The following is a 72,089-nucleotide window of genomic DNA, read 5'->3' as shown; positions in this document are numbered from 1 at the left end:
AGATCTACAGTGGCCTTCACATACCAATAATGATGTAATTGTTCTTTCCGTGTGTGGTAATCTTCTCCAAAGTGTAAAATCCTCATTCTGCTAGTTTATCTCATACTTAGGGTGGTATACTGTATATATATATATATATTTATATTTTTTTTTTTTTCCAATAAATCTTTCTTAATCTTCTGCACTGACAATCCCTAATCTAATTGTTGTTGAGGACAGGTTTGTAGAAGCTGCAAAATGTGAGGTCCATGTATACAGGCTGTACTGTGAGAAGAGTATGAAGAAATTTTAATGTCTTGTTTGATAAAAAATAGAAAAGAAAAAAGAAACTAGGACTGTTGGACAGTTATCTGGTAGATCTGGCACCCCTGAGGCTGCAGCGACCCAGATTTGAATTGAACTTGTGGTCCTTTGTTGTATGTGTCTCCCCCCGCCCCCATACACTGATGTCCCTGCCAAATAAAACCCCCAAAAAGAAAAATAATTATAATGAATAACTTTCTGCAGCAGCCACAGGTTTGTGACCCGTTGCTGTATATTTTCTCCGTTCAATTTGTGTAAAAAATACTTACAATGCAATTATAACATAAAATGAAGTAATTATGTGGAGTCAGTTTTATTCGCCGGGCTAATAAACAGCTTTGTTTGAGTCTCATTATGACAAATTATTTTCTATTGGTGAATAATGATGTTGGCATCATACATGTGACTTTACTATTATTTATTCAGAGACTTGTCACAACAGATTAACAGAAAGAAAATAGGCACTATTAGGCGATCAATTATTATGTAACAGGGAAGAAAGACATGAATAATGGAACGGACACGTGAGAAATTACAGTCATACCTTATATACAGATGAAATATCAACGGAGTTGATAGGAAAAGAAATTGGGCAATATGCAGCTGCACAGGAAGAATATATAATTAATATAAAACTAATCACATTAAACATTTAATATATATTTTAGGTATAGTAATATACTGCAACTGAGTGAATCGACCTAGTCCACAAACACACCCCACATAAATGGCTGAGTTACAACATCAGGAATAAGGAAAGCTAAGAGGGTATTTTCATCTCGGTGACTTTTCAATAATTCATTATGTTTTATTCCCCATCAGCAACAAGAAAGGTTGAAATGCAAAAACAATAAACCTGAGACATAATTAATTAACTGGAAAGAAAAGTTAAAAAAATAAATAAAATCCTTTAACATTGAAATCTTAACATATTTATTCATTCATAAATGTCACTTCGAACATTACAAACATGCAGTTATCATGATGATCAGACCTTGACATGAGGTAATCACATCATCAAAATTTAAACGAGTTGCATAAATAATATCATGACCTCCCACTGTTCCTTTCCCCCCTCGAGGAACTGGAACAGAGACTTTGTTGACAAGTAGCAAACACCCAGAGCAGATTGATGTAACACAGTCAAAGTTCTCATCTTAAGTCAGAGCCCATAGTTCACATCGGCCCTCCAGTGTGGCAGAGTGGATAACACATTGCTGCAACAGAGAACAGTAATGGAATGGAGAGGCAATTTGCCACTGTTCTCCATTTTTCTATGTGACCTTTACTCAGGTGTGTGCAGTGTATCTATGAGTCTCCCACGGCTCTAAATAATGCCATGGGACAATCGCAGAGCTGCCACCATTGGTGCACTCAGTCTTCACCAAATGCCACCCAGTCATCAAACACAAGGGTTCAGATTGATGTATGAATTTAGGGGGCGGGCCTCCTACAAAGACTTTGCCATGTCATTGTAAAATATTGTGCCCATTATATCTCATGAATAACAATACCCAGATGGTCTCATGCATCCACCAGACAACAACCTGAACCCACTGTGAGATTGATCCTGCCAATGGACGCCAGTGACAAAATACAAAAGGCTCAATAAAGGTTGGTATTTAAAACACCGGGATCTTCATTTCAAACTGGCATAAATGTCAGAGAGGGTGGTGAGGCAGTTAGCTCTGGTGTCTCGTGGCGAGAATTTGTGTTTTCACCCCAATTTTCCCAAGATACTCCAGTTTCCTTCCACTGGGGATAAGGTTAACTGGATACTCTTATGACTATAGATGCAATATGTGAGTGGGAAGTATTGCTTGGGGGTGTGGGGGGGGGGGGGGGCATGGCTTCAGCTGAAAGGTTGGGCCCAGTCTGCATGCGGATGTGTCCCTGGGCAAGACACTTAACCCCAAGTTGCTCCACTGTAAGATTTTTTTTTCAAGATGAATCATAAAAGAATGACAGGATGAATCATAAAAAACAAATTTCCACCAATCATATCAGTACATTATGCAATTATTAATTGTCAATAGTTGTGAAGTTAATGAAAATAACTGGTGTGTGCCAACCTAACTCTTGGCACCTTCTGATGGGAGTGGAGCGAGACATACTGACGACTTGTTGGTAATAATTGAACATACTACAAAATTACACGCATAAGTATTTTTCGATCAGTGCATAATCACTGTAAATACAAATGTTTTGATTTCTTTTGCTGTGCAGAGGCCACCATCTTGATCCTACATGGTTCTACAGCAGCCTGAACTGACAGGAGCAGAAGTAGACTATCCAATTGGATGAGAATTGGGGTGAATTCCAATTCCTATCTTAACCCTCAAGCTCAACCATTATCTTAACTGGCCCTCAAAACCAAGTGTTGAGGGTTATTTTGTCACTTAGAAATGGGACACCCCTTAAATGCAGATACGTCTTCAGACTGCGGGGGGCAGAATAACGCGAAAGCTGCGTCCAGTCTGTCAACTCCAAAAAAGAAGAAGAAGAACACATTTACGTCACGATTATTTATTTATTATTTTATTTCAGTGAAGTTATTAGGTTGTCAGTTAGTTATAAGATGATACTCATACAAATACCACAACCACGGACATATTCAGCTGACAGTTACCACACACCACGACTTATTGAAAAGTAAACCATAGCAAACGATCACTTGTCCTCACCGGCCGACTATTGACAAAAGATTGTAAAATAAAAAATAAATGTTACACAACAATGACGTCAGTAATCCATAATATGGGCCTAAACTAAGATAATACAATGGTTTTCATCATTTTTATATCTCTATTAACAAAGAGACGCCATCTTTGTTACGTGAAAACACACAATGCATTCTGGGTAGCCCTTGCTCCCAAGGGTGGTCTTGGAAAATCTCAATATTGAGGGCGATACAGCCCTTAAACTTGCCCCTCAACTTAATTTTTCTGAGAATCGGGACAGCACTTGCACTAGAGGGAGCGCTCATTTTTGAGATTGAGGGTTAAGATTGAGGGTTAAAGGGATACTTTACAGATTTGAATGTGGCTTTGTATTGCTAGAATAGCAGTAGTATTTTTTAGAAAATGTGCTTCCCTCTCTCAGTTTTTCCCTGACTTGTAAAAAATATGTTTTCCCTTATCCAAATGTGCCCTATTGTGAGTCAAATGATGCGTTTTGCATCACAGTAGGGCAAATTTTGAAAATGGAAAACAGATTTTTTACAACTCAGTGAAAAACTGAGGGAGGGAAGCACATTTTCTAAAAAATACTACTGCTATTCTAGCAATACAAAGCCACATTCAAATCGGTGAAGTGTCCCTTTAAGCAAGGAATTGGAATTCACCCCAATTCTCATCCAATGGACCTTTAACGTTACCGCATTTACGAGAGCACGTTTTTAAGGTTGTTTGTGTTAACAAGTTACATAGTAACATTATGTCACGTAAGTATGATGTCACGCTGAAGTGCACCTGTGTAGCTTATAGAAATGCAGGTTAAATGGCTGGATGAACGTAACTTATGATGTGTGGTATTGTTTTTTAATGAAATCTTCACACCATTCTTCTTGTGTAGGAACAGCCTGGATTCACTGGTGGTAAATCATCCAAAATGACACACAACAGCAGCACTGAAGCTCCCAGCATAAATACATAGAGACCTGCTTTTCTGTGCAAGAATGAAGAATGCTTGCTTGTAGATTACAGATTTAATTTCCCTGGCTCAGCCCAAACTCAGTTCCCACAGTGATTTCCACCTTTAAGAATATTAGATGAGGACCTGCAGCAACCACATTATGAGTCTGCTGTCGGGGCTCTCTTTTGAGACCACATCTGTGATTAAAAGGTTTCTTTGTCTGCTGACAAAAACCTATCTCAGTTCCTTTCCATTCGTACACAAGGACAGGTGACAGACAACAACGCTTGCTGTGACAGGCCTCCTCACTGGCAGGCAGGCAGCGGTGTCGATCGACTGCTGATAAATTGTGTGGTGTACAGAGGCCGATCCAGGAGAAGAAAATTAAAAGCAGCCATTCTCACACAAGTGTTGTTTTATTCACTCATTTTTGACGTTCAACACATGCTGATAGAAACCAGTTACTGGCTTGCATTGAACAAAATGTTTAGTGGAAGTACAAAATAGAATCTCTTCATCACATTACTTATTCAGATGTGATACGCGTCATAACAGGAATGCATAGGTGACAACTCCCATAGCTCTCTAACAGCATATCATGTTTTTTTGATCCAACATAATATCCTTCTTCTGCCTGGATAGGCAGGCCTTACAGATCGGTGGTTTGTGCTGGTGTACATGTTCCAGGCCTCACAGAGAGTTTCCTGCACTGGTGCATGGTGGTCAAACAGGAGGAATTGTTTGAAATTATTTGGAGGTTAGTTTATAAATTGTTTTTTACCCAGTGGCTGACTGCAACAAGAACTTTAAAGATGCCTGAATATACAGTTTCCAGTGCTCTACTTTGGTTCATCATCATGCTTGTTGTGTTGTGCAAGTTTTAACTGCAACAGTCGTGGTAAGTCACAGCTGTGCTGCTCAAATATAGCTAACTCGCTAGCCCTTGACCCTACAAGTCAACTAGCACCAAAAAACTGAAACAGTGTCAGTTTCGTCAGAGCAGATTCAGTTCAAATGAATGAAAACATATATACTGTACATGAGGAAAAGATTACAAAAACGACACAATTGCCGATTTAGCAATGTAAACATGGTTGCATTACAACTGACAACTTCACTCACAACTGCCCAAAATGTAGTTTTACTTACTAAACTAAAATGTAATTGAATAGAATTTGTGTTATGTGTCATAAAGACTTAGTGACAGGATGATGGCCCCTGAGTTTTTAAAGGTCCCATAGCGTGGTCCTATGGCACACACATGTGAGTTATGGAGGTCTACTTTTTTTTGTTTTATCTTCACTAATGCACAGTTTGACTGTGATTATTACAGGTACACTCGTACACTGGAGACTTATGGCACATTTCCATGAGTAGTCCCGGCTCGCCTCGTCATTGCGTGGTTTAAGTTGCATTTCAACTACAAAAAAAGTACCTACTCAATGTGGGCGGAGTCATCACTGCACGGCTGCTTCAAACTGTGTGTCTGTTTTCAGTGTCACTTAATGAAAAAATTTTGACCGGAGCACAGACTCTGTCTGAAACGTCTCAGGACTGAAAACAGCAGAGTTTGTGATGCCAGTCGTGGACAAGACTCCGTTAAATATTGAGATTTTAGACATCTCCCTGGTAGTTGTTGGAGATTAACCCACATTTTTAGGATTGTTAACTAGTTTTGACTGATCTACAGTTCGGCACTGTTCGGCTTGATACTCATTTTCACAGGTTTTGCCTGATGAAGATGTAATTTTGGCCCGCCATTCAGTTGGTCAGAAAAAAATTTGGCCCGAGGCCAAACTTGGTTGCCGACCCCTGCTCACTGAGCACTAAGTCATCATGTATTGATATACCTTTAACCTGAAAGTGATAATAAACCACAAAGGCATGTATGTCACAGTTAAGTGTTTTGCTACAGTCAGTGTTGACTGCTATTAACTTGGTACTTGGCTGTGTGTACTGTTCAATCAATCAATCAAATTTTATCTATATAGCCCACAATTACAAAACACAGTTTGTCTCACAGGGCTTCACAGGGTTGGTAACATTTTCTGTCCTTAGACCCTCAGCCAGGGTGAGGAAAAAACTACCAGGGTGAAAAAAAAACAGGGAGAACCACAGGTGAGGGATACACAATTACACAAAAATAGAGAGTAAAAAGTCTTTAAATGCCAGGATCCATCTGGATCACTGGGTTTGTCGCAGCTTGAGAGACTTTTCCCAAAGTTGTAGGCCTATGTGTTTTCATTTAAACATGTTTTCATATTAATTACACAAAAGGCAATCAGAATATGATGATAATTATTATTAATCATACCTATTTTCATGCGGACCGCAGGAAATTTCGTGCCACACTACAATTATTTTTCCCCGGGGTTTGTCTAACATTCCATTCACGTGCTAATTGCTATTGTTAAAGTCAATATACATTTTATTTATTGATCAAAAAGGTGTAAAGTGACGGTGACCAGCCTGGTTGGCTCCCTGGGGAAAACTAAACTTGAGGCCCCCTTCCGTGAAAGAGCAGGCAGCACATCAGTGCATTTCAGCACTGATGCCGAACTACATGGAGGGTAAGGATATTTAGATCAGTGTCCACAGTTATAGTTATCATAAATGATAGTTTACGCACCGAGTAAACCCATTGTTATAATAACCAAATTCGTTGAAGCTGTTGACTCGCAACAGGAGTTTTGGCTTGTAACCAGAACTCATGGTTACTTACCTATCTGCAATGTGCTTCTGATGTGCTCAACGCTGCCCCCCTGCTGTACAGAAACACTCACTAGTGTCTGGAGAAGACATGGAAGCAAGTGAAGAGGAATTCCTTCCACCCTCAAAAGTAAATCAATGTTTTTAGGAATACCATTTATTTGCATACACTTATTCAAATAATGTGTGCAAATACAGACTTTAATATTGTTTGTTTTGTTTGGTCTTCACCAAAAACGTAATTATAACTTGCATTGGAGATTGTTTTGTCTGTGTTGTATCTAAAGCCCCCATAGAGTGGTCCTTTAGCACATATGTGAGTTATGGAGGTCTACTTGCATACATTAACTTGTTTTTATGGTAAAAAAAAAGTTGCTGCAAACGAGCCGATAGAAATCTCTCCTCACTGAAGCTCTCGTCAGCCGTGTTGTGATTGGCCAGCCGACGAGAGCTTTCCCAGCTGTCTTGTGATTGGCCAGGTACCTGGAAGTGACATAATTGGCACGTCAGCTCTCAGAAGCGCAGTTCCCCTGTGGAACGATGGATGCACTGCTACTCATTATCAAAACATTGTTCGAACAATGTTTAACAATGGCGCAGATACACACCTAAAAACAATTGGAACTTCCGGTCTATGGGAGCTTTAAAAAAAAAAAAAAAAATTTAAAATTAAATAATGGTAATAAACCACTTCTACCTGCAGAGGCTCACCCTGGAAAGCAACATGATGTTCCAGTACGAATCAGAGCTCCTTCAACTAGAGAAGATTGGCTGCGGGGGGGTTTGGAGCTGTGTTCAAGTATGTGAAAAGACTTGACGGTTGCATCTATGCCATCAAGAGGTCAAAGAAACTTTTGGCAAGATCAGTAGACGAGTAAGTTGAATATATAACAATATGAAAAAAACACATAAGCTTATAATTATCTCATATCAGGCAGATGTTTAAAAAACAAATGACTTTAACTCTATAGCCTGCTTTTACTTGCTGATCAAAAAAATAACTAAATAAAACCATATCTACTCCCCTTCCATAGGCAGAACGCCTTGCAGGAGGTGTGCACCCATGCTGTGCTCGGCCAACATCCACATGTGGTGCAATACTACTCAGCCTGGGCCAAGAACGACCACATGCTTATTCAGAACGAGTGCTGCAGCGGAGACACACTGTCTGACGTCATTGCAGAGAACTACAGGCAACTCAGCTACCCATCACAGCTGGAGCTGTAAGATCTGGTACTTCAAGTCGCACAAGGGCTCAACTACAGTCGCTCAGCATCGCTTGTGCACATGGACATCAAGCCCACTGAGTACTTCTGAATGCAAATTATGTACTGTATCAGAAATGGTTAGATTGAATCATATATTATGAAGTGAGAGTTAAATGTTGTTGGATCCAAATCCATCATTGAATGACTGAAGTGGACAAATAGACAATTTTGAAAAAAACTGAAACTTCTTTTTTTTTAATTCTTTTTACTTACACATTAATTCTGCTAGGTCATATATTCTCTGCTGATTTTGTGTTATTACCTTCATTTAAAATGGTCTGTACTACATGTGAGTAAATATGACTCATGAACATAATCTGTACCAAGCTGTGATGATTGTGATGACAATGATCTGATCGGTACGCAGATTTTTCTCAGTTCTTGTATGAATTTGTTCTGCATTTTGTCTTGTATTTGTGTAGTTTAGTGGTGATATTATGTGCTCACACTAAAGGAGTAGGTGCAAATCATTTTCATCTCAAACCTTTTTTGTCTTTGTTCCCTCCTCAGGTGATCTTGGTCTTGTGACCAAGAGTGGACAATCCACAGGTGGTGGAGGGTGTCAGCAGATACCTGCCCAATTAAGTTTTGCAAGAGGTTTGTGATCCTATTCAGAATCAAACAACCATTCAACCCTCACTCTCACACCTATGGTCAATTTAGAGTGTCCAATTTACATAATCCCCATATTGCATGTTTTTTGAACTGTGGGAGGAAGCCGGAGAAAACCCACGCACACACAGGGAGAATTAATCTGTATTTCTGTCTTTCTCAGAAAAAAAAGCCCAGCTGGCCAGGGCTGCAGCAGAAGAGAAGTTTCTGTCCACTTAGAGGATCCTGACACGCTCCATAGTCCAGTCCATTTACAGAACTGCCTGAAGTACTGTAGATGAATCTTTTGCTCAGCCTCATTGAGACTTTGCTCCATTGCGGTAGGACCATTTTGTTTCTTTTGTGTCGCTCAGTGCTGAGCTGTTCAGCCACGTTGGGACAGTATTGTACAGTTGCCACACTGAACCTGAACTCAATAGACTTCAGCCTCACCATCTCCTGAGACTTTGCTCCGTTGTGACGGGACCACTTTTTTCTTTTCGTGTCGGTCACAGCGTTGAGCTCTTCAAGACTGGATGTGAGAGACACTACACGCTTTCACTATCTTGTATCATGTTCCTCATTAACCTGCATTATTCCTTGTTTGTTATATCCATGTATGTTTGCGCTTGTGTTCAGTGACTTAATTACAGTGAATTAAATGCTTCATAGTGTTACAGTACAGTCAAGGATTTCACTCTGCTCAACCTTTTAAAGCGCTTTACTCTCTTTAGGGATTTGAAAATGTCTCAGCATGTTCAATTAAAGACCACGTCATTAAATATGTAGCCACCTTTGCACTGACTGCATCACGGTGAGCCACTTTCCATTTGCCTGGTATTTCAGTGTACACAGTGTTATAGGGATTCTGTAATAACTATGTGGGGAATTATAATCACAGTCAAACAACAACAACACAAAAGAATATAGTCTTTAAATTGCGAATGACTCTGAGAGAGCAACCTGAAGATGCGTTCCAGCAGTCATCAGGATCAGGAAGTTCTTAAGTACATGCACATTTAAGCTGTAGTGCATACATTTAAATACAAGCAAATGTCCATCTCATTCAAACCATTGTCAGATTAGTTCGGTGTTAGGTAATTTTGCTGCACTGCACACTGCAAACACAAAGAGGTTTCATATTCTGCTCAGAAAATAGCATTTGAACCTCTGCCTACCCCTGTGCTGCTGCCATAGACACTCAAATGCTCCCTGAGTCAGGTCTGATAGTATTGCTTGACAGCTCATTTTTAGATGAAAGACACAGCACACAATAATTACATGATTTCTGTTCACAACATGGTCCTGAATAGGTTATGGCACAACAAGCACAACCATAATGGTGTCTTTGCAGACAAAGCCATGATGGCCTCAGAACAACATAACAATCACAAAACAAATCTTCAGATGTTTGACATTGAACCATGCTCAGACTGTGGCCTGCATCTTTCGCGCTGACGTCTCACTTGTAATGTTACAAATTCTAGGAAATTACAGTACGTCACTTTCAAACGAAGACATTCAATCACTGTCTTCTGTGCAGAATGTACACATATAAAGCAGACCATAGTTTGCAGAGAGATAAATGGCAGCCTTTTTCTGGGAGACCAGGTTGAAATATGAAACGAGAAATATCATATTTCAGTCTTCGCACGCTGCATGCATAAACACGTGGTGAAAGAAACCTGATGATGAGGCGGCAGTGTGTTCTTCACAGTTCATCCATACGTTCGTTTTCGCTCTTTCTGCACGGCTTTTTATTAACTCCCCTGTCATTTCAGACCCTGCCACACCCTCCTGCATCCTGCATTAATCCCAGCTTTTCACCCCCTGCAGCTTTAGCTCCTCTCTGCCCACCTACTCACCTGTTCCCATCCCCCTAATCAACCCTTTCTCTTTATTCCAGCTATTACCATTCAGGTCTTGCCAGATTGTCTTTTGTGCTTTACACGCCGCACAGCCTTCCAGCTCTCCATGTCTATATTTGTATTATGCTGGGACTGCAGCAAAATGATATTGTTAATATAATTTTCATTATGAATCTCTTATTTGCTTGATTAAAATCCATCCATTTAAATACAAACGGGCTTCATGACTGTTTGCATCAACAAAATTGTATTTTTAATGAGTGACAGAGAGTGAGAGAGATTAACGTATGATTGCTGAATAGTGTAAAAAAAAAATAATAATAATTACTGCGGTCTCCAATGGGGATGGATCACATTCGTGCAGCTCGGGAATGTGGCCACATGCATCCTTGTGTTTAGACCTGAACTTAGCACAGAACAGGGTATTTGAGTCCTAACCTAACCTCAGTTTGCATTTCTCCAGATTGTGGAAGGGAGCTGGAATATCTGGAGAAAACCCAAAACATAGCCATTTGATTCAAACCTGTTTTTTTAGGTTTGAATCCTCCTGCTGTGAGAGTTTAAAATAATGTCCTCAAATATCTTGTTTTGTCCATGAACCAAATATCTTCAGTCTACTGTCATCGAGGGGGCAAGGAAACCAGCAGTGTGCACATTCTCACATGCAGCTAGTTGTTTGTTTGTTTGGTTTTTTTTTTTACAAAAAATGTGATGTTCAGCTTGTATTTCATTGTGTACCTGTATGGTACCTTCTGTCTTTCTATGAGGCTCTGAGTGGTGTCTGTAGAGTTTGAAGGTGTGGGGTGAATTCCTCATGGGACCACTCAGAGACAGTGTAGAAAAACTAATGGATGCCATTTGAGTCCAGTTCCTGAGGCATCATGGAAAAAAATAACTCTTCCCCATTATCAACTGTGACAATATATGGGATACACTTTTTATACTTGCTCCTCTGCATTTTTTTCTGTTGTCCTCCAGAATAAGTAAAGTGCACTTTATTATTCCTGCTGTGACGAGTGGAGTGCATTACTGGCACAAAAATCAGTCTTTTTTTCCCCCTTTAACTTCACTATTTTTATGCAAGTAGTGATCTGAAGTTTCAGCTGTGTGCCAGAGTTAATATTCAAATCAGGAATGATACTGCTACGCATATCATTTTAAATTGTGAAGAATATGTAATTTCTCAGCCAGAGTTCTGTGAATGCCTCCTGGCTTTTGTGATCTAATGAGGTGATGCATCATGGAGTAGGCACGTAATCAGTTTCACAAATTAACAAAGTTATTTGAATTAATCAGGTGAGCCTTTTTGTGGAGGAGCTAGCTCTATAGGGCACACTCTGCTTATGTTTAATTTACATGCCCCGCGTAACAAAGTTGTTAAACTGATCACTGTTAATGAACTCATCAACAATATGCTCAACTATTTAGACCAGGGGTCACCAACGTGGTGCCCGCGGGCACCTGGTAGCCCGCGGGCAGCCAATACGGTGCCCGCGGGCTCACTTCACTTCACCTCACTTGCATGTATCCAAATGATCTGTCAGTAAAATATCTTTGATATTGTTTATAAAAACTGGTAATCGTTAGGAGTAAGCACTGGAAGGAATGTGTATGCAGTTGAATGCATAATATTAATCATTTAAATGGTAAACAAACAAAAAAATATTATATGGTAGCCCTCCATATTATTTTTTACCCTTAAGGTAGCTCTCTGACTTAAAAAGGTTGGTGACCCCTGATTTAGACAGTGCCCCAGAAAGCCATCGATATTTCCTGACTCTGGTGACATCTTGTATTAACTGTGATAGTTTCATAATTGGCCATGTCGGCACAACAAACACACAGGGACCCATGGAGATAAAATGAGTTATGGTCTTATGATGGGAACTGTCAATGATTAATGACCACAAATACAAGACTGACAACTAAAACTGCTGCTTAGTGTGTGCCAACTAAATAAAGTGAACCATCTAATATCTCAAGTGCTCATGAGATGAGAGCAATTTGTTTAAGGTAACTATTTTCTCTTTCTCTTTGCTGATAATTATTCAAACATTCGTGTTCTAGAGAAGAAGGCAGGATCTATACGGTAGATGTCTCAGTTTAATCCATAAACATGAACAAGCAGAACTGCTAACCTGAAAACACGGGAATGTGGAAGTGGTGAAAGGTTGCCAGTTATGTAACAGCTTGCAACCAAAGGAGGAGGTTTCACTTTCAACATGATGGATATATTAATAGTGCAAACAGTTCTCACCTCCAATCCTGTCTCTGTCGCTCTCACTTGTACATTAACTGCATCTCCATCTCAGACAATAATGTTTACATTGATGTGATTTATTCACGATTCAAGAGTTTTATTGTCACACATTTATACAAGCACAAATGCGTGAAAAAACCCTGTAGTAGTATGCTCTATTTCCATGGTTATCAAACTGTGGTACCTGTACCACCAGGGATATGCAAGCTTCCTCTATGGAGGAAAATCAGAAATCAGAGTGCCTACAAAATGATGCAAATACCCCATAAAAAAGACATAAATGAAATAATAATGATTAGTCACATTATCTCTCAATCCATCTTAATCTAATTTCACTATACCAGTGTCTGAAGTGTATGTGAGTAGGAGGAGGATGATGATAGAGCAAATTATCTTATTCAGAATAAATCTGTGAGAAAATGAGTCTGTAGCTGACTTACACTACTGTATTTTAACATTGGCTATAATAGTGTTACTTCGAGAGCTCAATATTTTCTCAGGTGATACTTGGTATAAAACGTTTGAAAACCACTGACCTATTTTAAAAGAAACAAAATTAAATGCATATAATCATAACACAAATAGCAATGACTTTAAGATACAAATAGCATAGAAGAAAGTCAAAGTGAATGAAATAAGAATAGAAAATAAAAGGAAAATGCAGTATATCGTCTTTGAAAACAGTTTGGTAAAGTAAAAGTATTTTTATGAAACACTTATCAAACCTCCAAACATTCTGGTGAGACTTTCATCTAAGTTAGAGTTAAATAGACAAACTTTTGCTGAAAGTTGTGTTATTTAACTGACTGGCCTAATCGGATCATAGCTGGATTAAAAGATTACCTCTGCAGTCTGTTTTGTTTCTTCCAAAATACTGAATTTATAACACCTTGAAGTGTAAATATCTGCCCGTGCAGGAAAGTCTTGTGAGCCAGTTACTGTCTGTTCATTAATGAGATCCACAGTCCACTCACTCATTGTCAACCACTTTATCCTCCACATGAGGTTCACGGTGGGGCTGGAGCCAATCCCAGCTGACAGAGACTAACAACCATTCACTCTCACATTCACACATACTGTCAATTTAGAGTGTCCAAATAACCTCGACATGGGAGGAAACCAGAGTACCCAGAGAAACTGGACAGAGGCGGTTCTAGAGTCCGTAGGGGCCCTAAGCAAAAAATCCCAGGGGGCCCTTCCTTCCAACCAGTGTTCATCACCATTATGTTTTAAATAATCTGACACCAACGAAAACTGTATGAGTTCAAAATAAAAAAATATGTTTTCGAAATGAATGAAATAACATGGAAAACCTTATAATCAAAAAGTATGTGGAAATATAAATGTAAAGAACAATAAAATACTGTAAATAGCTTTTAAAAAACTATATAAACTTAGTAAAACACTGTACACTGTAAAGAACCCACATTATAAAACAATATAAATGTATAGAACAATAAAATACTGTAAATAACTGAAAAAAAAACATATGGCATTACACTGTAAATAATCCTCTTCATTTTCATACTTGCAGAACGATAACTTCACACAGCGCCCCCTATCAGCTCGGGGCCCCAAGCATTTGCCTGCCTTGCCTGTTCACAAACTGCGCCTCTGAACACGGATTTGAACTGCCTACCTTCTTACTGTGAGGCAGCAGTGGTAGCCGCTGTCCCCGCCGTCTGACCAATCCACAGTCTACTCACGGAAAAACAAAGCAGAGAATTTTCCTCTGAACTGAGACATTTTCTGTCCCTGACACTCTGAGCCTCAGTGTATGAGCCACTGATGGAAATGGAAACCGCACACGCACTAATGCAGTTTCTCCCATTAGCTTAATGCGTTTCAAAGCAGGCATGCTTCAGCGTCGTCTCTGTGTGTGTGTGTGATATGATTCCGGGGGCATGGAGTAATTTCTGAAAGCGTTCAAACATTACACTAAAAACCTGTATCAACTGAAAGATGTTCCAATCACGGTTAAATGTGTTCATTTCCGGGAACAGGGTGAGGAGTCGAGATGAGATGAGATGGGGTGGGATGTGTCTGTGCCGCCTCTCTGATTTCTGTTTTCCTCTCAAAAATATATTTTGTCAGTCTCAACCAGTTCAAGCCAAGAGACAAACTAAAGAGATGTGTTTTTGTTGCTTCATGTAAAAAATATGAAAATGGCAACCTCATCCATCACACAACTGACTGAATAATTTAACCATATTAAAATTCTTTTTGGGGGCTTGAGGCTGAAAAGTCTTACTGAACACTTGCTTGTTGTTACTTAGAAGTGTTTGTATTGTATTGTCCGTACAAATCATAACCCTGTGATAAAAAATAATCATCAATCAAAAGAAGAATCTTTGTCATTTTAAGTCAACTTCTATACAAAATATCTTCGGTGTGACCTCTTTTGCTCCTTTGGTTTTTCTTTGCCTCTATTTTAAAAGCATTTAATGGAAACTAAACACCGTGGTTAATCCCACATGACATGAGTGCAAATTCTCTATTGAGCTCTATCTGTAATACAGCACAGCACTCTAGTGGCCACAGGGGTAATGATTGTCTATATGCGTTCTAGTGTGAGTGAGAGTGAGTGTACAACGTGTGATTGGAAAAACACTGATGCATGAAGGTGTCCTTGTTGGACAACATCTTCTGTGGTATTTACAAATATGTATGAGGATCAGTTTTCACTTCAGCTTTGGCTGACATATCGGTCACTGATGATCTGATACTGAGGTGGATATTAAAAAAAGAAATGTGTTCAGTCTGACACTGAGACTGTGTGAGAGACAGAAGATGCTTGGTCAGTCACACAGACTATGTATGAATTAAATGTCTTTTATTAAAACTGAAGAGCTGTAAGCTCCATCAACTCGTTTAGAAAATAAGTGGCAGTCAAACATGTGACCTCAACTTTTAGAATAGAGTTGGTGTTCATAGAATAATAGTTTATCCATGACTACGTTTAAAAATACATCTAGTCTCTTAAAGCTGCAGTGCATAACTTTACTTGTTGCTGATGTCATTGTTCTGCCTCGTGAACAGATGCTGCATGCTACATCATTAATCTGAAAACAGGCTCAGTTAATCAATACTGTCAGACCTGAGGGAGCATTTGTGAGTATTCAGCTGCAGAGCAACAACTTCCAGTGTTTTTGGGGTCGTGTTGATGAGATGACTGACAAAAGTGCAGCTTTAATGTGACTTGCAAAGTAATTAGAGCAGACGTATGTACACCACAGTGGTGATTGCTCTAAGACAGTAAGTGAAGCTCAGTTTGAACTAAAATGTCATCAATTATGTCTTGGATGTCCATGTGATGAATGCGGCAGAACCATCACTTCCATGGAAGCTCAGCTTCAATGGGAGTTAATGGAGCAGTGGGCTTCTGCATGGTGACTGTAGGAACTGTTTGAAAGGCGGAACCAGTTTTTGATTGAAAGCATTGCAGAAACAAGGGACGGAAGACAAATAGCTTGTGGTGTGTTATTTAGTTGGCTATATAGCCTATTTCCCTTTGTATATAAAATACAATTATAGCATTTCAGTTGCATATTTTATGTAAGAATTTATGTATAAATAACTGGGCCTGAAATGAGCTTCCCCTGTTTCAAAAACCAGCAACCACCACCTGCCCGCATTTCTTATGTGAGTTTCTGGTATAAAGGCTGTACAAATTTATGCATTTTCATTTGCAGTTTAATGCAATAAGACTACCCTGAACATGTAAAATGGTTTGGGAATGTCCAATGCCACCAGAAGAATGGCAAACAACAAAAGGAACAAAGACTCTGCTTTGGAGAAAAAAAAAAGATAATTTTCAACTAGTCCCAGGTTACATAAATTACATTTTAATGAATTAAACTGTTCCTCATTTCCCATGGAAACAGCTCATGGACCCTTGAACCCATGAAGCAGTCACTTTACTCATTAGTGTGAGTCTACAGTAATTCATTATGCAAAGCAAGACATTAGTAATATGTAAAGATAGAACATATTACAAAGCCTCTGTGGTATTTTTTTTTTATCATTATAAACCTGCTTGTGAGGTACTGGATTAACTGTGTCCTATTCGTCTTCCTGGACATTTTCAGACGAAATCACTGACATTGAAATATGGTAAATATGCTGGAACTTACGAAAAATACATGTACGTTTTAATTCTTAAATGTGCATATGAGCAGAATCTCTCTAAAGAAGTAGTGTGGCTCTTCTTTTTAAAGCCATAGTCATCAAGAATGCCAGAAACATGAACACGTGAAAGGCTTTCTCTGCCTCTTCAATTTTGGGAACCTGAAAACTCACCTTTAAAGCACAAATGTATGTCAAGCTTGACCTTTAATTAAAGAGAAGTACATGAAAGACTCTCTCAGAGAGGTGTCATCTTACGGTGCAACATTGCAACCATGACAGGTTTAAACAACAGCACCTTGAAATAGAAAACCAAATCCCCCCTTGGCCATGAATTCAAACAAAGGTTTTCCCAAGATATCAGAAAGATGACACGCTGTTACAAAATATTCTGACACTGCTCTGTTGGACACGGCTGTCTTTCTAGTGCCAGTCTGAACTATTACAACTGTGATATTGAGCCCAATATTTAAAAGGATCCATCAGTGTTTAATGGGAAAATGTGTGTCCCCTGTGATATCAGTCTCATTTTTGTCTAACCCACCCCAGAACTCTCTTATCTCTCTCTCACATATATTATAATATAATATATGTGATGAATATATTATGAATACATATTATGTATATTCATCACACACATACACAGTCACATTCATTCTGAGATACTGTGTTGTGATATTTCTCTTCCAGTGTTGTTCAGATCAAAATGATCAGTCAAGGACACAGATGGTCGACCAGGGAGTAAAGGAAGTGGTCCAACCAATTTCATACCTACACTGCTACCGACACAAAGTGCATAACAATTCAGCTGAGCCAGTTTTATTTGACACAGTGAATGTGTCATATTCACAGGGACGTTCCTTCCTGTTTGGATGAGTCTGATGCTGCTGCTGCGCTCACAGACTTCAGTGAAACTTCACATTTACCTCAGGAGTAAAAAAAAATAAAAATAATGTGAAAGCATTTTTGCAAACAGGGAAAAATCCCTCAACTGCTCATTTCTCCTGCTGCTGTAAAAGCAGCTATACAATCCGCAGCCAAACTGGCAAGGGCCTACTAAATTGTCCTTGCATGACTCATTTTAATTCAGTTTATATGTCAGGTTAATATCATTGCTTGGCCCTGTTCTGTTGGTTTTCATTACACATGCATAAAAGTATAATATATTCCCGCTTATATTCTATCTCTCTTTCAAGTTCTATGCCCAACCAGATAAAAACTGATGATCCTTGCCTTGTTTCTCCGTGTCGTGAAATGTATATAAGTGTATCAGCTTGGGATATAATGTGCACTGTATTCAACAAAACGCACGGCTAAAAACAAGAAAACTAAAAAAAGAAAGAAAGCAAGAAAGGCGGAATCTCCTATTAAAGGGACAATGTGTAGTATTTATGGGTTTATATAACCCAAAATCCACTTTTTCATACATATTATGTGCTCCTCCTGTATAATAGTTTTTGTTTCATTTTCGTAGTGTTTCAAAAAGTCATGTAAAATAACATGGTCGCGGGCCGCGGTTGCATTGCCACTGTTCGCAGCGAGACGCCATGTTTCTACCGGAGCCTGTAAGGACAAACGGGAGAGAACAAATCAAGTGTCGCTTGAAAATAAAATTGCATTACAAATCACAAAATGCTTTTTCATTTATTAAGGTTTTAAACTGTCACTTCTGCTTCACACACTGATCAGAAAACAAACAGATTTATCATGAAATAAATAATTAAAAAAATGTCTTACAGGATTGATAGTAAAAAAAAAACAACAACACTGAAAATAGTGAATAAAAGTTACCTTATTTCTTTGTGCCATTGTTTCAGACATTCTTAGAAAAAGTGTCATTTTTACTCCTGGTGCTCCTGCTGTAGCCATAGTATATACATTATCTGATGTGATAATTATGTAGCCATAAATAATCTGTGACTAGAACACAACACAAAACTCTTTCTTTCTAAAACCCATTCTAAAGTCTGATACAGTCTTGGGATGCAATTTACCAACATACCACTAATATACCAACTGGAATGAGACTCAGCGTCACCATTTATACTGACGCACCATGGAGTGATTTTGTAAACATCTACATTTCACTGTTTATTTATTCATTTTTTGTCATGATGCAGCATTCATGAAAATTAACAAAACAAACAGATACAATGAATGGAGAGCAAAAAAATGCATTTGTTCATTTAAATATTTAAATGTTCCAAAGTACTAATGGTGTTTGATTTGCCCCCACGCTCAAGGTTTTAAAAATCCACCCAGAATAATTTAACTTGCTGATAATATTAGAATTACTATCTGACCATGTTGTGTTCAAAAATAATATCCAGGTAATAGCTTTGATATGATAACTACTAACTAACTACTTTGTATTTACAACATAGAAATAAGACGATTTTACCACAATATTACCGTTTTATTACAAAATCATAATCATATTTTACCATAATATAAAAGCGAGGAGTTTCTTCTTTTTTTAACAACAAAAATGGTTGGTGTGTGCGTGTGACGTCAAGGCATGCTTACGTCATCACGCAGAGGTTGCCGCGCGCATGCTCCACACAAAGCGAGGTACGTTTGTTTCGGTTTGTTTTCATGGTGAGCATTGAATGACGGAGCGTTACAGAAGTTGATCTAAGTGTAGAACTATATCGACGCAACGCACAGACGGACACACACGGTGAGGACCGTTTATGTCACACAGACGCCGAAATTGGTGCCGTTTTGGTGACTTTAGCGGAGCTAGCCGTCGCTGTTTAGCTAACGTTAGCCTCAGTGTTTTTGTGTGAGACTTCAGCAGGAGATCTTTTCCTTCACCAATAGGAAGACACGGAAGTAAACAAAAATATCCCTCCATATGCAGCGAGATGGTTTTAAAGAGGACACAAGGTTTTCTCCTCCGCTAATACTGCATTTTATATTAAGTCATGTAAACAAATTGTGTATGTTTTGCCAATTTTAATATCTCTCACCGGCTGTGTCTTCGTTTAAAACGTCTCACCCAATATAAAATGACTGTAAATGTCTCCCACAGCAGCAAGGTCATGTTTGAGTACATTTCTGGAGGTTTATTTTTCTGTTAAACTTATAATCTAAAAAGTTGTAGTATTAAAGATAGTTCAGCTTCATAACCAATACCAATCAGTTGAACAATAATCATTTATATGTCCAGTGTGTAACTGTAAGGAGGGTTTATATACAGTAATGTGATATACTACACCTAAGTATGAGCATTTAAATCCATCGAAGTCCATTGTGTCTGAATTTGTAACATTTACACTGGTCATTCGGGGGTCTTTGCATACCAGAAAGGATGTTGCTCTTCTTACTATATGTAGTAAACTTCCACTTTAAAAACGAAAACACAGTACCTGGCTGGTTTGTCCTGCTGAGTTACTGTAGAAACATGTCAAAGCAAGATAGCAGCCTCTGTAGAGCAGCAACCTGAGCAGACAAAACCAGTTACAGCAGGGGTCTCAAACTCAAATGACCTGGGTAGAGCTGCAACTAACGATTATTTTCGTAATCGATTAATCTGTCGATTATTTTCTCGATTAATCGATGAATCGTTTGGTCCATAAAATGTCAGAAAATGTTAAAAAAAACATTGATCGTGTTTGTCAAAGCTGGAAATTACGATGTTCTCGGAAGTCTTGTTTTGTCCACAAACCAAAATGATTCAGTTTTAATGATTTCTTTGTTTATGTGGAGCAAAAAAAACAAGAAAATATTCACATTTAAGAAGTTAAAACAATCGGAAATCTTGTTTTACTGATGAAAAAAGCTTCAAACCGATTATCCATCCATCCATCCATCCATTATCTACCGCTTTTTCCTCCACCAGAGGGTCACGGGGGGTGCTGTGCCTCGATTATCAAAATTGTTGGCGATTAATTTAGTAATCGATTAATAATCGATTCATCGATTAATCGTTTCAGCTCTAGACCTGGGGGCCAATGCACATCTATTGTGGTCTAGAGGGGGCCGGCCTAGAGAACAAAAAGTGGGAAATAAAACAAATGTTCACAATAGTTCAATATTGCAGACATTTATTTCAAATTACACTATGTAATGTTGTCCACATTACATAGTGTGGACAACTGTAATTAAAATTTGTGCCAGGAGCCGTTTCGGCCAATGCCATTTCTAATTATGACCAAATGTCTTATTATTACTGTTATTAAAAACATTGCTAGCAAACATATATTTTATTCTATCACCTCGCTGGCAGCTGTGCCTCAGCTACACACTGTGTTTAAAAGACGGTGAGGTTGTGGTCCATGTTTTCATTATTACATGATATTAAGTGGGGGGCCGCATGTAATCGATTGGGGGGCCGCCAGTTTGAGACCCCTGAGTTACAGTGTGGTTTACGTTTTGAATTGGAAGCTTACAAGGCACTCGAAGAGGAACAACATCCTTCCCAGTATTTGAAAGCCACTGAAGTTCCCTAATACACTCGGGAACGCGATGGAGTGTGTGGAGTCCTCTTGTCTGTCAGTCTGCAGCTTCATCATGCGAAGTCACTCGTTCATACACACTATGTTTAATTAGGAATGAGACGATACAATACTGCCTATTGGTCCGGTACTGGTCAAAATCACTTGATCTCCATGTTTGCGTACTTTAATATGCACATACAGTAAAAATGTAAATAGAAATCTGCAGTATTTTAGCTGAGTGTACTTTCTGGGAGAAGAGCATTTGTTACACAGTTGGAGAATATTGTTTGAAAACTACTTGAAATGGCTAGGTGGTAAATGCATCAGCACAAATTTGTTGTGAACACCTTTGTAGTTTAAAAGGTGTAAATAAATTACTATCATACTTATGTTAGTATCGGTAGATATTCAAGTTTGTGATATTGTATCCGACACGAAAAAGTCGTGCCTAATTTTCAGATTTCCATAATTACAGATAAAGTGTAGAAAATCTGCTACTTTTCACTAATGTTAGCTTTAATGTTGTATCTTAATATGTTATACAGTTGCTGCTGCACAAACTCGTAATGCAAACAATTTTTCTGTGTGTATTAGTTGAACTAAAAACAATTGTTATCTTCCTGCTTCAGAATCATCCTCATATGCAATTTCCTGTCCTTTTTCTTCCCCAGGATTAGCAAAATGTCCTCCCCTGAGCCGGTTGTCAGGTCGAGACAGACGGAGAGAGACGTGAATGGAGTTTCAACTCAGGTCGTCTGTACAGAGTTCAGCAATTACATATTCGTAGTTCTCACTCAGTACGGCAAAATCGGGACATTGATATCTGTCACACCAGACTCCAAATCCAATGACATCAGCACCCCAATGCTCTCCACCAAAGTGCTGCTGGGCAAAGAAGAGGTACCCTGGATATGATATTGCTCAAATTAATATTGTATTAGTGAGATATAAGTTTGATCAGGACACCAGTCACGGTGCAACACAGGGTGACTCATTCCAAGGTGTCTAGGGGCAGATGTAGCGGTATGATGAAATTATCAGCTGTCGCTGGGGTCAATTGGGAGAAATTAGATGTGTGCAGATAAAATTGATACATGACAACCTTTTTCTTCTGGTTTTCATAATCTCTTTAACAATACTGGGGTCTCTTTTGATTATTTAGTTTAACTGATTTCACAGGATCTAGGAAACCTGCCACAGCCACATAATTCAGTTCATCCATCTATAATTAAGTCTGTTTTATGTCAGATTAGCACACTTCGCTTCATTGAATCACCTTTCTTATGATGGTGGCTTTCATACAGTCTCGTCAATATGGCTGTATGACAGTTAAGTTAAAGCTATGTACCACATGTGCAGTGACGGCACTTTTTTTTTCACTTTTACGCTGTGAGAGATCACTTTTATTTTCTAGTGATTATGAATCAATTAATTTCCCTTCTTCTGACGTAGACATTTTACATAACAGCATTTATGTGTGTAATTATCTAACATATGCTTTGTGTCTCTACTTTCAGCCACTGACGCATGTCTGTGCCAAAAACCTGGCAATGTTTGTGTCGCAGGAAGCCGGCAACAGGCCTGTGTTACTGGGACTGGCACTAAAGGATTCTTCCATTGATTCAATAAAACAAATGAAAGAGATAATCAAAAGCTGTCAAGTCTGGTAGGAAGTCAACAAAATGGGCACATAGCCCTTTGGAAGCCCCAGCGTCACATTTTCCCATTGTGTCTTTTTGAACAATTACATACCAAATACATACCCTGGGGCTTAAGATGGAAATGTATGCATCCAATTTTATTCACCCTTATCCTTTTTGAATTATTGAGATGGGGGGGGAAACATTTTATGGATAAAACAAGTGAGACTTAATCTGGATTTAAGGGTGTCTTTTCTGTACACCAGTGTGCTCTCAAAAGCTAAGGATTGAGCATTGAATACACTTTGGTTTGCAAAAAGGAGTACAATGGTTTCTTCACATCACTGTAGAAAATACAAGTTTGTCACAGTTTTGTTTAAAACTTTCTTATACTTTCTTCTAATAGCGATTTTAAAGTTAATATTCGAAGTTAAGATGGAAAGAGACTTAAGAAATAAAACTTGTCACTTAAAGTTGTCCTTTTTCTGTCTTTGAAACAAAAGCACCGCAATCAATTCTGCACCGGTGAAGAATTGCTTAGGCTTAGTACCGGATAAACATTTTAAGTATCACAAATATCCCCATCAAACTGGAAAATTGGGTCTGGCCTTTTCTAATCAGGCCGGGGTCTTTGCTTCATTTGTCAGTTGCGGCTTTATTACACAGGCTACCAAGCAGTTAAGCAGTAATTTAGACTCTGTCAGCACATTTCAAAGCAGCACATTTTGTGCCACTAGTGTTTTACTGCAAGCCCTTCACAGTAGTCAATGTATTCACATTATAAGACTTGAACTGGCTGTGTGGAATATTGATGTATCTGTGGTTTTTCATGTAATAAATATATGTGTAACTTGTATGTAGTATTTGTTCTCTTACAGAAAAATGTCTACTCTTTAACAACCACACCTTACAGCACCAAACAACTGTCATTATCAATAATCAGATACTTTTCCCGATTACTGGTTTGACTCGTAGGCTAATAGAAATATCAAAAAAACATTATCCATCTTGTTTTTAAGAGATGCCATGTTTTAGATCAACAGTTTAATCCCCCCATCCAGGTCATATGTGTACATATATATAATTCTGCTGTCTGCGAACGTGAAGAGAGTAGTTTGGGACTGTTTTTTTTTTTATAGATACATGTGTGAATCTTTAGAATTAACTCTATACAAGGCTGGATTTCCAAAATAAATCTTAACAGTCAAGAACAGTCTAGTCATATATTCATAACATTTATTTATATTTATCATATTTACTCTATATTTGTTGTGCTGTGAAGTTTGGTTAGCTTTAATGTATTCTGTTAAAAAAACGAAAGAATGCTGTATAGTAAGTTTAGAACAAAAATGCTTATCACTACATCTAACACTTATATTTTATAATACATAGTTATGTTGTTACACTGTATGTGTGGTAAATAAATTAATATTTATGCTGATTTTTGTTTTCTTTTTTTTCGTGACTTTATTTGAGGGAAAACTAAAAAAGAAACATTTATTATTTTATTGATTTTGTCTCGTGTAAACAAAACCTCCGCAGACGTGATGACGACAGATACGGAGGTGTGGTCACGTGATCCCTTCACCTGTGCCCAACCTGTTTATCTTGCTCATCTGACTAACCGGCTGAGGAGAAATCGGCGTCGTATCCCCGAAGTTTTTTTTTACTTTTACCCGCTCCCAGAGGCTAAACTCCACTTTTTCCTCAACAGAGTCTGCCTTGTAAAGGTTTTATTCAATATATCTGTTCAATTTGCCGTCTGCCTGTGTGGACTTCGCCCTCGGTGATCGAGGTACCTGTCTCTCAAACAAGGAAGTCCAGTCGACCTGGACCCGCCGTTGATGAAGTCGACGGGCCGTCTGCAAATGGCAGCTGTTGCCCTCGTTTGGCTCTCGTGAAAGGAGTTTTAACCTCGACGTTTGTTCACATGTAAACGTGACAAACCTGGATAGTTTGTGGTTAATACTATTTAAACGGGATAAATCAGAGTCTGGGCTCCTTCCGGGGACAAGGTGAGTGTTGACTGTAAACAAGTTAAATACCAAAACTAACCTTTGAAGACCAACGACGCATGTACATTTTATTATGTTATGTATGTATGTACATTTTCATGGTTTCTTCAACCTCTTTGTTCAGTTTGAGGCAAAATGTCGAATTGCAACTGTGAATTAAGTTGTGATATGTTTCCTAAAGCCAACCATCATAACAATATTTACTGTATTATATCATTTGAAACAAGATGGCCCTGAGATGCCATCAACATATTAAATACAAAAGGATAATTCAGGGATCTATTGTATGTTTTTAAATTGGTAGAGAACCAAAACATGATTTGAATGTTGATGTTTGATGTGAAGGGGGACAAAAAGGAAACGTGTTGTAAGAGGCCCAACTCTATATATATATATATATATATGAATAATAATGTTTGTGTTTCAGATGAGACCTCATATAACCTAAATATTCACAATCTAGTGTACAGTGTTTTTTTTCATTTGGGCGACAACACCTTTCCTCTGCTGCCCCTTAAAAGCTTTATTCTCACAGAAACATGACTTTCCCTATTCAAGGGTTTTCATATGCCAGGCTTTTATCTGACAATCTAACTCTGCCACAGAAAGTACACAAAAATTGAGAAGAAGACGTGGCGCATGCCGAGTACAAACCTTTTTTTTCTCTCTTTTAAAAAAAAAAATTAACCTTAAGTATATTACAATATATACAGTCACCGTTAAACAGATGGAATAAACCATGCCAGGGGAAATAAGAAAAATGAAAAAGACTATGCAAACTTCAAACATAAGAAGAAGACGTTTATTATAGTGGCAGCAAATGCAAGCGCAAGAGATAGGTGGGACTTTTCTCTCCGGGCCCTGTTTAACAGCATTTTAATTATAATGAACATTTTAGGAGTTCCCAAATACCTGTTTTGTGAATTCCTCTTGACTCATGTGTGCATGTCCTTGGGTTTGAAGTATAATTCCTCCACCACTGACATTTTTTCTTTTCACTCCATTTTAGATGAACATATCGGTGGAAGAAATTGATCCATCATCTGAAAACGACACTGTTCACCTGCCTTCGCCCCTTCTCCCTGAGAGGTCTGGCGTGTCCAATATGACCATCATTATAACCAGCAACGGTACAATGGAAGACCATATGTTCCTCAACACAGTGGCTGCTCAGGCCCTCACAGGGATCTTTGTCTGGTCTGCCTTGCTCATAACATTTCACCAGGTGAGTGTGTCATTTCGCTGATTTGATTATTCTTGCTCGACGGGAACCCAAATCACTGCAGCTCTTTGGACGACAGCCTCGGAGTATTTGGCACTCTGTGATGTAAATGTGTAACGAGAGACGGCTGGGCTGTGTGAGAGCTCACCTCCCCTGCCAGAGGACAGAAATTAATGTTTATTTGCACAAAGGTGCATTACCTCACTGCACAGTGCACTGACTAGTGAGTGACTAGTGAGTGCAGTGTCCCAGCTCCCGCTGCACATGACATTATCTTATCTAGTCAAAAAGCATTTTCTTCATTCTCGACAGGTCTTTCTGCTGTGTGCTTGCCCCAGTGCATTGTGGGAATGTTTTGCTTACTTTGTGGTTGACAGGGGCCATCAGGCTAAAGGTTTCTCCTGCATTTTAATCTATTACAGGACAGTGAATACACAGCGAGTGGAAGTTGGTTAAGAAGAATAAATGGCCCAACACAGGCCACCTTTATCCAGAACCCATTTCATTGCTGTTGTAAATGAGTGTTTCCTCATGTGTGGGAGAGTTGCCCACTGTGCACAGATGATGGCTTATCATTACAGTTTTATCATTTGCAGAGAATAATGCAGTAGGGTGCAGTGTATTATCAGCGGGGAAATCAATTGATATTGCGATAACATTTTACAACATTATAAAAGATGAGGCTGTTCTCCTTTTCGCTGTGCTTTTAATGTGCTTCTCTTGTAATGGGTCCCTGATTTAGTTAATGATATTATGACTCTTCCAATGATGCTCAAGCTGGAAACCCTAAGCCTGTATCACACATGTTAACATTCATATGGCCATAAATATGCATTTTATGTGGTGTCAATTGTTATTTGAATCACTTTGTAAGCCATTTAAACATCCATTTAAAAAGCAGCAACACGTTGCCTCCTGTGATCCAAGAAAAAATACTAAACAATTCCTGCAAAGGGATTTGGAAGACGGCACCCCAGAAAATTGGTTTGTCTTTTTAATAAAGTCCTTGTATGGCCAAACACTTTCCAGGAAGACATTTTAATTGAACAAATAAACAGCAAGTGTACCACAGGGAGACTGGAGCAAGTTTGCAACAGGCGTCCTTTCTGTCACCAAGAATAAAATGGTCTGCAGAACTAATGTTGCAATGCAGGTGGTGTCTCATCTGACTTGGCCCCAGAGGATTGCTATAGACTCTCAGATCCACATTCTGAATACTAAACACATAGACAATGACCTTAGATCCTCTTTGCTGTGAAGTGGCAGGCTGTTTTGGACTGGTGCTTCAGTATTCTTGGAGGGTTTATTGGTCGTCTTGCAGCAGACTGGACTTATCTTCTGCACGTCGCTTGAGATACAGTTAGGAAAACCACATGTTAAAGATATTCTATTAGAGCAGAAATGGAGTTTTACCTGAGCTACCTCCACCCTCATGGTAATCAAGCTTTAATGCGTTGCCCGTCATGGGTATTAAGTCAAGTTGAATCTTTTCATCATTTAAGTTGAATTCTTGTGATATTCATCTGCTTCGACAAATGAATGTTTGCAAAACTTCAAAATGTTCTATTTACTTGTTTGATTTGTTTGAATAGAGCTGCAAAATTTAATTTCTTTAATAATTAAAACAAGGTCTTTGATTTTTTCAAAGACCTTGATTTTTCGTCTTAAATGTGATTATTTTCTGTCTTTGCTCCATATAACAAAGAAATCATTTTCACTGAATAACTTTTGTTTAGACATTTAAGAACATCATCAATCAAGGTCTAGGAAACACATCAGACTTTTTCGACATTTAAAAACTTTTTATTGACCACTAATCGATTAGTGGAGAGAATAATTTAGAGATCAATCGATTATGAAAACAATCATCAGTTAATCATTGGCCCTAGTGCAAACTGAGTGATGGCAGTCAGCATGTCACGCCCGGGAATGAACAAAAAGCTTCAAAACTTGCAGTAACTGATTCAAATGCTGCTCATTTCTCACAGCACGGGGAAACCATACATTGCCATGACATTATACAATCAACAGTGTAGTCAGTTGAAACCTGATCTCGTCTTTTGTTGACATACGCTTATGATGTTCGCTGTTGATCAGTATTTACCAAAACTGGAAATGATGATCTTGCATGTCTTGTTTGGTCCACAAACCAAAATGATTCATAATGTTTTTATTATAAGGAGCAAAGAAACCAGAAAATGTTCACATTTAAGAAGCTGAAAAATCAGGAGAAAAAACAATGAATTGATTAATTGAGTGATCATTGCAGTCAGTATCAGTAAGTATAAACTTTTGCAAAGACCCAAAACGGGGTTATCCCAATTTACTGCAAAGAAAGTTGTTTCCAGTGGCAAGATGATAATTATTTAAAATATATTGTCTGGTCATCACAATTTCCTAAAGCATGTTCAGTACAAGGGAAGTTGTAATCACACAGCAAATCTCTGAAAAACTAGAAATGTGTCTGCTATAAATCTACAACCTGTTAAGCCATTTAAACTGAAGTGTGTGCAGTTTTTATGAATTCTTCTGTTTAGAATTGTTCTTTATAGAGCTGTGGTTATTTGTGAATTGTGGCTTGAGTTTGGTGTGATTACTTTGATTGCACCCTGGTCCACTGTTGGCAGCCAAATGGGGAAATAAACATTTCGGCCAAGCGAGGAACTGGGTAGGCATTTTATATTGTCTTTTTCATGAGGAATGAACCATCAGGCATAACTAGAAGACTATTACCACATCTGTGGCCAAGCAGTAATATTTCCTAGTCTGATGTGGTCCATGTAATGGCTGTTTCTGCACGGCTACATTCATCTGCCATACTGGAGAAAGTGTTTGATGGATTTTTCAATTAAATCTGCTCATCGTTTAGTTGGACAGATCCTTGAGTACTCGTCAGATGAGAATTTATTTATTGCCTGATGTGTTAATTTGGCACTCGCCTAAACTGTGGAGACGTTTCTTTCCCACACCCTGCGCAGGATCAGATTCAGATATGTTGCCAGGTTTATGGCAGTTTCCGAACAGCATCATTGTGCTTTTGTTCAATTACTTAAATAACCTGCAGATTTGTGATGGGATTACCTGGGACCCTGCAGTGGGTACTGTACCCAAACGTCTGAAAACATGGGATCAAAATGGTAATGCTTGTCCTCACTTAAGCCTCACGAGTCACAACAGTGAAAAAAATTGACATTTCATTAAGTATTCAAGTTCGTCAAACATTGCTCTATCGTTATACAGCTCCCACTACTCTTGTTTTTATGTTTATGTAACTCTCTTATGCAATGCTGTCTGCTCTGGGAGAGGGTTGAGGATGGAGGATGTCACACCTTAATAAGCCTAATGTGATTATGATATGCGAGTATGGGCTATACAACGAAATAAAATGGGACAGAAAATCTTGCCTCATCTTAAACAGAATGCCTAAGGAAAACCTTTTGTATGTCATTTTAGAAACCAAAGATCAGCGAAACAATTAGATCTTTTGCCATATGCATAATTTCACATTCGATTATAGGCCGCATTGGGCAAGCTTGTCTATTTAAAAATGACAGGCCTTTATGTAAAATTCCTATGTTGATGTGATGATAAAGCAGTACAATGTAAGGTGTGGCCAAATGAGGTGGTTTGAATGGGAGTTTGGTGACCGATTTAAAATGAAGCTATAAATAATGCGATGCAGATAAAAACTTGTTTTATTTTTTGTCGTCAGCTCTGAGGAAGCTGTCATTCCACACCAATCATGTAGAGTATTATAAGGTTTGTATTCTACAACCAACGGTACTGGTCTTTTTCTTTTACAGTTGTAGTGTTTTTTTTAATATTCCAAAATAAAAATTATAGAGTGTTTTTTTTCTGGTGTCCAAATAAACAATGAATGGTGTTCCCTTATGTACAGAGAGAGTGATGTGAATATGTATCCACTCATTTAGTTGTCAAGTTAAAAATTACGAACAACATTTTTGTGAGATAACTTGGAGCTACACAATTCCACGTTATATCTCAATCGCATGTTTTGCGCTGTGTTTTCATTGTAGATCTATACCCATCTGCGGTCCTACACTGTCCCCAATGAGCAGCGCTACATCATCCGCATCCTGCTAATTGTGCCAGTCTACTCCTTTGATTCTTGGCTGAGCCTGCTCTTCATCAGCAACGACCAGTACTACGTCTACTTTGATTCCGTCCGAGACTGCTATGAAGGTAAATGTCACCAATTTTGGCTCCTTTTGAAAAAATGACACTGATCAACTACAATGTATGTACCATGTCTCGACTTTTTTATTTTAGCTAATCCAATTGATCATTTGTTGGATTGAGATTGAGGGGAATTTCAGGCCTCAACACCTTTAAACTCTTTTTACACAAACAATTAACAATTTTGTTGTGGAGCAGAACACATGACCTTATAGAAACATTTGACAACTCTCAGGTAATGCCTTACATGATGGGATTGTTTTTGGGCTTAAAGAGCTGCAGCAGTGAGTGCCTTCACTGTCTGAGCTCAAAGATTTGTGCTTCTGTTGTGTGATAAGCCTTGACAGGGCCTTGCATATGTTCTCTGTGGCTGCCTAACACCATATCAGGCAAACTGGAGATGCCTTATGTTGTCTGATGGTTTTCACTTACAGGCATGATTGAGGTTTTCAGATACTTCAAACTCATTTTTTAGGAACAGTTATTTTGCTTCCTAACACACATTTACATAAGCCATTATAACCAGGAAATAAATTGTATTCCATTGACCTTTTTGTGATTTTAATGTTGTGGTTGATCAGTGTCTGTTGACTTTCTGCTGTTTTCATATTTTAAATAGCTGTCAGCATAGAAAATAGGACCTTGCCAAACTCGCCTGTCACACCAGGCTTTGTCCTCATGAAGGTAGATCTATTTTTAGGTGTTACATTTCTAGGAAGAGTAATTTTAGGAGCAGCAGGCTTTGCACTTTGATGTGCAAATTGGAAAGAAAGAGAAGCCTACATTCAAATTATGTTGTGATCATTTGTTATGCTAAATCCTGCGGTGATCACGAGTTGTCTACAGTGGGACCTGCCTTGCAGATTGTAACATTATTACCATTTACACAATGTAATCATGATTATATGGCGAAGTTTTGGCACTGAAGTACTTAACCGGTGGCAAAGGTGAATCACATGCAAAATGGATTACAAGTAATTTGGGAAAGGGAAAAGTCGGAAATACATTATTCATGAGATTAGTTTCTAGTTTGTGGGCCAATTTTGTGGATGATTGATAGGGCCGCTTTTCAGAGAGCAGTGAGACTGGAATATTACCAGCAGTCACGACTAAAACATAATGAACCTTCTCTTGACTGGACACCATCTGCATTAGCTTCACTTAATCCTTCCTTAAATAGCAACAAAGGATTAGGAAAGGATTTCCCAGACACAGAACCATTGGAAGCTTCTTAATGTAAGGGCTGAAACATGTATTGTTCCAAAATGTAGAACTAATTATTATTGTTATTTTTTTAATCTTGTGTGTGTTCTCCCCTGATAATTAGCCCCCTTTTTAAAATGAAATTGTACTTGAAGGTGATGTTAAATTATTCCACAGTTAAAATGTGTCAATCTTCTTTCTTTTCACAGCATTTGTCATTTACAATTTCCTGAGCCTGTCCTTCGAGTATCTGGGAGGAGAGAGTGGAATCATGTCCGAGATTCGAGGGAAACCTATAGAGTGAGTTTTCTTTCCATTTCAGCCATGTGTGCAGTCTCAGCATATATGTGGCTTTTAATGTTATAACAGCTTGAGTCAGGAGTAATAAATACTTCAGATCCATTTGGGACTAACTGTGGTGTGGTTTGAGCTTCATATGTACAATCACAATAGGTGCAAGGTGCATGTTGCTGTTCCTGAATTAGCATTTACATTGAACACCACTCTGAGAGTTCTGGCAATAAACAACCGCAGTATTAATGTGTGGCAGTTATCCTTTATCTCAGAGCTTTTGACTTGCCTGGAATGGCCGTGCTTTATGGCTTACTCAGCCACAGGGCTGCAGCTCTTGGCCAGGTTCTTAAGACAGTGGAGACACTAATGTAAAGTCCTGATAAATTATCGCCATGCTTCACTACAGCCCGAGGAGACAAGATATACATTTCTACAACTCTTTTAGGATTTACATTCACAGTGAGGGTTTTCTTCATCATGGACCCAGTGTTGAACATTGAATATAATTCTCATTTATATTTGTTAGGGCTGTCAATCGATTAAAAAAACCAACTAATTAATTGCACAATTTTCTGTAATTAATCACGAAACTTGTTTCAGCCCTTCATCTGCTACTGTGCTAATTTTTTGGCATTTTTTAGCTAGAGACCCCTGAGCCCTCAGTTCTCCGTTGCGGTGCCGGATACGCAATGCAATTTTCCGCCCGATCAGTAGGGGTTGCTACCCAAGACTGGCCTAGTCCCACGACGGCAATACAACAATGCCGGGAGTGACTTCTTAAACTACAAAGGAGCTCACTCCATTGTGCTTATAGCAACGTGTGATGCCAGGTATTGGTTTAGGACCGTGGACGTCGGGACATATGGACGGGAGAGCGACGGTGGCGACCAATCTCAGCCCTTGCCGTCTCCGTTGTCCCTTGACAGAGTGACGGACACTTAAAAAATATTTAATGCAGCTTTAATGAAGTTGGATATTCGACAGACACTCGCTCTACAGCGCCACCCAGAGCAAGCGTCATCACCAGTCTCTTTCACTTGGAGCAGCATGGTGTATTTGTAGTTGTAGTTTCTGCGAGTGGGTTAAACATTTGTTTATTTTGTTGGATAGCACTAAACTTTTTTATTTTTTTTTTATTTGTGTGGTTCTATGTTTGCTGTTTAATTTGATCTGATAGTGCACTATTGTTTAAATAAAGTTTGTGGTGTTATTATATCTTTCCTTTAATTATTTTTACAATGTAATATCGCCTTTGCTAGTCTGAGTAGTTTTATATTAAGATATCGAAACCGTACCAATACCGTGGCCCCAAAACCGTGATACATACCGGACCGTGGAAAAACTGTACCGTTGCAGTAGACTGGCGAGGCCCCGTCGAGGTAATTTCAGCAGGGTGTTTTTGCTCTGAGGTGATATGCCAAGGACAAATGACTTCTGTGGTAATCTGTGGCTTTCAAACTGTGGAAATTACTTTAGTTTTGTCCAACAAGCCGTCAGGTAACTTTTTGCCTGCACACGTGACCAAAGGTTATGGGTCAGTCGCCACCGGAAGTAAACTTTTTTATTTACATTATTTCAATTAATAGCCAAAATTAACGTGTTAACATTGACAAGACTAATTTGTATATCATAGTGTATAATAGGGCTGTCACTTTAACAAAATTCAAGTTTGAACGGATATTACATGACACAGCCGGGGCAACTTCGTAGATATTCGGTTATCAGCACCCTCCCACCTGAAAACACAAACGTGACAGCATTGTTTATTATTATTTTTGCCTATCTGCTATGCCTTTGTGCTGCTTCACTTGGGTGGAGTTGACGGCTAAGTTAACAAGTGGGTCTGCAGATTTACTCTCAAATACCGCTTTTCTCTATGCTCTGGTAACATGGTTGTTTGACAGTTTAATTAGCTTGTGTCCTCCACTTTTTTTTTAACAGCTAAACTTTAGATGAAGAAATAAACGACATAACGTCACTGTCTTATTTTTCTCATGGATTCAGTCGACATGAGACCAAGACATAGATAAGATATAAGCACGCTGTGCTCACTTTATTGGCACATGGGATAATTACTTCCGACGGAGTGATGGATTCTAGGCTGTATATTTTTGCTTCCTTTCAGGAGACTGCCATCCACCGCTGCCATATTTCTTTAGCAGCCTGAACAAACAAACACATGTGCGTTTGCCTTTTGTAGCAGATGCTTATTTTGCATTTTAATCACTGATTCTCCCACTGGACCTTTCAATTTGTGGAAACTTAACATTCCCAACAAATCATTTTAAACTCCTAAAAACTCCATTCCACGTGCCGTGACTGAAATAAGGCTATAACTTGTTCTTGCATTTGATGTTTTAATTGTCAACATGAGAGCTGAATTAGGTCACATATATAACACACCATTACCTTGTTTACAGCCCGTGTGTACTGTCATACTGGCAACACCATCACAACACATTAGTAACACAGAGTCATATCTCAATTTATTTATTAGTTTAGTTGTTTTATATCTTTTTATATTGTCCTTAACTTTGATTGATTTGATTGAGACATTACTACATTGTACTACGATGGTGTGAAGAAGTCACAAAACCAAAAAAAACATATTGCTATGCCTATTACTAAAGTTAGCAGTGAAGAAAATAACTTGGAAATTATACTGGTGTGAACAGTGCACCTCAGATTTAGACTGGTTCTGTGGGAGTCGGGGGGAAAGACATTAGTGGAATTACTCTGCAGGCAACTTGATCCCGAAGTCCTCAGGTTGCCTTTTGCTGAGGAAACTGGCAAAGTTAAAGATTAATACAAAAATAGGTCAACATATGCATAAAGACTCCATTTATCAATGTATTTGGTAGTGTGCATTTTGAAGTTTGATAATTTTAGTCATTATAATTGTGATGATAGTTGTGTGTGCAGTCTGATGGTTGAGAGCATCTGAAGCACTCTGAGCACCACTGCAGGGCGATAAGGCTGAAGGTGCTGTGTAGCTGCATCAGGCTGATGTTATGAGCGGTTATTTTTAAGGATGAGGCTGAGTTTAGTCCTAATCTCTCTCTACTGCTGCTTCCCCCAGGCTCAGTCCTGGAGCAGAGTGCAGCCTCACTAGTTTGTTTATTTGATCAAGCTCACTGTCCCCCAAACTGCCTTTTTAACGACGACCACTGACCTACAGTGATGGCAAAGCAAAATACTGAGATGTTCAAATGCCTGCTGCAGGTCACCACATGAGTAGCGCCCCCGCTTTCCTTTTTTTGTGTGACTTACTGCAACCTAATCCATTTTGTCTTTGAAAGATCAAATGTCAGTCGCACCGAAGATAATGGAATATCAGGAATCCTTTAAATCCACTTCCACACACAACACCATGACCTGCTCTACTTGTATTGTTCCGATAACGTATTAAATGACAGCTTTATTTAGAGAGATGCACAACATTATCGTCACATTTTTGGTGCCGGCCAATATTGGCTGTAAAATGTATTAAGATCCACCCGTATGATAAATGACAAAAACAGTAAGATGAATAGGATGCTGGCTCCTTGGCTTTTGCCCTCTCTGCATCAACGCTCCAAACAGCAGTATTCTAGATAAGAAACTAGCAAGGCCCAAGTTAGTTGGTTTGTTATTTAGTCAAGTCTATCAGTGTGTTTGTGTTTCCCACTCTCTGTTTTCTTGTACTTTTTATCTGATGTTTCATTGCGGACATGCTTTAATAAGACCCTTTCTCTTTGGTTTCTCAGGTCAAGCTGTCTCTATGGTACCTGCTGCCTCGGTGGTATGAGCTACTCCATTGGCTTTTTAAGATTCTGCAAACAGGTGAACATCAATCATCCTCTTATCTTTGTTCTGGAGGTACTCTGTTCAACCACTGAAATAAATGAACACACTTTGGAAAACAAGTATACATTTTTTTTATATATACTGTATTGTACATTATCATTCTACCCAGATGACCATGCTCCTTAAATATGGCAAATACTGCAGTTGACTGTGTGCTTCCCAGGTGATAACATCCCCTGTTTCTTCAAAAAGCAAAACAAGCAATTGAAGCCAGGTGACAGCAGCTTGATAATACACAGAGAGATGACATTGGCTGCCAGTGCAGAGCTTCCTGCCAGTGTTTTAAAATGCTGCTTCAGCTCCCAGGCTAATGCTGATGGAAATTGGAACTGAGCATTTTGTCTTCTAAACAATATATACAGTCATATTAACTTTTTTTTATATTCTGCCAAGCGAAAAACTCTCCTGAGCAGGAAGGACAATTTAAAAGGGGGGATTTTTAAAGTTTTCTCTGGCGGCTTTTCTAAAAGGACGTACTTAGATAATATTTCTCAGGCAGAGCACAATGCACAAGAATCACTTTGACTGGCGTGTCGTTTTTGGGCACAGTGTATCCCTGGAGCTTTGCATCGCAAAAGTTTTCCGCCTTTTGAAATGGCACATCCTCAATGTCATTCATGGAGCAAAGTTTCAGAAAATCGATATATTGAATACAAACTATAAAATGCTGTTTTGTGGGGTCAATATTCACAAAAATGAAATAATGATTTTGTGCTGTCACACTAATTTATTCACACTTGAAGTTCTCCCATTATATTGATCACATGGTCATGTGTCATGGAGTGAGATTTTTCAAAGAAAACTTCAGTTGTGATAAATTCACATCAAAAGTAAGCAATCCTTGGCAAAAGGTCTTTTCCACTCATCACAGTTGAGCAGTAAACTAGTCAGACACCATCATTAGGTCTAAAAGGCCTTGATACAGTGGCAAAAAATAATAATATTAAAGTTATTAGCAGCTTTAGTGTATAATTAGAACAGAAATGATTGCTATGGAAAAGCAGCTTAGAGTTCTGGCAGTTCAGTTCGATGAGTTTTGAGGATGAGTTCCTTAATTGTATTGTAAAATACTTTAGGGCTTTTCCCCCTTAAACTGGCTTAAACTAAACCCTTTGAACCCCCAGTGTTCAGCTTTTACAACTCTGAAGTTGTGGGTTGAAAAGATAGTAATGAAATAAAATGGCTCTATGAAACATTGTGGGATCAACAAATATACCACGAGCAGCTGAAACTACAGTTCACACAACATCAGAGCCAAAATGAGTCAACATGAGCCTTAAAAATATTGCAACTGTATTGAGACAAACTCTGAGGTAAGATGATCTTTCATTACTCCGTTTGTCTCGTTTATACAAGTAATCCTGTTGTAGCCATTAACCTATTCGACGCAGCAACAAAAGCATCTGACCATGTCAAACTTTAACAAACACAGACATGCTGCATACCCACAGAAAGGTCAGAAACCCAGCTGAGAGCTCATATAAACCATTCTTATGTTCACGAAAACACAGTTAAAACACTGATGGATCAAACCAGCAGGAGCAAAAAAAAACGTTACAGCGCACACATTGAAAAGCAGAACCGGAGCATCAGCGTGATTATGTAAACAAAAAAAAACATGTGTCGGCTGGACAAAGGTGAATCCACAGATTCCAGCGGTACTATTTTTATCACTCTACGACCAAGATTCACGGATCCAGCCCCAAAATAAGAGCAAAACGACAACTGACTTTCAAGAAATACGAGTAGAAATGTTGTCTTACCTTTGCTGTTTATCAAAACAAGTTATTTCCACCGGAACAAAACCACTTCTAATGAAGAACTACACTCTGCAGCATGCTTTGGGGAAGCCAAATGTCCGCGCAAATGCATCATATGAATTTATGTCCTTTTGACTCGCTAACGAAGTGATTCACACATTTTGGGACTGGGGTCTGATTCTACTGGTTTAGAGGTTTAAAACAAGCCGCCAATCACCCTAATTGACCAAGGTAAGCCAGAGCTATGGCGCTGCGTAACTGAAGACGCTGCAGAGTCACAGAGTTGTTATTACGCACCGCACAGGGAGCATTGATTTACTGTGAGTTTTCGTACTTCTTTTTAGACTTGTAGTGACGTATAGATAAAATTAAATGTTTTTTTAAATAATTTGTTACCTAAGAAATCCCAAATGGCACAGATGGTGCCAAGCTGTGCCAAAAGAGAGAACGCCTAGACATCTCTTTACTAAAACCTTTGTAATTTCACTCTGCTTTATTTCAGCAGCATCAGACTTTGCACAGCTCATGTCCACATGCTGTTACATGACCTCCATGTGTTTTTAAGCTCCTACTGCATATTTTAAAGGTGATATTTGCCTTAAAATGCAATTTTTTTTTAGGCCAGAGAAAAAATCTCTGTTATGCTAAAGAGTTATGCTGTGTTCCATGTACATTTACTCTGACACAGTGGCATCTACAGTGAAGCTTACACCTCTGGTGGAATCTCACAAGTGTTATATGTATTTTGATTCCAAGATAATCCACATAGTGCTTGTAACTGCAGAGATTTACTCTATTTATTTTGGGCATGTCATTTCCGAGCAGGGACTCCAAAAAGAGGGTCAGGGAGGAAGTGGTTAATAAACAGTGAAAACTATAATTGGAATAAGCAAGCACCAACAAATTCCCTTGCTTTCTGACAAAAGTGCATTCCGACCGCCCTTAAAGAAATTAAACCCAAATTACATTTGGTTTGTTTCACTCCAAAGTTTTTTGTTTGTTTGGTTTTTTTTAAGATTTTTTTATTAATTGTTTTGTTTTGTCCCTTAAAGGGAAGAAAATCAATAACTATACTTAAGTAGATATTATCAACGGAGCCAGAGAGTTTCCTTGGAGAAAATAAAGATGCAGGAGTGGACAGCAGCACAGTGGCTGGGAGAAGAATGAGAAACCACAGGACAATTAAAACAATGGCCTTGTGATCCTATACATAGATTCATAATTAAACAGTAAGCAAGTTAGACAGACCGTTGGTAGTACACCAAACATACGGGTGTTGCTATTAATTGAGACTCAGGAGAAATTTAGTTCTGTCAATAGTTGCCACCAGTGACAGATTGTAATGAACTCGGAAGTGGTAAAAACAAATTAAAGTGGAAAGAAAAAAACAGTTTGGGTAATTTCAGGCTGTGAATTCGCCATGAGACATTGTTTTTTGTTTTGTGGTAGGTGTCTGTAGGTTGCAAGTGAAAAACGAGCATCGTCTTAAATTGACTCTTGGATCCAGTTTGCAGTAAAGCTTTCCGCCTGGCTGATGACGAGAAAGCATAGCTTAAAATACAGAATTTGCATATCTTTCACTTGTATCATGCAGTGTAAACTGACACTTGCATGTAGCTCCACACTAAAGTTAATTTGTTGGTGTTTATGAAGTCTGATTGTGCATGGATGCATTAACTAAATTAATTTGAGATAGAAACCGTGGTTGACTTTTAATTCACTGAAACTCTGAATGTGCATTGTGTTTTAAATATACAGCATGTGGGAACGTTGAATTCTTGATTATTTGTTGGCACGAAAATGTGCATAGAACAAGCAAAGACTGTCAATATAGATACATCATTTATATATGCTTTGTTATTGATGTCATTTTGTAAAAGCCACCACTGGCCATATAAAACAAAGTGTCACGCTGCTTATCAAGTCAAACCTTCCTACGGTTTCATTTCTGAAATTAACAATATTGATATACAGTAGACTGAAACTGGAAACCTCACAAAAATTAAGATCTGCACCCACAATCCTAGCAACAGTCCCCCAAGATTATCAGTATCGGATGCTTTCTGTGATATGATCAAAAAAACTGCTTGAGCAGAGAATGCATGCTGTTTTCTGTGTTTTTTGCTGCATTTTTTTTTTTTTACTTGGCGTTGTCTAAATCCTGAAGCTGGGAAACCGCTTCACCCACTGTCCAAAATAATCTTCTCCTCCAAAACTCACAAATTAATAATAATCACATTATTATCTAATGTGTTCAATTTATGCTTCAACAAACACTCATTTAATTGGCAGGACTATTTCCTGGACGCAAGCAGTTGCCAGGTAACTGCTGAGACTCCAGGAAATAGGCAAAGTAAGGTAGAGCCAAGAAATTATCGAGTGAGCTATCAACCTGAAGACAGGTGAATTCCAGTCACTGTGCTAACAGAAGCTAACCAGCAAACTAAGTTAAGCTTTTTTGTATATGCAACATACAGTCTACTCAAACCCCTCAACAATTTAGTCAGTCACAAGATGTGAAAATACCCCCTTAAATTTTAGTTGTTTAAGGAATAGTACAGGCTTAATTGTGTTTAAATGAGGCGCTGACACATTAGCAACTGTGGTTTTGCCAAGCATGCAGATAACATGGCTGCCAGCAAGGACAGAAGGAAAATCAGATTTCAGCCTCTAAACATCTGGCTCACTTAATAAAACCTATACATGCTTAAGTCTACAATATCTCAGCAATATGTTTGTCTCAGTTTGTAAACTGTACTCTCCCCCAGGACAGCCAATAGAGAAAATCAGCAATTGTATAACAGCACACAGGAGATGATAATCTGTTTGCTAATCAGTACATTCAAATGTGGTGTTCTGTTACTTTGGTGTTTGAAATTCGCTGTTTGGATGTACTCAAGTGACACAAACTTGAGCACAGCTCCATCCACTGCGACACGGCAGGAAAGCTGGAGCCATGTGACAGGGATTTCCTTGCAGTAATTCAAAATCTACATCAACACAAATAAACAGATTTTTCACTGACCTACAGGAGAACCAGATCGTTAATGTAGTTTTTGTAGACTTCCAGTCCCACTAGTGGTAAATTTTGCTCAGCGTTGTGGTCCTTCATCCGGCAAAAACAGAACTCTTGCCTATTCTCCGTGTACTGCCGGAGCAACGAGGCAGCCGGTACACGACGGAAACATAGTTGGTGGAAGCAGACACATTAACAAATGTGGATGCAAATCACTTCCAATGCAGCAACCGAGACACAGTGCAGTTAGAGATGCATGGAAAATTCAGTCACCGAAACATTTTGACCAAAAATGGCCAAAAAAGTAATTTTCACTTTTCAACTGAAAGACTGAAAACTGAAACAACATGACCGAAACGGGATGTTGTGATGACGCAAGCAAAACCTGCGGCCAACACGAGCCTGTCTATTTCCGCTTAGAGTCTGTCCAAGATCAGTTTGGAGCACCAGTAACACATTCCAACAAGATGTGAGTACACGGTGGAACAGCACCTATTAAATGCTGGAAAGTCTCTTTTCGCAAACGAGAAACTTGGCTGCATACAGCGCAGATTATGAACTCCCCGCGACATTCACTTCACACAAGAAAACATTCTCTCTCTTTGAGCAGTTAACTAAAGAGATCAGCTCATCTGATGCATCTGTCATTCCATTAATTGCAGCACTATAACATCTTCTACACAAAGAGTTTGAGACACAGAGTTAAAACAATCAAAAGTGCGCTCTTAAGAGTCTGTCAACATGTTTTACTAAGATCTACTTGGATCCCCTGCAACTCATCGCGACTGTACTCGATCCTTGTCATAAATATCATTACTTGGATGTGGGGATAAAGCAGCGCGTAGAGAAATAGTCCACTCTGCTTTTGATACAGAGAGCCCGCTAGGAGACGGAGAAGTGCAGGAGCGGTGCACAGAAATAAAAGGCCTGCCTGTCTGCGCCAGATGAAGGGCATGCACCCTCGTTGTCTAAATATTTTCATAGATTCTTAATTGAATTATTCTTTGAAGCATAAATATCAATCTATACAATTGCGATGCCTTGACTTTAGTGACTTTAGCACACAGTCCCAGCCATACCAACACAATTAGATGGCACAGAATTGGCATAATAATTTCTTTGTGTTTCGGTTTTCAGCCGAGTGTTTCCTGATGTTCAGTCAGGATCTAATCCTTAAAGACAAATGGTGGATTGTAACAAAGATGCCAGAACAGCAATGGTTGAACAGATATAATGGTGAAAGAGAGGAAACGACAACATGGACACCTGCTTGTTTCTCTTTTGATGTACATATTGAATGTGATGTTCTTCCCATTCCTCCTCCTCCCCCTCTCATGGTGTCCTTGCTTGTGTAAATGTCTCATTCTGAATTGTAATGTGCTCTCCAGGCAACTCTCCAGTTCTGCGTTGTCAAGCCCATCATGGCAGTCATCACCATCATCCTGCAGGCCTTTGGCAAATATCATGATGGAGATTTTAAGTGAGCGTCATCACTGTTTGCATTTCACTCTTCATGTGTCGTATACATTCATGCCATTTCCAGCAGGCGCACATGCCGTTTGTGTGCACATGGACAATGTTTTTCAACCATACATGGTTATATCACCTTGTCACAGCAAGGGTGAAGAAAATAAAGGATTTTATTTCTGGTTGTGCTGGGTACAAACTTTGCTGGTTAATGTCACCCCAGTCTCAATCGCAGCCTCTGGTTATTGTGTTGCAACTAAAGAAATTATGTTTTTATAGTCTTCTCCAGGCGTTCTGAAATGAAGCCCCTAAAGTGTTATTGTATGTTACCCTTTATGTTATAAAGAGAGACGTATCGTTTCATTTTGCACTTTGACTTGACGTCAAAGGCTGGGGATGAATTGCAGACTGAAATTTTTAATTCCGGCGCGTTTCAGTTCTCCAGATGAGTCAAAAAGGGTCTCAACAGAATATGGAGCGGGTTATGTACTCCGTAATATTGTCTGTATGTGTGTAATCAAAAGCCATAAAATCTGCAGCCCCATAAACTGCCTGAGTTCTTTTCACAAGCTTCTCTGCGTCGGAGTTCAGTATCTGAAGATTCAGCTGTGACAACACTTGTCTCTGAACTACTCAAGCAAAGCACAGGCTTTAACAGCAGCTTGAGATAGAAGAACGGAATCTGCTTTATTCCGTCGACCTCTTGATAGGCATGATTACATTCTTCCTGCTTATTCCTCTACACTTCAACAGTAAAAGTAGGAAGCAGAAGGAAAAGGCTTTTGTTTTTTTTTACAGCTTTTTTAAGCCTTTTTGAATGCATCTTTTTTATGATTCTCATATTGTTTACTTAAATACTTTCATCCGACCACGCACTCTGTTCTGCCTGGGAGTAATTAGTGTAGTCACAGCTGAATCCTCAGAGATACTCTCCATAATGCAAAGAGGGAAAGAAAGGCAGGCTGACAATAACATATAGGCAAATGTGTGTTCATCAGACACCTTCCAAGCCGGGTAGCATGTATACAAAGAGCTTTTATTACTGCTCGTTCATGGGAGAACAAAAAGGCTGCATTTCAGTGGGATAATACTGCAAATGTGATGCTAAATATGAGTTGCAGTCGCAACATGAATAAATTGACACTGTGAAAGGGAAGTTACCGTACTCGTCTTGTCATATGATCACAGATGGGTAAATGTCACACATTTTAAAATGTCTGCACTTGTGAAGATGCTGATTCATCTGCTCTCTGCTGATCTCATCTTCTGTTGCAGTGTGAATGGAGGATACCTGTATATCACAATTATCTACAACCTCTCAGTCAGTCTGGCCCTCTACGCACTCTTCCTCTTCTTCTTCGCCACGAGCGACCTGCTCAGGCCGTACGAGCCGGTGCTGAAGTTCCTCACAATTAAATCAGTCATCTTCTTATCTTTCTGGCAAGGTAGGGTCACCTTACGCCTCTACTGTTGTTGATGGTGATGGTCTTCAGTTTTCCCCTCAGGGGTTAATAATGTAGTTCTGATTCTGATGTTTTCTGCTTTGTAGGAATGGTGCTCGCCATCTTGGAACGCTGTGACGTCATCCCCAACGCGCTCTTCATCGATGGAGAAAGGGTGGGTGCTGGGACCGTGGCTGCAGGCTGGCAGAACTTCATCATCTGCATCGAAATGTTCTTCGCCGCCATTGCCTTGCGATACGCCTTCACCTGCACCGTCTACCAGGAGAAAAAAAACGAAGTGCCAGGTGAGAGCATCCAATGTCCACTCCATTATTCATTTCCTCCACTGATGTTTCAGCAGGTCTTTAGTTAAAGGACGGGTTAACCTCGATCCAGGACGACGGCAGTGAAATAGGTTGAGACCATAAAACATTTTTAATGAAGTACAAAAAAAGGCGAATCTACCAAACTGTGTGCATAATTATTTTAAATATGAATCTAATGACTTCCACCACTCTACTTGAGTTTTACCTTGTAATTAATATACTCACTAACCACTTTATTAGGTACATCTGCTTAAAGCAGCTCAATGCATTTTGGCATGTGGACATGTTTACATCATGTTGTAATTTAGTACAGTGTAGTTTGTTAGGAATGTTTCTATATAGTATTTAAAGTATGCTATAATGGGAAACCATGGCTGCTCTCTGCTAAATGTAAGGGAATGCCGATTGTTCGGATTTTAAAGCCCACCTTATTTTATTGGTTGCAGTAAACATTTTCAGGGTAACGGCGAGATTCACCAATTATAGAGATATTGCTATTACCTTTTGAGGATTGTGGATAGCGTAGTATTTTTCATTGACATAGGAAATATTACTGTTCTCTGAAAAGACAGTTGCACCTGAGTACATTAAATAGTTACGAAAAAGATTCGATTGATAATATATATATTTCTAAAGCTTTTTTAAGCTCCTCTATTCTAACTGAAACATGAGTATCTGCATATGTGTGAGTTTCTTCCTCACCAGCTCTGCTGTTTCGAGCTGCCTCTCATTCAGCAGGTGTCGTCTTCAGCCTGAGGGTATACATAGTTACTCATGGCTCGCAGGACAGATGCCATTAAAGAAAGGCAGCGGAAGATGAAGAGGAATTCGAAGTACATTACAGTAACTAGCAGAGAGCGTGGGGCGCCCCCTTTGACGTCAGCTCTGTGTGCGAGTAGAAGACAAATGGAAGCCGAAGGAAAAGCCCTCTGCAGTGATATCAATCATTTTCCTGTTTCCCCCCCACCCCTATAAGAAAACCATCCATCCCACTGAGCTGCTTAATATGCAGAACTACTGGAAGTCATGTGGAGACTGGAGCATTTCTCCATCAGTTTGATGTTAACATTTATTTATATTTTTATAAATCGAGATGAAAATCGAAGAGGGCATGCAATAAAATGTATATTTTTCATCCTCGGTCATGCTGACATGGACATTTTATTGTCCATTTTAAGTGGAATAATAACTCAGGCTGCTGCAATTAATTGATTACTTAATTCATTTCAAACTATTTTGATAATTCATTAATCAGTGGGTTTTTTTTAACGTCTTCTGATATTTTCTGGGTTGTTTTTTTTTTTTTGCTCCATTTAACAAAATAATCATTAAATTTGGTTTGTGGAAAAAATAAAGACATCATTTTTAGGTTTGGGAACCACCAATGTACATTTATCAGCATTTTCTGGACCAAGCAACTAATCCATTGAGAAAAGGAATGATTATGAAAATGGAAGAATAGTTTCAAATCTGATAACATTTTCTCCACAGCGTTGGACAACTCATTGTGACATTTGTCCTTTTGCTTTAACAAAAGTATTTTGGGTCTAGAATTAGTTCTGCTGCTGCCGCTGCTGCTGCACCTGGAGGTGTTGATGTACATGATTCCAGAGGTTGCAGCACCTCTGTTTTACTGTTCCTCCACTTCAGCCTTGTAAACCAGGAAAGCAGCCTGTAGGGAGAAACTCAGCAGACCATGCCTAACTGCTTTGTGCCCCCACTCCACCTTTCCCTTCTCACCACCTCCACCACATCCAACTCAATCCAGACAGCACTGCCAGTGACCCTGAAACAGAAGGGCTGTGGATGTCTGCCAGCTCTCCTCTTCACTTTAGACACCATTTTTAGTTCTGGGGCAAATTCAACCTGGCTCACAGTTGGGTGCTGTGGAAGCATCAGTGGAGACAATAGCTGTGACTGAGTTCACTTCAGTCCATTTAATGACCACAGTCTGTGAGAAGGCTGTAATGAAAGAAAGAACTCCTTTAGTGATGTTTTCAGTATTATTGTTTCAGTGCTTGGCATTTGGATTATTTTACAGCAGCATTACCAAACTCTATGTGTTTTAAAGACCGCAAACCATTAGGGCTGCAACTCACTATTATTTTCATAATCAATAATTTAGTCGATTATTCTCTTGATTAATTCTTTTGTCCATGAAATGTCAAAATGCCGATCGGTGTTTCTCAAAACTCAGAATGATGACGTTCTCGAAACGTCTTGTTTTATCAACAAACAAAAAATCATTCACCTTTTATTGATTTCTTTGTTAAATGGAGCAAGAAAAACACCAGAAAAAAATCACATTTAAGAACTTGTTTTAAGTATTTAAAAAATAAACTCTCAAATTGATTACTCAATTTGACATAAGTAGTTGATGAACGATCATCAATAATCGATTGCGTCCCTTATCCCCAGGATCTTTTCAAGAAGTTATATTAACTATATGATGCAATTATGAAACGGCATTATTTTTAACACATCTCTCCGATTGCCTAGATGTGTCTTCATTACAAGTATTAAGCTGCAACATTTCTTCATCATCCAACCACTTTTAAAACGCCTTGTCGTTTTTTTTTTTTCCCCCGTGCCGTTTCTGCAGACAACATCCCCCCGATGCAGAGCATCTCCAGTGGCCTGAAGGAGACCATAAACCCTGGCGACATGGTGCAGGACGCCATCCACAACTTCTCCCCCGCCTACCAGCAGTACACCCAGCAGTCCACGCAGGAGGTGGTCCCACCCAGCGCCAATGGGAAGGTGGTCACGGGCAACATGCCCTCCCGCAAGTCTGATAAAGTCATGCTGATTACCTCTGATGATGAATTCTAGGCATTTCTCCAGCACGCTCCAGGTGTTTGTGTCCCTGCCACCCCCCTATCTCTGACCCCCTGGTGGAAACAGCTGTATCGTACACTACACAGAGCTGGATGGAATCCAGATTATTTCATTTTCCCAGTATTTATTTTAAAAAAAAAATGGACTTCTTAATTCTCATATCGTGTTGCGGGGAATGATTTAAGCATCAAGAGGAGCATAAAATTGATAAGACGTTTTTTAAGAATAATCTCAATGAACTAATTTGCCTGCATGTTGGCAGCAGCAGAAGGAAAACGGTGTCACCTAAAGTTTAACGGTAAAGTCTGGAGTGGTGCTTCTCCTTAAGTCAAGCTGCACACGGCGTCGAGCTGTGCCTGTGATCTCGCTTCTGTCTGTGTGATTACATCAGCGCTGGCCTCTGGCCGCATCGAGCACGTTCCTTTCTGATGCGTGTCGGTTTGAAAGAGGAGATGATTAACGCCATACGCGACTCCAGGTGAAGGAAGCGGAGGGAAGCCAGCGACGGCTGGGATTGACACTTCAGAGGCGGTCTCATCCACATGTTTCAAGTATTTGCTGAGAATTCCTCTGCATGATTTCCTGACGAATGGGGAAGGGGGAAAATAGTCTCCTCAAAGATGCGTTTGGATAAAACTGTCTCCTACATTGAGGGCATCGTGTTATTCTCATTAATTTTTCCCAGCATGCTAAAGAGCACAATTCAGTGCAACTAGACCAAACAGCCATTTACTAGAACTTCTTAATTAGTCTTTTGCAGCTTGTAATGTACACTCTTAACAAATTAGGCTTTTTTTTTTGGTTTTCAATGTGCTCACAAGGTTATTCCTGACATCATTTAAATTCTCACTGGGATTATGAAACGTGTTCAGAATTGAATGGTTGTAATCGTGGTGTTTTATGTTTGCTTTTAACAAAAACAAGTCTTTCTTAATATTATGAATTTAATTTTATTTAAAGTGTGTGCACTTCAGGCATAGTCGGACCAAACCAAATTATGTGTGGAGCAGAGTATAATTACAAACGGTAACTTTTTTTATTCACTGTTTGTCACATGGGAGATACACATATCCTGTAGCTTTCTTACCGGTAGGTAGTTTTATATGGAAAGTTATAGTTTATTGAATTTTGAAACTCTCTTGTGCCAATGCTAGCTGTCTTTCAGGGAAAGCCTAAATTAATTTACAGTTAAATATGTGTAATTGTTAGTTTGTCAAATAAAATGATGTGTTTTTTTGCCTCTGTAACTCGCGTTGAATTGAGTACTGGTGCGGGTTTAGATGAGGGGGGGGGGGGCTTTATTTTGAAGTACACAAGACACAGCAGAATAATTTACCATATTTTAAATCAGAGCAGAAACAAATACAGATTTTTTTTTTTATTTGTACATGAGGGTAGTTCATCAAGGAAAAACATGTAAATAAATGAATGTAAAATAAAAAATAATTTAGGTGTTTTTTTTTTTTTCGCTTTAATTACACAAATCAAGGAAATAAATATAAAAAATATATATGAGCAGAATAATGACAAGCTGAAGGGTACATACTCGTGGATGTGCTGCCTTATTACTGTCCTTCCTTACAGTCACTCATTAGACGCCTCATTACAGTTGCCATGAGGATACAACACAGAAATCTGTTTATCTCTCAAGTACAAACTTAACATAGAAACTGCTTCTTTTGAACCAACATTCAATGAATTTTGTCCGTTATTTCACCCACAACCATACACAAGCTCCACCCCTGCGACCATGGGAGCTTTTTCTAAGTGTAAATGCACAGACGGTCTCATTAATCTACAATACTAAATCTGACATGGCTAAAGTGAAACACTGCAGCTTGTAGAGCCGGCAGAGCTCGTGTCTGAAAGCTTATCTACTACATCAAGAAATTTTAAGTCCATCATCTTGAACACTTAAGTGAAAACCTCGTTTGTGTACATATAATTGCATTGTTGTCTTTTTTTTTTTTTTTTTTTACAAAACAAAAAGGAAAAAATAACAGTTGATATCTTAAACAGCTCCTGGGTTCAACAAGCTTCACTCTCTCTTCACGGAGGAAAGAAGGCTGTTCAGACCAGTTTTAGTAAACATCCACAGAAGGTAATGTTTATGCCTCCTTTCACCCATAAAATATTCATATCTGCATAATGCTTCCTAAATTGGTTTGGAAAAAAAGTTTTTGCAGCTTTACTTTTTATTTAAGTGAAAAAGAACACTGTCTGAAAACTTTAATTCCTTTGTCTGGCAGAGTATTAGCTTGTGGTGAGATTTAATTTAATAACAACACATGTTTTAACGGACCTCCTACTCGGTCGCACAAGAACAAAGTACTTTATTCACCTGCGGGGAGGTTTGTCTTTTTAGTGTATTGTTTTCAAGGTGTGTAGCTATAAAGCGTTCACCTGTGATCCAAATACAGTCGTTACAGTCTGCTCCAGGTCGTTGTACTGTTCTCAGAAAAAGCTGGGAGCAGTTTTGTCTTGTAAGATAACACAAAAATGACTTATGTAAACATGTTCCTCCAACTCATGTGACTTTTAAACTTTTACAGGTCAAGGTGGACGGTCTTTAGCAGCTCCGAACTTCCTTTCAGGTAAGCGATTAGCGATTATATAAGCATTACCGTCACCATCATCATCATCATCATCGTCATACTTTTGAAATTGTCAGCTAAATCAAGTGTCATCGTCTTAACAACAACACACCAACCCTACATTAGAGTCCTCAGTAGTGGTGGACTCTTAATCTACATTAGGCAGTGTTTATTGTGCTGTTCTTTTGAGTTACCCAAAAAAAAAATGTTTTATCTGTGCTGTACAAGTGTAGTTTTGGCATACATTTCCATCTACGTGATCCTTAAACGCTGTAAAATGCTCTTTTGCATAGAAAGTTTGACTTGCAACCTCTAACTTCACTACATTTGATCTGCATTATCTGTTGTTTAACTATTGTTTATAAAATATGACAGATGCACAACAGTCAGATTGTAATCCCTGTTTTTAACCGGGTATTTGACTTTGAAAACCATTTGTGGATTCACGATTGTAAATGTGCTGAGAAGAACTATTCACAAGGGGTGTGTGTATATATATATATATGTATATATATACATATATATATATATATATATGTGTGTATATATATATACATACATATATGTATGTATATATATATTTTTACAAGAAAAATTTGAAGCTATGACATTTTCAGAAAAAAAGGGTCAGCATCAACATAATTAGACTTCAAAGAGGATTACATAATCACACCACTCCCGGGATAGTAAAAGACATAAATATAGAAAAATATGTAATATATATATTTATATATAATATACTGTATATGCATATAAAACTAGGTATCAGAAAGAGGACACAGGTTGTATCTACATAGAAAACATACAAAATGAGAAGTAAGAACACAGCAATGCCCCTGCCTAAAAATCACAGCAGGTCGTACAGCAGCAAAGTTCCCCACACTGTTCTTTGCAGCTATGGAACAAAGGGGAAGAACAGTCATGTCCTCTTAGCCAAGAGAAAATCCTGACATGAACAATCTCTATTCACTTCACTCCAAATTAAGGAATGGATCCTCGGTAAGAACGGCTTGATTTTTCAAGTGAATCTCATATTTAAATATCTCAAAAAAGTACAACAGGAGGAAGTGTGTTTGTCGACAAAGACGCCGCTGTTTGTTTGTTTGTTTGTGTTTTTTGTGGAGATGGGCGTCAGGAGTTCTCTTGCAAAAGAGTGTGTCAAAAGCAAAGTGAATGGCTACTGTTTCAGACTTAACCAACACCGGCAGCAGCAGCAGAGCGTCACGTGACCCAGCAGTAGGAATGATTTCTATGTGGACGGAGTTCTTCACATAAAACAAAGTGGGAGGCAGTGGGAGATTTGTCGTTGTCTGTAATATACAGGAAGTCGGCTGAATTGCATTTCACTTGTAAAGGACCGCTCTCGTTACACTATATCCAATATGGATTACCTATCAAAGAGTGGCATTTTTAAAAAGACACAGGCAAAACATCACCCAGTAAGTGCTGTTGCAGAAACATCCCAAGTTACACCGGGTCACACCATCTTTAATCGTTGTGCAACTAAAGCCTCGGTATCTTCTGAAATGCAAGAGTAGCTTCTGTTTGCCATCTAAATTTCTAGGGATCAGTTTCCCCGCAAATTGTTTTCTTTTTATACTGCATGCTAACAGTTTCCTCATAAGTGCTAAAACAAGGAGCGATGCTGGGCGACATCGAAACCAAAGAAGTCTGATCCTTAAATCAACCATTCTGTTTTACATTTTAGTCCTCCCAAGTCTGCCATCAGTTAAATCTGTTGAAATCAAAAGATAATTCAACTCATGCACTTCATATAAGCAGAAAAGGTGAATTATTTCTCAGGAGAAAGTGGCTGCAGAGAGAAACCATGCAGCACCTCGCCAATTTTTTAACACGGGTCAATGTGAAAATCACTTCTCAGCCTCGCTGACAAATTCAACGTCTTCAACAAAACATCAGCTCGAGTCGAGAGTTTTGTGGATGAGTATTGTGACAGCGGATTGAAATGAATGAGATTTGCTGCAGAAAACACAGCCTGCAGGTGTGAAAACTGTTTTCTCTTTTCTTCTTCCATATTTGGGCAGTTGCCAGAAGATTGGCACAAAGGCACAAAACAGCCTCACTCAATATGTGGAGTCGATACAGTCGAGCAAAGATTTGCATACGCATTCTCAAAGTTCTCAAACAAATGAAAACTTCAAAATTCCCCACCCCCCCCAAAATTTGTCACAATGTATTTTTACGGAGCACTGGCCATTAGCTCCTAAATGGTACATGCACAATTTAACACGAGTGACCACTGAGCACAACTTTGCATAATCAGGATGGAGATATGAGCGCTAATGTTCCACTGCTGCAGCTCATTGGTCAGTTATCAAGCCCACTTCTCCCAACAGAGCGTGAAGAGCCGTGAGTAGAATCTCTTTACGACAACTGTGGTCGTGAAAAGACCTGATTGTGACTGCAAAGACAGAGCGATAAAACATCTGCAGGGGCTTTGCTACAAGATTGGAGGGTGGGGGTGGGGGTGGGGGTGGGGTGAGGGTGATTGATTCAAACTTGAGTTCTTTTTCAAACACTGCAGTTGCCCCCTGGTGGCTAACTTTTACTTCCTAGGCTTCACTTTTCAAACTGGAAGGCTACGTCCATAGCCAACACATGAGATCAATAAAAGATCCTTTTATTTTTAAAGGCTTTGTTTACACTGAGGCACTTTTACCTTAAAGGAAACATTTGGAAAAGGTGTTGTTAAGCCATTTACTGTCATTTTTACAAGCTACTCAAATCTCTTATCTTCCGTCCTGATGGCAAAAACGTATTGGAGCTGTCCTTGGCCAGTGCTGCCTCATTAAAGGCATGTCAAACTCTTATTTTCTTTTTTTTCACGCCTAAGTAAAAACAAATCTCTGCTACCAGTCAGGGTCAGGTCACAGAGGCCCATTACCCTGCCGGTGCTGGGCGGCGCGGGAGGAGGGGGGATTTGCACAGTGCACAGACAGTGTGTGAATCAGACGGAAAAAAGGAGGGAGACGCAATTGTGAATTCAGAATAACATCACGTAGAGCTCGCTGCCCCCCATCCCATCCCTCAGTCTAACTACTGAGCGTCCTCTCAGTACAGGATGAGCGGGTTCGGGCAGGGTCAGAACCGGGAAGGACCAGGCAGGAGGAGAAGAGCCCAGTCCTGTCGACACTAGGACTGAGCTGAAAATGGCGTTGGGCTGGAGTTGTTGTGGTTGGCGGACTTGACGATGGTGATGACGCTGGTGGTCGCCACCTTGCCCGGCGAGAGGGGCCCGCGGGTCACAGTCCGGGCGAAGCACTGCAAGGCCTCGTACTTGGCTCGCAGGGCGTCCAGCTCCAGCCTCATGCTGGCGTTCTCCCGGGCCAGCTTGTCCACCTCATGCTGCAGGTCGATCTTCTGTCTCTCCAGCTCCTCCTTCTGGGTGACACGTTTGATGCGACAGCTGGCGGCGTAGCCCCGGTTCTTCAGCGTCCGTCGCCTCTGCTTCAGCCGCACCACGTCGTCCTTGGTCAGCCCGCGCAGGTGCTGGTTGAGCTCGCGCACCGACATGGCCACCAGCTCGTCGTCACTGAGCGCTGGGGCATTTTCCACCGTCTCCCTCTTGACCTGTAGCACGTGGAGAGTGGAAGAAACATACGAGCACATCTGCACATGAAAATGAATCATCGAGTCGATAAATGGAATGGAAACGCTCACTCGGACTCACTTTCTCACACTTACCTTTAAAGCTTTGCTTGTCTTGAAATGAGTCGTCATTCCCTGCATGCAGACAACTGGCCAGGATCTCACAGAAGACACTGAAAAGTCCAAGAGGAAGAAACTGTGACTAAGTTGAAATGAAGAGAGTCCTGCACACGATTTAGAGACACTTTCACTTCATTTAAATATAACTATTTTATTTTATCATAAAATGTCATGAGTCGTTATGGATTAAATGATTCCAAGTTCACGAAATTAGAATTTCATTTAAAAATAAAACCTTTAAAATTAATTATGAATATGAGAAGGCAAAAATGTATCAAAGCAATACATATTCCATATAATATAAAGTGATATATAGCACTCACAAAAGCTGCTCAAATGTTTATTACCATTCACACTGACTTAGGGCTGAGCAATAATTTAATTTCTTCAAATTTTCTTCAAAGTAACATGAACTGATTCAGTATATTCCCCCACAAAAAAACCTCAAGGCACATTTCTGTCCATTAAAAAAATGTAAAACCAAAAATCCTTTACAAGTTTATCAACTTTAACAATCATTCTTTAACTTTTCTCACATCACAGACATTTTCTATGCTCTTTTACTTGTAATGGAATAATTTTCAATCACTGTATTAATACTTTTCTTCAGCGTCACATCTAAATACTTCGCCCGCCCGTACATATCACATGTATACTGCAGATACCCGATAGAAAAAAAGTGAAAAGTGGCATCTGTTTTGTCACTCACGCGAAACACAACGACAACACAACACTGCCATGTCATGAGTCAACATAGTGTTTGCATGGTAGTTCTGCACGTGCCACTAGAGGGCAGCACAACACTATGAAACAACACAACAGGAGGAGAGTGCCTTTATTTACTTGTAAGAGAAGGCCTTGACAATGTAGTTCACTAGACCACGCAAGATTACAAACTGGCAGAACCGCGTCTCTCCCTCGCTCCACACCACTTTGCATTTCAAGCCCTTTGACCGTGTGCAATTTTGTTTTTGCCAGTGCAGTTTTTAGAAAAGCCTCTCTGTGCTCATTACAGTGAGGCACATGCTTTCCAGACTGCCGCCATGGCCAAAAAAAGCGAGAGCGCTGAGCTGCGATCCTGTGAGAGGCACACATCCCCCCAAGGCTCCATTTCAGGACCTACCGACCAGCATGACTACGAGTGCACTGTTCCATGCTCAACTGCTGCCATGGAAACACCCTTCGAATGGGCGTGGGAGTGTGAGTCACATGGTCAGCAAAAAGGATAAACAAGTCTCATTCACAACCACGACATGGCCCATACATAGCGCGAATAAGAGGCGATAAGTGGAAGAGCACCTTGTGTGTCCGTGATCTTTTTGTCTCATTATCCTGTTGCTTTTTCATGAAGTCCCCGTGTCTGCAGGGACACCACAACACCACTCCACCTCCTCATCAGAGACATTAAAACTAAAGCATCACATCATCATAACAGTTACAGTTATGCCGAACTATACAGGGCCGTATGTGCATGTGGAAAAATTCCTGGAGATAGAGTGTCACGCAGGAATACTTTCCTTTTTAGTCACTGATGTATTTTCTGCTGCTAGACAATGTCGTCTATCGATTCACGGCTGTGTCTCGCTGGTTGTATCCACTTACAGTGGGCTTTCCTGAGCTGCTCCATGCCCTTATTTAACTCGGTTGGATATATTTAGCCCTCGGTGCTGACACAAGTTTCTGCCAACTAAACAATTTAAGTGAGCATGTGATAAGTGATATGTCAGTAAGAGGGCAAATATTCTCTGCAGCGCTATTAGCCGCAGCTTTCATGGAGGAAAAGCACCCTGGGTGTGGCTGCTCCTTTTGGGATATTCATCATGTTATTATTACATTCGAGGACTTTGCAGATTATCAATGAAAGCAAGCTGACATCGTTAAGTTAAAAGTGTAGTCTGTGACTTTTTTTTTACAAATGTCTGTTTATCCACGTGTTTCTCAGTCTAGCAGTGTTTAGATATTGTGTCGCCCAGCAACATTCCTGTGCTGCACACAGGAAGTGATTTGGAAGTGATTTGACGTAAAAAAAAAAAAAAAGAGTGACATCACCTTCACAACGTCGGAAGTCACAAAGAAACAATAAGCAGCAGCGTAGCAACATGTCCACGGAAATTTTTTTACAGTGCTATGTGAACAACAACAGTAAAAGAAGCAAAGAGTTTTTACTATTTTTTGTAAGATTGCTCTGACTTTCCAATTAGGAAATCTGACCAGACTCAGTTGAAAGTTCCGACTAGAAACTCGTACATTTTGACTTCTGACTATAGCTGGAATGCACAATGAAGCGTTTAGCAGTTTGAAGAGAGTCTTCTGGTAGTATTGCTTGACACAGCCCATTTTCAGATGAAGGACACAACATTACACATTATGTTGCATCATTTCTGTTCACAAAGACCAAACAGAGGCACAATAACATCAACAACAAAAACCACCGGCAGTTACGCACTGCAGCTTTAAAAACAACTCTGTTCCTGTTTGTCTTTGATGGGACTGCGCTGTAGTCATTCTCCACACATAATAATGGCTCGAGTTCTGTCTGCAGAATGTGCTGTGGTGTTTTTCCTCCAAGCCGACGGACCTCAAAGACTTCTAACTTAGGAGAATAAACAGATGTGAAATGCATAAAACAACCAAACAGCTAAACCCAGAGCCAAATAAACTCCTGTTTGAGGATTTGAAGAACATCTGTTGCTCTCTCTCTGTCACTCCCTGGTGTCTTTTTCTGGAGTCATGTTGCAAAAACAAAACGCAGCAAAGAATTGCATCATTTGAATGTCTAATAAGGATGAAGATCTACAAATAAAACATTCCTCGACAGCCATTTGGCCACAACAGTCTTCAAAAGTGGTATTGCGTCAGAGGGGGTCCCTGGGTATATTCCTTTGCAGAGATCATGGAAAAGCGGTGTGGGGCCTCCCTCTCTCCTTCATACAAGAGGCCTTCAGCATGAACTGAGAGGCCAGGTTGATTTGCTAAAATTCTTGAGGCATGTGCTTATGTTTTTGCAACTCACACATGGACAAGGTTTTCCTCATCAAGAGGCCAAACGATTCCTCGGGAGGAAACACAGTAAACTTATTACACGGCCAAATCCATACTTTAAGGATTTTTGCCACGCAGACGAGACAAACGCGTTTCACAACAACTCGTGGCTTCTCATCCTAGCACATAATGGAGCTCACATTGACTTTTTTCTCTTTCTTTTTTTTTTTTTTGTCCGTGGCAGTGAGGGAAAAGGAGTCTGCGAAAACACGTCAAAGAGAGAAAGGCCACAGATGTCGGGCACGGAGAACAAAACCGCATTCCTGAGTGAACACACATGCACAAGAGAGAGCAAATCTTCAGCGGAGAAGGAACATGCAGCCTGAATGTGTCCTGTGATGCACTCAGCCGTGGGGGTGGAGTTCAGACGATCCCACTTGTAAAACAACGGCAGCAAAATTCACAAAATGTCTGGAATTCAGAGGAGTCTCGCACATCTTTCGCTTGTCCAAACAAATCAAAGGGAGCCTGTGTGCACATGTGAGAACGTCAGGAGTCAAACACCTTTTCTTTCATGAGGGGGTTTTTAATTTTTGTCCTCTTGGTGTTCCTCTGCTGCCTAATGACAAATAATAAATCACAATTGTGTCCATTATTATTTAACCTGTTGATTCATTTGCCAATTGATTCATTAATTGGTCCATAAAAAGTCAGAAAAAGGTGGAAAGACTCCCAAAACCCAAACTAACTATAACCTTAAAGGTGCATTATGTAATAAATCTAAAGCAACTGGCCATAAAATCCTCCTAATATGTCACAGAGACTCAGGAATAATGTTCATATAACAAACTGAACTCATCAACAACAACAGTACAGACAAAATATTTGGATTTAAAAAAATATTTTGCAGACTGCAAATCATGTTCATGTTTTGAAATCATGTTTTGGCATGTGGCGCCACCTACAGCCATCTACCAATCATTGCAGTCAGTAGAGTCTCAGCTGCCAGTTATGTCTGAGCTACAATGGCGGAGAAAACAAAACCTAAAAGACCTCGGTGTTTTGAATTTGAGTGTAGTAACCGTTTTTGGCCACATTCTTACATATGGCGCCTTTAAATAATATTCTCCTGTCTAAACTTAAGATATCAGGACTATTGATATTTAAGAAATATAATAATCTAAACAAACACACAGTCTGTGATTCATTTAATAGATTGATTAATTGTTGCAGCCCTCATCAAAAACAATGGAAGTTGAAGCCAAGGGGGAAACAAAGTAAATCACAATTATGTTCATTATTATTTAACCTGTTGGTTAGTTTGTTTATAAAAAGTAAAAAAAAAAAAACAGTGGAAAAACTCCCAAAACTCAAAATAACTGTATTATTAATTGTCTTGTTTTGTCTACAAACTAAAGACATCAGTAATGATTTTATATAAGGAACTTTTTTCTCACTAAAGGAGAAAAAAAAAACACAGTATGTCATTCATTTAATAGATGATGCTAATTGATTAATTGTTGCAGCCCTCATCAAAAACAATGGAAGTTGAAGCCGAGTGGGAAACATGAAAGAAATGTCTGAAATAACTGTCAACCGCAAACAGTTTGCACGCATTTCATGGTTATGCCTCATTGTTACGCATCGTATTTGATGTGGCGAGCATGGATGTGTTTTATGGTGAAACCTGCCACTTTGTTCTCTGTGCGCATTCGTTTCTTTGGAGGATGAACGGATCCCGGGCCGTCAACACTGGGGGGGGGGGGACAAGAAAAAGGCCAGTTTCAACATCTGCACAAACCGACAATGATCTAAAAACAGCTGTGAAAGAACAAGTGCGTGACACTCTGTTCTGTATATACCAACTCTGCGTAAACATGTGTACCTTTTTGTTCACTGATGCCAAGTGTTTATATATATATTTAAAGTCAAGCATATGGTCAAGTTCAAGGCTGCCCCTCAGGTATCTGTGGGGCCCATGTCTTCTGCTAAAACAAACACAACATCAAAGACCGATGTGCTCATGCTCGGCTGATAAATGCAGAGTTGGCTTGTGTGGCCTCCTTGTTTTTCTCCCCCCGTTTTTTTTTCGTTTCATGTTACGACTCGGTTGGGGAGAAAGCAGACTTGTTGCTGCCCTTGACAGTCTGGTACATTCCTGTGAGAGGAGCTCTTGCTTTTCTTGCATATTTTTGTTCTCAGGGAAGTGGAAGAGACTCAGCCACAGACTGGGCTGCACGCGGCACTCTGCTCTTTCTCCAGCGCAGCACATTTGGTGGGATATTATGTGAAGGAAATGGAGAGCATAGCTGAGCCGTGAGTCATGCTGTTTACTGGTAAAAGCGACGACCAGCGGCAGGGAATCACACCCTCTCGATCTGACGTTTCCTGGAAACTCCCGTTGTTTCATTTGGGAGGAAGGAAAAGTACAGAGAACCTTGGAAATGGCTGGAATGACCACCGGAAAGGGAGGAGAACTCTCCCAATATATGAGCAATGATATTCTCCCCATCAGGGATGCAAGGATTCAAAGAAATGTCAAGAATGCAAAAGTAACACAAGCGCATACCTGTCCAGGATTTCAATACCTGGGAATACAGTAACACAGAATACCAGGGAATCTCATTATTCACTTTTCAACCAAACTTTTATGGTTGAAAATACAGACAATAACAAAAATAATATAGTATTCCCATTTAAAAAGATCTAAATGAGGCACGGGCTCAGAGAAAGTGACAGCACAACATTTATTTCCAGCGTAATGACGCTGTGACGTGTTTGTTTGTGTTGCTGCCAACGTGTAGTTTGAGTCATGATGGAATCGGCGAGTTACCAGGGAAAAACATCAGCGGTTGAATCAGCAAATCCACCTCGGCGAGCGTCAACAAGGAAATCGACACATTCCTGCTAAATAAACGCGTTGCAAGTGAACACGACTCCTCTTGCCACGTACACCTCAGACGCAGGCACGCGGGAGGTGAAATCGAGCACTTATTCTGACAGAAAGGCAGGGAAAGACGGGGCGCAGATCACAGTGGGTGGCAGAGTGAGGAGTCTGCACACACAGGGGTGTTTCAAGTCATTCTGTGGGGCCCCATGAAAAAGGGAGCTGGGGGCCATTTACTGACTTAAAAGATGGACTTTTTTTTCTGCTGTGACAAAGTGACAGCCTTTCCTTGTCCTTTTGCCTATGCTCTCTGTTTTACTTCCTAAAGCAGAATTGCACCTTTAAACATCTGAGACCTGATCATCCATATGATCATTTTAATGTTTGATGGACCCCAAAACATTTTCACTTTATCCTCTGGTGAAAGGTTTCATCTGTTTCCATGGTAACCCTCCTCCCACTGTGCTTACTTGATTATCTGGATCTGTTTATCCCCTTGTCATCTTTATTTGCATCGATATTTGTGCTACTTTTGCATGGATTTAATTAAATCATGAGAGAATGTTTAACTATGATTGTTTAATATTATTTATCTTTAACAATTAACATTTTGTTGAATCTGTTTTTGGTAGATGTAGGCTGTCGGCATGTATGTTTTAGTGCAGTCACCGCGTAGCCAAATGCATCTGTCCAATATACGTCACTTCAAATATGTGGAATATAAATTAGGCTTTAGAGGTTCATATTGCTGCAGTCTCCACAGAGTCAATCACTGACTTTATGGGAGAGGGGGTTCTCACAAAAGTGTCACTGCTGTGAACTAATGTAATCAGTCAATGTCAGGGGAGGGGGATTGAAGTAAAATTCAAAAAACTTGTGTTTTAAAACCTCAGGACTGGCAATTTGGCCAGTGCCATGTTGAGGTTTCACGGACTTCATCTGCACCAGACCACACTGGGGTCCACTCATAGATGCTTTTTTCCCTCTCAACTAGAACATCCATCCCATTTCTACTGCTTTATTCTCCACCGTGTGCCAATCTTAGCTGACATATGGTGATAGGTCACACTGTGGACAGTTTGCCAGTCCATCCATACAGAGACAAACCCACTCTCTCACCTACAGTCAATTCAGAGTGTCCAATTCACCTAATCCCCATATTGCATGTTTTTGGACTGTGGGAGGAAACCGGAGAACACGGAGAAAACCCACACACACACGGGGGAGAACATGCAAGAAAGGCCCTTGTTCCAACCGGGGCTGGAACCTTCTTGCTGCTAACCACCGCTAACTGTGTGGCTAAATTAGAACATAATCTACTAAATTGACATTGTGCTCGATTGACAAAGAGCTGCGATTGAGACCATTAACTCTTCATGAAAATGTTAATTGACTTTGAATTAATGGTCACATAGAGTGGTCTTGTTGCACATATATGTTAGTTATGGAGGTCTACTTACATACATTAACTTGTTTTTATGGCCAAAAACCTCCTAGTTGCTGTAAACGAGTGGATAGAAATCCTCTTTTCTGACGCTCTCCTGAGCCACGATATTTCAGACATAAATCTCACCCCCAGAAGACAGAGTGTGTTGTGATTGGCCAGTACCCGGAAGTGGGTTAGGGTTCAGCACACCCGCTCTCAGAAGCGCAGCTCCCCCTTCTGGAACAGTGGATGCACTGCTACTCATTATCAAAACATTGTTTTAACAGTGTTTAAAAATAGCTTCTTCACGACTCCCCGCCACAGTCCCTTTATGACTTTGACCCGGAGTCAGACCCAGAGTCAGAAGACACTGTCGCTCGTGAAACACCTCCACAACGGACGTTCTTCTTCTTCTGCGATTCAATGTACGCAACTGGATGTGCCCGGACTAGTGCCCGGAGCAGGACGATCTGCTGCTGCGGAGAACCGGTGTTTACGTAACCGGACCGGGTTTTTTCGGAGATCTCGCTGAGCCCGAGATTACAATAAAACACAGCGTTCTCAGCAGTGGCTGAACTGTTTGTTTTGAACCTTCCGGGCTTCTTAAACAAGGTAATGACGCAGATACACACTAAAAAAAACAGCGTTAATTGGAACTTCCGGTCTAGGTCCGCTTCAAATGGAAAAATTTCCCATCGTCTTCTATTCAAACAGACCAATTTTGCCAGTGGAGTCGCCCCCTGGTGGCTATTCAATCAGTTCTGACTGGAAACCCAAGCAGCTGCTCTTCGCACATGCGTAGAACAAATGAGGTTTGCAACAGACGTTCTTCAATAAACAGAAATGTCTTCATAAACAGTCTATGGTTCTGCCTGACGCCACCTACTGTCACTTTGGATAAAAACAACACGCGTCCATCTGTTACTGTGTGCGTAACACTCGGCTGTGTATGAAATCGCCAGCTTTCATAGTCAGTCATCAACATCAACACTGTGCATAATTTCTTCCAGTCAGGAGGAGTAAAAACGCACCACAGAGGAACGCGTTTCCCTGTGAGTCATCATCACATCAACTATAACCACAGCTATTGCACTTTCACAATACTCCACCACAAACACGTAGTTCATTCTGTGTCGCTTTCATTAATCACCACTGGGCTGGTTGACCGGTGAAATATAAAAACTGGACCCCATCAAACCATATCCGATCTGTGTCTCCTCGGGGGAATTTCTCCCCATGTGCCTTGTCACTGTCTCCCACACACACTCACACATACACACACTGTGGTGGTAAAATGAGTCAGCCAGTCTTCTAACTTCCCCATCCCGAAGTAGACATCATCACTTTGGAGATGCGACCACATGTTAACCTCATGACAGAGGAGTGCACCCGCTCTCCCACCGCCTCTCAGACACTGTGCACCAGAAACAAACAGTGAATCAGGGAAATGATAAAAAAAAAAAAAAATCTTCTCCATCACAAATCTGTGGCCACCAAAGTGGAACAAGTTGCTCACAGACAAATATTTTCCACGTATTAATCACAACGCTATTAAAAAAAAAAAAAGGTCACATTTCATCCACAGGGAGCGAGGGACAAACTAAAATATGGACTTTTTTTTTAATTGTAATAATCAAAAATAAAGAAGTAATTGTTCTCCCAGGATTCAGCTTCCTTATCTTTAGCCCAGTCATTAAGATGGATGTGGCCCAGAAACACAGCTAAAGATAAGATTGAGGCTTTTCTTTCTCTCTCTGCAGAATGATTGACTGTTTGTGGAAATATGCAGCACTCCTGCTGTTGCTTGTTTCTCCTGTTGTAGGCCAATCAGCCCTGGTGGTCTGACTTCACGTCGTGCCCTTTGTCCCACATGTCTAAAATGCAGACCACGTGTTGTTTCCAATGTCAAAAGTAAGTAGGCTGGTATTTCTCTGTCTTTGTTTCTTCCTCTCTGTACCCAAATCCCGCCTTTGCAGTGAACATCAGCACGAGGGGTGGGGGGGGGGGGGGTTAATATGATTTGTGTGAATTGAATAAATTTCACTTCTCTTTTCACCTTAAAACCTCATCAGGTGACAGAAAGTAAAAGAAAAACAAACTTTAAAACGCATTTTGTAAGCAAAAAAAACCAACAACAATAACAATTGTAATAAACGTGCTATTGAGACGTTTTGCAACATCTGTGATGACGTTACTTTCAAATTATCGACACCTTTTAATTTGCCTGTAACATTTTTCTTTTGTTTGTTTTTAAACAAATGAATACGTTCGTGATGCGTTCAAATGCTCAGTTTTGGAAAATATATAGTTGAAAAACAGAGAACGTCCACTTCTTCAGGAACTAGGTCATCAAAAGTAAACATAAATGAAAAAAATAAACAGAAAATAAAAAGTAAATGTGCTCATTATCACCTGTTTTTATATTGTCATAAAAAGAAAAATCCGAATTTCCTGCCAGCCTTCACTCACAGCCACATGAACCCACTCAAAATATGAATACTAAATAAATAATATTACATATTATATAGGGACGAATATTTGCTGATTTTCCCCTCAGTTTATTATTTATCCTTATGTTATGTGACTCCGACACAACACGTGTCCGCACGAAACCCCCTCCGTATAAACCCTGTTTAAACATACACAAACTAATAAATAATAAATAAAAGTGTACATATAAAGTGTGTGAGCGTCATTGTGTCACCGTGAGAACTTGGGCAATATAGAAAGGAATGTCAAAACATCCCCCCCTCCACACACACACACACACACACACACACACACACACACACACACACACTTTTTTCTTTTCTTTTTTTTCAAAGAAGAGACAGAAGAAACAAACTCACCTCTGTGGACGCGGACTTGTGCCGTGGACCGGAATGCGTGAAGAAAAAGTCAAAACAGTTGCGAGGAGTTAAATGTCCCTGTTTTCGGAGGCGACGCGGAAACTTTGACACGGTTCGGTTCGGCGCGGCGCGTCCAGCGGTGTCTCCTCGGGCTCACACTAAATTAACTACAAAACAACAACAATGTACCAACATTCCACGCTCCGCTTCCGCAAGCGCTCACGTCACCGATTCCTCGTGACCGCCCCCTCCATTCATGAAAATAACTTTGTGCTGACGTCAGTCTGCATGGGGAAGAGGGGGGGGGGGGGAGAGCGCGAGGCCATAAATAGAAGACAGATACTGGCGGGGACTGCTTTTTGCTTACTTCACAAAACTCTTTTCTTTCTATCTATCTTTATTTTGTATGTTATTGATTTTGTTAGTTGAAAATAGTTAATTAAAAATAATAATAATAATAATGATGATAATACAAAATGGTCACACTTCCAGCTTTTGTTTCCTCAAATTTTGAGGAAACAAGTCAGAATTGAAGAAAGTCAGATTTTGGAGTGAAAAAAAAAAAAATTAAAAAAATTGTGACTCAGAAATCATTGGAATTCTGAGGAAAAAAAGTCAGAATTGAAAAATGTCAACATTCTGAAAAAATGTCAAAATTGTGACTTAAAGGTGAAATAAGTAGTTTATAGTGCCATCTAGAGGAGAGGCTGACATTTACAACAAAGACCTGCTGCTCTGCTCACCCCCTCCCTTCCCTGAGCGCTACGGTATCCTCAGCTGGTCAAATGTCGTCCTCGTCGTCTTTCTCCGTGTCAGCAGATGAGGTTCGTGAGGCGAGGGAGAGGGCGAGCTACTGCGGCCGTAGCAGACAAAGCGGAGAGAGTGGAGGCGGGACTTCTGCTACAAGTAAAGAGACACTTGATTTGTTCGCTCGCGTTTGTCCTTACAGGCTCCGGCAGAAACATGGCGTCTCGCTGCTAACAGTGGCAATGCAACCGCGGCCCGCGACCATGTTATTTTTACATGACTTTTTGAAACACTACGAAAATGAAACAAAGAATATTATACAGCGACTAGACAATACAGGAGCACATAATATGTTTAAAAAAGTGGATTTGGGGTTATATAAACCCATAAATACTACATATTGTCCCTTTAAATCTCCAAAAAAAAAAGTCAGAATTATGACTTTTTTCCCTCTTTCTCTTTCTCTTGACTCACAGTTGTGATTTAAAGGTGCATTATGTAATAAATCTAAAGCAACTGGCCATAAAATCCTCCTAATATGTCACAGAGACTCAGGAATAATGTTCATATAACAAACTGAACTCACCAACAACAACAGTACAGACAAAATATTTGCATAAAAAAAAAAATATTTTGCAGACTGCAAATCATGTTTATGTTTTGAAATCATGTTTTGGCATGTGGCGCCACCTACCGCCATCTACCAATCATTGCAGTCAGTAGAGTCTCAGCTGCAGAGCAACCACGGGTTGCCAGTTACGTCAGAAAACGATACCTAAAAGACCTCGGTATTTTGAATATGAATGTAGTAACCGTTTTTGGCCACATTCTTACATCATTTTTGCACCTTTAAATCTCAAAAAAGTCCAAATCCTGAAGGGAAAAAAAGCAGAGTGTGGGCCTGTTTAACACAGCTTGCATCTTTAATTTATCTGTTTTTACTCCTCGATAAATGATCACATTTGTTAGGGTTGCAGTGAATGTGCACAAAAACCCGTGAAACTAAACTCGGTAAAAATAAAGTTACATTCACCAATCAACAGTTATTTTCTTGCTATTCAAATATCTAAAGTTTCGTAACTTTTGTCCTCCTCCATTAATAAAATACTTTTACATCATATATCGTCTCCTGCTTGTATTTGCAGAAGATTGTTTAATTTATTAATTCATCTTCTAGTTTCTCTCCCTGACAATTGTTTTTTTTTAGCTTTATCCACTTAATAAAAACTTAACTTAACTTAAAAACTTTAAGTTGTTAAAGGTGCTTTACGAATAAAACTGTTATTTGTATGATAAACTCTACAGTTTGAGTCAGTGCAGGGTGCAAATCTTTGCCTTAAGAGGAACTAAAAGCACTTAAAAGTTGAAAAAGTTAATCATGAACCTGCTGCTCTCTCACTCACTTTCCTCCACCTCCCCCCTCCTTCCTCCTCATACTCCCGCTTTTATGGTCACGTCTACTCTACGAGGTATTCAAAAATGTGCATTAGCTGAGGGAGGACCTCCTCCTCCTCCTCCTCCTCCTCCCTCAGCAGCAGCAGCAGCGGCAGCATTCCATTCTCGAGGAAAGTATGTGGTGTAGTAGCCCAGCAGTTCGCAGGATTTCTCTTATTTTAGCTGCACTGCTGCCAGTAACGTCACAGGTTATTCTGGGTAATTAAGCACCGAATGTAAATATGTTAAGTCAGGGGCTTTTTTACTCGAGGCTTGTTTCCCCCCACTTTTCAGTTCTCCTCGTGGAGCAGACAAAGCTTGGCTTGAGGGTTTTCCTCAGAGTGACGCTGCCAGCTGAAAACAAATTGATGTGTTGACACTATAAACGCTGCGGGTGACACAGTTCAGATGAGACGATGGATTAAGAGGAGAGGGAAAATGTTATTTTTATGCTGACGAGACCAGAAGATTGTATTAAATAACTGGTTTTCGAGGCATGGATATTGTCATAACACTTCCCAGCTTTGTTTGTATTACTAATAACGTTCCATTTAAACATTTGCTAAAGGGTAGTAACGAGCAAGTACTTGTATAGACTTAGGGTTTTGAGAGGTTTTGCATACAGTAAACAGGATTAACGTCATGGATTCATATTTCTGGATTATTTAATTGGTTATAAAATGTCAGAAAATGTTGACCCAAACCTCGAAATGACCACATTCTCACATGTTGTGATTTCTTTGTTATAGGGAGCAAAAAAACTTGAACTAAACCAAAGGAAACAACTCTTAATTGATCAAAAATAGTAATCCACACTTTTGGTGAATTAGGCCCAACTGGACTTTGACAAAGTCTAAACTAAACTGATCTGCTCACTGTACACACAACTTTCTGCTCAGCTACTTTAGAAGATGTTAAGCAAATATTGGACCTAAAAAAGCTGTTTTACTGCAGAAATATTCAACATTGAGTGTTTAGTTTGATCGAGTAAATAGAGTTCATTTTAAGATTATTGTATTTTTAAATCCATAGATGGTCTTGGCCCGTCTTATACTTCTCTGAGCTGCTTTGTCGTCCACCCTGTATCCATCAGATATAGCGTGACATCCTATGTCTACGTCAAATACGAAATTGAAATAGAGAAATACATGTGGAAACAGTTTATTATACAGTAGTTATATATAAAACGTATACATACTTTTTTTTCTTCATTTCCTGGCTCAAATGGGTTTTGCGGATCCAGATTGAAATGTCTCTTTTAATCCTAAAGATTGCAGACAACTGAGTGAGACTGTTATTGTTCCTCTTTCGCATGTCTACAACAAATGCAAATGTGCAGATCACGTTTTTAGTTCTCCAAACAGTTGAACCCGTCTCCTGTCCGTAACGCACTGAGAATGTAAAAGTATCCTAGTTCACCACTAATTGAAAAAAAAGCAAAAAAACTGAACTATTCCTTTAATCATATTTGTATAAGAATATTTAGCTTTAGATTTCAAATGTCCAAATAAAGAAAGGAACCTGTGTAAACCTGCAGTGATGAAATTAGAGTTGGAGTCTTACATAAACTGTACGTCCTCACTAAAAGACGAGCTGTGTCTCAAGAAGTTGTCCATTTTAGGACAAAAAGGAGCTCTATTATTTTTTTCTTTCTCCGCACGATGATTTCCGTGTGTCATGGTTCTATGTTTAGACATCGCAGAGACAAACGAGGAAACAGAGACACAATAAAGGTCCACACACACACACACACACACACACACACACACACACACACACACACACACACACACACACACACACACACACACACACACACACACACACAGCATCTCAGATATGTAATGTAATCATGATGACGAGTAAATATATACGATAAGCGTTAAATTAGAGTGTAATAGTGAGACTATTTAGGGCATTGGTTCTCAAAGTGCGGCCCGGGGGCCAATGGCGGCCCGCAGAAACATTTCTGGCGGCCCGCAATGAATTACAGTTGATAGTTTTAATCCAGGAGCTACTAAGCTTGTTAAATGTTTATTGGACATTACTGGATACAGACCAATAAGTGTAAACAAAAGTACTGGGTATTTACCTGGTTTCTATATGGTGAATTTTGGTGTATTATTGGGTTATAAGCTGGTAATAAGCAGGTAGCTACAGCCCCCAATTTCTAGCTATTTACAGTAAATATATGGTAACAGAAATGTGTTCCTTGGTATTAACCTGAAATTAGAAGGTAAGAACAATGGCCAAAATACTGGGTAATTACCCAATAAATTATAAAGCATTATTATATTAATGCTTAAATTACATTATATTAACGCTTATTACTTAACGCTAAACTGTAGAACTGCAATCTGGTCATTAAAATGATTACAAATGGGATTTCTTTCTGTATTTTTTTCCTTTTTTTTTCCTTTGGCGGCCCTCAGTCCAATGTTGGGTTCCTAAATTGGCCCTCAGGTATCAAAACTTTGAGAACCCCTGATTTAGGGGAAGAGAAAACACATTCCCGAAGCATTTCCTGCACAGATGCCTCTCTGTTGTTAACAATGGTGTGAGAATAGAAAATAACTCTGGATATTGACTTATCTGAGTCACACGGTGAAAAACCACAAAGTCCGGGATTTTTATCTCTTCTACCTGAGCTTTTTGTGTCAGATCCAGGTTAATATCAGGCTTCACAGCCGGTGACTCAGCGAGCTAACCTTTAACTCAACATCACACCTGGGATTAGTCATTTACCACAGACGACGGCTTTGGTTAGCGGCAAACGGGGCCTGTTTTTAATAACATGTAAATGAACGTCATCAGATGCGTCACATTTGGAAACAACTCTGCTAAACTTGTGTTAGATTAAACTAGATTAAGAAGTGAAAAGAGGCAATAATGTGCCATAAATGAATTAGAAAAGAGGATATATGAGATCTGAGATTAAAGCAGATCAGTTTCTAATGACCTTAATAGTGTTGAATGAGATACAGAGAGTCTGAATTGAGATTATCAGTGTTTGGATTATATTACATTTGAGGTTAAATTGATTTGTTTGTTTTACTGGTGAAATTTAATTAAATCAGATTGGATGAGATGAGACCACCAGATTGGTAAAAAACTTCAAGTGAAATAATGTGATCTCATGTAATCTGATATTAGGAAATAAATCTGATTGAATGAGATGGGATCAGAGCATCTCATGTAATCTGATCCCACCTCATCTAGTCTAATATAAAGAAAATCAATCTGACTGGATAAAATGGAATCAAATTACATGAGATTACATTATTTCATTTGATGAGAATGACTCATATTACATAATCAGTGGTGTGAGATTAAATGAGTAATAAGATTACATTACATTAAGGAGGAAATATACAATCTAATTACAGATTAGAATAGAGACGAGATACATATGTTAATTGTTGTGAGATTACAAACAAGAAAACACAAATAAGATTACAGTAGATTCGAATAGAGATGAGATAAATGTGTTACATGTCGTGGGATTAGAAATGAGAAAGCAGAAATTAGATTATAGTAGATTAGGATAGAGATGAGATATGTGCGAAAGCAGAAATTAGATTATCATTTTATTGTTGGTGAAATTTACTTTATGAAACCTGTTTACATTCGATTTAGATAGATATTAGAAATGATGATAGGTTACAGAAATATAAAACACGATACAATATTCAGAGATTGGATTAGGTTATTTGAATGATATAAGGCAGGGGTTCTCAAAGTTTTGATACCTGAGGGCCAATTTAGGAACCCAACATTGGACTGAGGGCCGCCAAAGGAAAAAAAAAGGAAAAAAATACAGAAAGAAATCCCCTTTGTAATAATTTTAATGACCAGATTGCAATTCTACAGTTTAGCGTTAAGTAATTTAAGCGTTAATATAATGTAATTTAAGCATTAATATAATAATGCTTTTTAATTTATTGGGTAATTACCCAGTATTTTGGCCATTGTCCTTACCTTCTAATTACAGGTTAATACCAAGTACCACATTTCTGTTACCATATATTTACTGGGTAAATAGCTAGTAATTGGGGGCTGTAGCTACCTGCTTATTACCAGCTTATAACCCAATAATACACCAAAATTCACCATATAGAAACCAGGTAAATACCCAGTATTTTTGTTTACACTTATTGGTCTGTATCCAGTAATGTCCAATAAACATTTAACAAGCTTTAACAAGCTTAGTACCTCCTGTATTAAAACTATCAACTGTAATTCATTGCGGGCCGCCAGAAATGTTTCTGCGGGCCGCACTTTGAGAACCAATGATATAAGGTGATTAAATTACAGATTAGTCGGTAAATTATATGTTATGATAGACTGAGTGGGTAAACATTGGCTCAAGCTCCACAGAAAACAGAGCAAATAGCACTTGTGTATTTTGTGGATGTGCTCTGTGTTTCCTGGTGAACTCTCTGCAGGACCAACTCTGTTGCTGTGAATCAGTCGGACGTCCTGCTGCTCAGTCAATGCCATGCTGACGACATGCAATAAAACAAAACAAAAACAGCAGCACACCATGTGCAGCAGTCTGGATGTTTTTTTTGTTTTTTTTTTGTGAGATCAGCGTGCTGTGGGGTCCGGGTTCCTTCAGGCCGTGTTAGATTACAGGAAGTAACACTGACTCACTCATCTCGCTTCTTTCATGAAGTTTAGACTGTTGCACGGAGAAATGTGATCTGGTGCAGAGAGGCCTCCTGTTGTACACACATCACTTTTTTCCTTCTCTTAAAGGCTCCAAGCGATCGGTGAATGAAAGGGTTAATAGTGGCCATGCAAGGAAGGAATGAAGTCATGGCACAATAATAAATCACTTGATAACAGTACGTTTTCTCCCTCAGTGAGTGTTTTCTCATTGTTTCGGGGGAGAATACCTGAGGCATGAGACAGCAGCTTCTGGCAGAGAGCGTCGCACAGCTTCAACTGTTTTTGCAGATCTGCAGACTTCCCATATGACACAAGATTTAATTTGGAACATCGACTGGACATTCCACTGACTTCACCAAGATGTGTTTCATATGAAAACACTTTACGTAACCAGCTGGAGAGAGGAGAGAGGAGAGCTGCTGCTGTGTGGAGACCCGACTTGTTGAAGTTACAGATCTGTGAAACACACAGAAAACTGAAAAAGCATTTTAACACCAAAATAAAAGCATGTGGTTTTAAACACAACCGTCCTGTTGGGTGATACATGCTCATTTCTATACTTATGTCCTGTCAGGGGTCAGTGATGTTGATGGAATTAGCAAATCACCAAAGGTGGGATTAAATATGGACATTCATGAAAGAAAGATTTAAAAGGGGTTCTAATCCTTTAATTCCCTCCTCTTAGCTTAGAGTTTTACATCTGGAATTGTCTTTTCTCCTGTAACTATTGGCACTATGTGTCTTGACCAGGACTCCCTGGAATAAGATATCTTGTATCTCAGTGGGAGCTTCCTGGCTAAATAAAGGATACATAGACAGATGAATGAATAAATAAGTGATTATTAAGTGTGTTAAATGAAAGAACGAAAAGAGCTGCAGAGATTAAAATTCACACACACTGTAATTCATCAGAATAACTTTCATCCACTTTGCTTTTGTGTGTGACTCATGATGAGTCTCAGATTCACGTCTTTTTCTTTCTTTCTTTTTCATGACTTCATACAGAAACAATCTGCATCTTGTTACATTCTGGTCTGGATCTGACGGCACAGTTTTGCAGCTGCTGTTTCTGTCTCTTAATCTGCGTCTAAACCGAGAACCTGTTTTGTCAGGAATTCATTCATGTTGTTTTTTTTCATTTTGCAATTTCAGCTTGTTTTCTGGTCATCTAAATGAAAATACCAACCCTGAACATGAATGAATGAAGGCTGCACTGCCACCTTGTGTTCAAGCTCTAAGATTCATGTGCTTTGCTTTTACAGACAAGAAATTATTGTACCATAGTAATAAACCATAACTACTTTTATGTATTTTGGAGAAAGAATTCCTCAACTCTGAATAGACTCTAGTTTAGAGGCCCCTGGGCCATATGCGAGCCCCCAAACAATTTCCTGCGGCCCTGCCACTTGAAATCAAGATATAATCAGTTATTTTTGTATGCTTTTTGAATTTCTAGATTAATTTTTCATCATATTGTGAACTTTATATCATTCCATAGCTAAGCAAACACTTTTATTTTGAAATTCTGTGAAATATCAAATCACCAATATCATTATTGCAACATCTTTATGGACTATTGTGATGTGATATATCATTCACCACTACTAAACAGCTGCTTTTCCCCCACAAAATATTATTATTTATTTTTTTATTATTATTATTTCCACTTGACTGACCCCGTGCTGACCAGCAGTGGCCCCCCGATCATTTGAATTGATTGAATTGATAACTGGTGATGACACAACTGATGTTGTGCATTCTAATACACAACAACACTGGTAGTTGTCTTTTTTTTTACTTTTATCTTTTATCAAAAGGTGTAGTGTAGAAGGTGCGCATATCACAGAATATTCCATATGTGTGGGAAGGGTAACGGTGATTAATCGATAAATAACGGTGACTATGGAGACAGAAAAACATCTGCTGACACTGATGGGAAAACTGAATGAATCATATTGAAGCAATCATAGTATAAAGTGAGTCATTGTTCTGGAGCATTCGATACAGTCAGACCCTAACCCTCAGAACAGTGACATCTGCTGGACATTATACATGTGTAAAGCCTTAGATTCATTAACCACAGTTGTTTGGTTCAGAGAAGGTCACATTGCATAACCTTAGTATAAACAGAGGTTTTCATCTTTTAAACAAATACATTTTTATGAATTGAATGGAAAAAATAATTATTTATTCACACAGGTTTTGGTTTGAAAATCCCTTTAAATGGGAGTATTAGTATGAGTCTCTTATGCTTAGTAAAGTAAACGCTTAAAGCTCTCTTTGTATAGAGGTATAAAAAAATGTG

The 72,089-nt window shown here is 39.3% G+C and overlaps 3 protein-coding genes across 3 annotated transcripts; 2 read left to right on the top strand and 1 right to left on the bottom strand.

The window, feature by feature from the left end:
• Positions 1-19,332: 19,332 nt before the first annotated feature.
• On the top strand, positions 19,333-22,869 carry psmg3 (proteasome (prosome, macropain) assembly chaperone 3; the record flags this gene model as incomplete). Its single annotated transcript, XM_083896611.1, has 3 exons — positions 19,333-19,437; positions 21,871-22,099; positions 22,717-22,869. The coding sequence occupies exons 2-3, from the start codon at positions 21,881-21,883 to the stop codon at positions 22,867-22,869; spliced, it is 372 nt and encodes a 123-aa protein (XP_083752737.1). The 5' UTR covers positions 19,333-19,437; positions 21,871-21,880.
• Positions 22,870-25,863: 2,994 nt separating this feature from the next.
• On the top strand, positions 25,864-46,459 carry tmem184a (transmembrane protein 184a; the record flags this gene model as incomplete). Its single annotated transcript, XM_083896784.1, has 8 exons — positions 25,864-26,079; positions 30,114-30,279; positions 31,686-31,776; positions 35,517-35,592; positions 41,781-41,872; positions 43,135-43,304; positions 43,409-43,606; positions 46,230-46,459. 8 exons carry the CDS (start codon positions 25,864-25,866, stop codon positions 46,457-46,459), a joined length of 1,239 nt encoding a protein of 412 aa, XP_083752910.1.
• A 3,232-nt stretch (positions 46,460-49,691) lies between these two features.
• On the bottom strand, positions 49,692-63,095 carry mafk (v-maf avian musculoaponeurotic fibrosarcoma oncogene homolog K). Its single transcript, XM_083895776.1, has 3 exons — positions 62,933-63,095; positions 52,765-52,841; positions 49,692-52,650 (listed from the first exon to the last, which is right to left on the bottom strand). The coding sequence occupies exons 2-3, from the start codon at positions 52,807-52,809 to the stop codon at positions 52,213-52,215; spliced, it is 483 nt and encodes a 160-aa protein (XP_083751902.1). The 5' UTR covers positions 52,810-52,841; positions 62,933-63,095; the 3' UTR covers positions 49,692-52,212.
• Between the last annotated feature and the right edge of the window lie 8,994 nt (positions 63,096-72,089).

This window comes from Microchirus variegatus (assembly GCF_963457635.1).
Source record: "Microchirus variegatus genome assembly, chromosome: 10".
In the NCBI taxonomy this organism is placed as follows: Eukaryota; Metazoa; Chordata; class Actinopteri; order Pleuronectiformes; family Soleidae; genus Microchirus; species Microchirus variegatus.
This window is presented reverse-complemented; position numbering and strand designations above follow the sequence as displayed.

What these genes read in the sequence shown, in the direction of transcription:
- mafk (XM_083895776.1), bottom strand. Translation starts at nt 52,809, where the DNA reads ATGCAGGGAATGACGACTCATTTCAAGACAAGCAAAGCTTTAAAG. An exon ending in AGACAAGCAAAGCTTTAAAG is followed by an intron (nt 52,651 to 52,764) that starts GTAAGTGTGAGA and finishes CACGTGCTACAG; the next exon opens with GTCAAGAGGGAGACGGTGGA.